The sequence below is a fragment of the Amblyomma mixtum genome, chromosome 3 (genome assembly GCF_055824585.1).
Source record: "Amblyomma mixtum isolate Tamu chromosome 3, ASM5582458v1, whole genome shotgun sequence".
In the NCBI taxonomy this organism is placed as follows: Eukaryota; Metazoa; Arthropoda; class Arachnida; order Ixodida; family Ixodidae; genus Amblyomma; species Amblyomma mixtum.
Window position 1 is genome coordinate 71,121,382 of NC_143014.1, and position 71,558 is coordinate 71,192,939.

At 46.5% G+C, this 71,558-nt stretch overlaps 2 protein-coding genes across 3 annotated transcripts; one reads left to right on the forward strand and one right to left on the reverse strand.

The window, feature by feature from the left end:
• The first annotated feature begins 996 nt into the window (after positions 1–996).
• LOC149350543 (uncharacterized) lies at positions 997–46,761 on the forward strand. The gene is made up of 12 exons (XM_089579599.1): positions 997–5,219; positions 5,524–5,709; positions 5,945–6,120; positions 8,919–9,020; positions 9,425–9,540; positions 13,278–13,331; positions 18,736–18,861; positions 20,393–20,505; positions 22,283–22,368; positions 24,814–24,940; positions 26,837–26,927; positions 35,905–46,761. The coding sequence occupies exons 1-12, from the start codon at positions 5,166–5,168 to the stop codon at positions 36,423–36,425; spliced, it is 1,752 nt and encodes a 583-aa protein (XP_089435725.1). The 5' UTR covers positions 997–5,165; the 3' UTR covers positions 36,426–46,761.
• LOC149350544 (uncharacterized) lies at positions 33,774–57,822 on the reverse strand. Of its 2 annotated transcripts, XM_089579598.1 has the most exons (3): positions 57,537–57,822; positions 41,697–46,734; positions 33,774–39,633 (listed from the first exon to the last, which is right to left on the reverse strand). In XM_089579598.1, exons 2-3 carry the CDS (start codon positions 42,627–42,629, stop codon positions 39,610–39,612), a joined length of 957 nt encoding a protein of 318 aa, XP_089435724.1. In that variant the 5' UTR covers positions 42,630–46,734; positions 57,537–57,822; the 3' UTR covers positions 33,774–39,609. The 2 variants fall into 2 exon arrangements, with proteins under 2 accessions (XP_089435724.1, XP_089435723.1); XM_089579597.1 differs by having other exon boundaries at positions 33,774–46,734.
• Between the last annotated feature and the right edge of the window lie 13,736 nt (positions 57,823–71,558).

Consider the following 71,558-nt stretch of genomic DNA (forward strand, 5'->3'; position numbering starts at 1 on the left):
CGTAAGGCACATCTTCATCTCCGTGCTGGCTCGACCTCTTTTATTGCGAAAGCAATACTGCTTGCACTTTTCTGCCATCGATGGAGGTTCATCCTTCGCTCCGGCGAAGCTGCGGCGCGCTACCACGTGACCGCGTGACGTCACGACAAGAGGAGAGCTGGGGGCCCAACTCGTCTCATCGATGGAGGTTCATCCTTCGCTCCGGCGGAGCTGCGGCGCGCTTGGCTAGTAACCATGCGACCAATTAAAGGGATCGTATATGATGCTCCAAGTAAGTGGGAATGAGTTTAGTTAATTGCTTAATTTACCCAAATAGCCTAATTAATCTTTCTAATCAGGCTAGATAAATAAATAAAACCGAATAGGAAATTGGTTGAGTTCGGGAATCGAACCCCGGTCTCTGGAGTGTGAGACGAGCATGCTACCACTCCGCCATGCCTGTTCGATGGTTTGGAATGAATAAAATGGCTGAGGCTTAGCTAAGGTTAAGCCTAGTCAGATGCGAAGCATGTTGATGGCTAGGCTTGGTAATACATGGCTTTCCTTGGTTGAATACTTGGTCATTTTAATACAACCACTAGAAGTGTAGCAAGGATTGCCGTGGCAGCTATATACGGGATCATCGGTGAATTCAATGCAGAGTGTACAACTGCTGCCCCAGCACCGGCTACAACAGCATTCTTGGCACCCATGGAAAGTACATTGGAAACACCCTTAGCTATTCCACCACCGCCACCATTCCCTATAGACTGTATTGATGTACCCCCAGCAGCAGCAGGCAGCGCCTCTGATGTGGAGCCTCCACCGCCGCGGCCGACCGCGCGAGCCGGCAGCCCATCTCTCCTCTGCTGTGACGTCATGTTGTCACGTGGTCAGCCGCCGCGCCTCTGATGTGGAGCCTCCACCGCCGCGGCCGACCGCGCGAGCCGGCAGCCCATCTCTACTCTGCTGTGACGTCATGTTGTCACGTGGTGTCACGTGGTCACGCTAAAGGTCAATAGGCCTCTTGCGCTGGAGTTTCAGGTAACGTGGCGGCGCCTGGTGGCGGCAAGGAGAAGTTGGCTGGGTAGTACCAGGTTGGGTCAGCAGTGAGCCGTGGCCGTGGCGACGCACCTTTCTAGCCTGCGTTTTGCGTCGATTCGCATGTTTTTCTGCACTGTTGTGAGTGCGATAAGGCTCGTCACTTGTGACCAACCACGCCGCGGCCTGGCCGTGGCTTAGTATTTAGAAAACCGACGCTCCGTGTGCCTCAGCACGAAACGCAGGCAGCAGAAGGAATCGGCGACGCCGATCCGCCCGAGAGACCTCGCTCAGTCTCGAAAAAGCGTCACCGTCGTTACTGCTGCGTCGTGGGCTGCCACGAGCAAGAAGGTCTGAATCCCAGTATCAAATTCCACCGTTTTCCTTCAAGGTCTCACGAAGCGGAGCGCCGGACGCGCTGGATAGCTGCAGTTCGACGCACTGAGTAAGCGAACCTTCGCGTTGGGCTGGCTGCTTCGCCTGCCTTGATATTTGTTTGGTTATCCGCGTTGCTGAAATTCGTTCTTTTTGCACATGCAGTCCGGACGGCAAACAGTGGGATGCAGTGCCGAACATCAGGATATACAGTCGCCACTTTGTGGGTAACGAGAAAAACAATTCGGCCAGTGATCCCGCATATGTACCTACAATCTTCCCCGCAGTCTACAGCCGGCCTCATCCTCCTTGTGTGCGTCTTCTTTTGGCGCTTACCTGTCTCAAAAAATGTATATGTAGCGAGCAGCCGCATATGCATGCAGGCGTAGAATACGAATTTATGCATTCTACAACACAACTTGTCTAGTAGATCCCTACATAGGCAGTTGTACCAAGCAAGCAGCAAAGCAGCAAAAAGTTTACCATGACAATCACCAAACAGTAGGGAATGCACAACAGAGCAAGCAGCATAAAGTGAGAAACGAACAGCATAATTAAGAGATAATATCAAGGGAATGCACAACACAGCAAAGAGCGCAAAAAAAAAATACATGGTATAATTCATATGTCATGTCAACATCTCACTTCAGATAATCACTATTAAGGCAAATCGACAAATCGGCAGGCATGGCTGGTGATTCACGACTAGAGACCCGGCCACTGCGACAATTGAGACAATTCTACTGGTGCAACGTGGTGAGGTGGCCAGGTGCGTGCAAATGACCACAATGGGCGGGTTGATTAGGTGCGAATTCGCTACGCACTAGGAGCAGCCCAGCGTCGAGAGTGAAATGTGCACATTGTCGACCTCAAACCAGCACGTATGTGGCAGTGCGGCATCACTGATAACAGCGAACGTGTTCAAGCGATGTCGTTTTAAGGATGAAAAGCTACATCAAGAAAACGACATCAAGCGCGCAGCGCACGAGCTCGCGCTGCAGCGTTATTCGGCTGCGAGCTCATATATGCATTGCATCATGTTAGCATTTGCTGAAGGAACAGATGGCGGCTACTACAAGGCAGGCATGACTACTTGTTTAGCGAGATGCAGTCAAGAAAGACTGCAGGAGGCCCACCGTTTCGTGGCATGCTGAAAGACCGCTGCTGGCGCGGCGTGTACCGTCGTGCGCTCGAGCAGTCCCGTATGCATGTCTGTTTAGAACTGCTGCGAATTCATATATTGCAAGTATTTCATCGCATTGGTGCGCTTGAATCTCGAAGCGCGCAGACCTTATCTGAAATTCAACTTCGTACGCGACTCTCCACTTGCGAATGACACCGCGTTGAAACTTCGCCGCTTATTTCTTGAACAGAGTGCACGTACTTGGCGTTGCATAATTTATTCCCTTTACACAGCGTGCCAGCCCTGAAAAAATCTTCGGCGCCCGATATTCGCTGTAGGCCATGGCACAGCACAAGCGAAAGTCGCGGGTCCATACTGCCAACGTGCTTTCCGAAGCAGACGCCAGAGCCCGGTACTACCCAGCCGAGGGCAGAGGGCGCTCTTTAGCACCATTTTCGCAGCGCCCCCTGGGCAATGCAAGAGGTCTATGGTAGCTCCACCGCCGCGCTCGACGGGCTGTAGTGTAGCTCTAGTTTTGCTCTAGTAATATGCTTCGCATAAAAGGCGCGTCTAGTGAATACGGTGTCTTCGTTCACTCCCATCTTCCTCCCTTCCCGTTACGGCGAGGTTCAGGTGTCCACCGAGGTATGCGAGACAGATAATTTCCTTTCCTCAAAAACCAATTTACCGACGAGCAAAGCGTAGAACCGAACTGGCGATGGCGTTCTGTGGACTCCCTGGCAGTGTTGCAAGACGCTGTCGCGTTTCGCTCTAGGCGAAGTTTAACATCTTAACACATCAGTGACACAAGCAGCAACACTGCGCTTAAGGCTTTCGCCTCACCGCACTTTAGGTCAACAATTTAAAGTGCCCCCCTGAATTTTTGCCAAGGTCAGGCCGAGCGTTGTGTAGCAACGGTGGGCCCGACTTTGTGCCAAAGTTGTTTTTCTTGTTGGGCTCGAGGATCAAGCTGTGATGTGCACACCACACTGTCGAGGGACTTTTGGAACGCGGCAGTGGTGCGTCAGACATCAGAGCGCCGTGCGTGCCAGCTCCGCGTTGCGCGTGTGCGCGTGCGAGTGGTGTGCGCGAGGCAGGCACGAGGAGCGTAGAGCTACGTGTCAGCAATCCGAGGTGTTGAGGAAGACACCGCAGCACAAGTCTGGTCATTCAAGCGTGGAAGTGGCAGCTGTCGGACGTTGGGTTCGAGCTGCCAGTGACGACTTGGGGGCGACTGACAGGAGTTCGTCAGCGTCTCCCGTGTCCATCTCCGTTCCTCATCTCTTGGTGCTCTACCACCGCTTCCCTGGACGCAACGCCAGCGACGCATCGCAACTCGCCAACCCGCGTCTGTGCTACCTGCAAGGCATTCCCGCACCACCTGGGACGCTTTGTATCTGGTGAACTCTCCCCTTTTTGTCTCTAGTGTTGTACGCGTTTCTAGTGTGTGTTTTCCTTGGTGTTTTCGTTTTTTTTTTATTGGCTCCTTTCCTTTAAAATATAAACACGGCTTCGTTTTGTTTCGTTTGATTCCTTTGTTCTTATCTTCGAACCTGCACGCGAAAGCGTTCCCCTCCAGCAGTCGGGGACACGTCACCCCGATTCGCGACATACTTCTTTTAAAAGTTTGCGCCTTTCCCTCCTCGACTGGAAGACTCCTGCTCAAGCCAACGAGCGAGTAATAATTAAGGTCCGCGTATCCACCACCTAAGTGGTTTGGTCACTGTTCCTGCTTCATATCCTTGTTGCAGTTCAGGCCTGTCCAGTTTTGCCCTGCTTTTCTTACCAGGACCATCTAGATTTTCTCAAGAAGCTAAGAGAGTTGACTGATTTCGCTATAAACTGCTGCCTCCTTCAAGATCCAACTATTCCCAAACCGGGGGACGGGTGATGTTTCCTCCAACAGAGGTCCTTTTTTTTTATGGTTTCGTGTTAAACATGATAAAATCTCCGTAATAGGTCTGAGAAACCAGAGTACAGCTACGATATTCATATGAAAGCGCGCTGGTCCCAACCTCGCCGGTACACGCGAGTTTGTTTCTCCGAAGCACAACTGTTAGTTGTCCGCTTCGTTCTGGGGATTTTCTACTTCGCTTCGAGCGGCGAATAACGGAGAGCACCGAGAAAAAAGTAAAAAGGAAAACTGGGACCGACGGCAGCGCCAGCGATGCCCCTAGCGATCGCTCCCGAAGCATTTCCCGGGCCTTCCCGGCTTTCCTTCTCCGCCTGCAACCAAGGCAACCAGGGAGGCAGGCTCACAGCCATGCACGGCCATGTATCCGTGCGTGCTCGCATCTAAATCTGTGATTGCAAGATAGAGAAAATGCGACTTAGGCTGCTCTGAGCAACCTACCAGTTCAAATGTCGGTTCTAGGCTCGGGTTTTATATTTGATTCGCCTTTTGCCCGGCAGGTCAACTTTCAAGATCACCGCGCAAGGCTTTGCTCTTGTTTCGGCGCGTCAATATGCTAGGGTGCCTTGGCAGCTTATTCGTTTACGCCTAAAGCGTTAGCCTGTTGGCCTGAGGCACTGACCTTGTGGCTCATTTCTAGTGATGCCTCGTTTTACAGCCTTATTGTGCACTTTGTTCGTTTAGACGTGCGTTATTCACCTCTAGATTGTACTAGGCTGTGCTGCGATAGCTGCTATGAAGAGAGATATCCTGCAGACCCGCTGTGCTCACCTTTTGGGAGTATGCCAGGTTGGTGACCGCTTTATTTGTACTTAATCCTGGCAACTTGTTGTGTTTTCGTGTTGCGGGGGCAGTCGTGTTGTAATACCTGAGCTTAATGGAGTTTCGCATTGAAGGGTATGTAAGCGAAACTGCGCTTCCGTTTTCTATTTCTTCACTTGTTTTTCATCCCCTCTCCCAACGTGTGTTGCGAGAGGCATCGGTAGGGTTTTCGGAGTGCTTATTTTACTTGTGCCGAAACATTATACTTGCTGATTTCGCAAGTGGTTGTGGGGCATTTGTGCCTTATAATCATTAATGCAAATGTTTGCAGGTGCTTGTTGACTGTGGCGTGAAGACCACGAAAGGTGGTGAATGGAGCCGCCAGAACGGGTGGAGCCTGCCGCTGCATCCGCTGCAACTTGTAGCCTGGTTTTTTCTCGCGTACTTCTTGGTCATGTATTTTGCTGTGCTTGTGCCCAGCTGCCCGGTTGGAGGCTGGCAGATTGGCCTTTCACTCGTATCCTTTACACATATGTTGTGGTGTGCTGTGTGATGCAGTTTGGAAACGTATTGAATTGGTTAATGTGAATGAAAAAAAATTGAAGAGTGCTTGGTGTCAGGAAGCATATGCACTGCCTACTTTTGAGTCTTGCTTGTTGAGGTTTGGAGTTTCTCAACATTAACTTGCTCCATATCTGAAAATGTGGACTTCAAGATTGTTTACTTTGATTCATCCTTGACAACCATGATAGGTGAATGCCACAGTTGGTATTGTCCATCTGGTGTCCCACATTTTGAGTGTTACCATTGACCCAGCAGATGCCAACGTACGAGCCAAGAATGTTAAAGGTCCACTTCCACAGTTTGATCGAAGCAAGCATGCTCATGTGATTGAGAACCAGTTCTGCTACATCTGTGAAGTAAAAGTGTAAGTACAGAATCCTTACTTTTTCATCAGGTGTGGTTGCTGTCAGATTTGATTCAAAACAGAAGGAGCCAGTGTTGCGATCGAAGATTACTTTTCCTGGTTTATTTCAAGCATGGCAACAATATGGCTTCAAAAGTGTGGTGATACTTTGTTGGTTCATGGTGGCATTCAGAAATGCCATCATGTACTTATGTGCAAGCTAATCTTTTTCCAATTTTAGTTAACATACATATTTTCTTTGTCTTGTTCTGTCAGACAAATTTCTTATGGTTGCCTTCATGCTTTTTGAATGCCGCATTTCTGATGCTTTGCTACATAGCAAGGATAGATAAGTGATGCTTTGAAATGAATAGAACTGAAACATTTAGTGAAATGGGGAACATCTGTGGACGGTAAATTTTGCCCTTTAACTATTGATACTTGTACATTAAACAGCATTACTTGATTGGTGCATTTTGTAGTCCTGCACCTAAGTAGAAGTTTTGTTCAAGCAGTGGATATGTTGACCATACCTTTGAGTTTACAAAAAACTCATTGTGAAAAAGAGCCACTGTGCTGGCTCAGTGGTTACGGCGCTCGGCTGCTGACCCGAAAGACGTGGGTTTGGTCGCAGCTACGGTGGTTGTATTTCAATGGAGGCTAAATGCTATAAGGCCCGTGTACTGTGCGATATCAGTGCAGGTTAAAGAACCCTAGGTGGTAGAAATTATCCGCAGCCTTCCTCTACAGTGTTCTCAAAATCTGAGCTGCTTTGAGACGTTAAACCCCTTGAAACCAAACCAAACAGGTCCAGGTGAGCATGCACTGAAGGTACTTGGTAGCAAACTCTGCCGTTATACATGCAAGCCCGTGTACTGTGCGATGTCCTTGCTGGTTAAAGAACCACAGGTGGTCGAAATTTCCAGAGCCCTTCACTACAGCATCCCTCATAGCCTGAGTCGTTTTGGGACATTAAACCCCCATGAACTAAACTAAACTAATCATTGTTGAAAAGTGCACCTCAGAAAACTTCTCCTTCAAGCATTTGCTGCTCTGGCCACCCATTAAAAAAAAAGTAAAAGTTCTTGTGATTGTGATTGTTTATTTAACAAAAAGATCAAAGTGTGACATTACGTGAACTAATGAACCCAACATGGCCTGACTTGAAAAGAACCTAGTGCAAGCTTAAGCGGAGACAGCTGAGGTGTAGCATTTATGCCTCAGTGATAACATTCCCCAAGTTTGCGTGGTGTACTGGTGTCACGGCGGCAGTATCAATGCTTGTTGAGTGCTTTTACCATTGAACTTGTGGTAGTCTGTTTATGCGGCTGACGGGCGATCTCCTATATGTGACATGTGGCATTTACCTTGGTATTCACTCAGTGATGATTTTCTAATGCTGAAGTAACAATACCAATCAACAACTGTTAAGGCTGCTTATATGATTCCTGTGTACTGGGCTTTCTCCTGCTTCAAGGAACCTTGCAGCTATACTGTGTCCTTCCTCAAACGCATTGTGCGTGCATGCGTGAGTTCTGGCTAAAGTTAGCTTTTGTGAAGGATCCCACTGAGGCTCTTGTCTGCTCTTACATTCGTCTTTACTATTGTGCAATTTTTTGGCAGAGGCAAAACTTAAAAGTGCTCATGTGCTGTGCAATGTGAGATAATGGTAAAAAACCCCAGGTGGTCAAATTTAATCTTGAGCTCTCCACTATGGCGTCCCTCATAGCCGACATGCAGTTTTGGACGTTAAACTCCACATACACCAAATTTTGGGTAACTCGTTCATCTTGTGACAACAGCAAAAAACAAAAGGCTTTCTACTTCAGCTGCCATGTGTTGTCAAGAAACCCATCTACGTGCCCTCTGTCTACCATAACATATGTTTATAGTTGAACCCAAATTCGGAGGGGATTGCAAAATAGTTCAATATATTGATAATTCAATATATAAAAAAGGGCAATACAAAAGTTCTTGCGTAACCTAGAAGCAAGAATGCATTGTACTCACGCTTGACATGTTCTTGCATTGATGTGCTACCCGCCGGCGTGCTGGCAGCGCACTGCCCGCTAGGCATTTCTACGCCTAATCTGCTTCACACCTGATCTGCAGCAGAAGATGGTTTGGAACTAACTACCTACTGTCTATTATAAGATGTTTGATCCTGTTTCCAATAAACTATAAATGCAATAATTTCATTAAAACTAAGGTACGGTTGGTTTCAGCAACGACCTCGGCAGCGAAGCATGCCAGGTGGGAGCCGATGCGGGGGCTTAGTTAGGTTGGCTTCACTGCGTGACACCGATGTGGCATGAAAAATGAGTACAAGAGACCACAAGTCACCCTCAAATACCCCTCACATTTGTCTCGTCATGTGATTTCGTGGTGCCAGGACTGCCAACAGCTGCCCTAGGCTGCGCAATCAATCTGTCTGTGCTTGTGAAAAGGGTACAAAGAACGCCGTTAGAAGAAGCGGCACTTAAGGCGTGCGGCGCACAGTTCGATATATTGAATGTTCTGCTGAATGTAAATTAGATGTGCGCGTAGTGCTATACTTTTGTATGGAATTTTCAAGAAGATGTTCTGTCTGTTCAGTATAAACAATAATTCGATATATTCAGGTTCTATATGTCCAGGCTGGACCGTAGCTATTTATAGCCACTCGAAATGTTTGTTTGTTACTCAGTCTTCATAGTGTCTTGGCACATTAATTTATGCTTTCTCCTGAGCACTTTCATCACCCCATTAGTGTCACAACTTGCCTCTTTGTGCCAACCTTTCTGCTTGTGCTTGATGACAATGCCTTTGTGTTTTTTTAGGGGAAACCGATCAAAACACTGCAGCAGTTGCAACAAGTGTATCGAAAAATTTGATCATCACTGCAAATGGCTGAACAATTGTGTTGGATCACGAAACTACAAGTGGGTATACCTTAGTTGTGCACACCTCATGAAAATGAATGTTTTTGCTTTTTGTTCGTTTGTTGTGAGATGGTAGACACTGCACACTTTTCGTTTGTTACCAACCATATCCCATGGATCATTGCAGTCACATTACCTAGACATCAATATACTGATGTGAATGCTCTGTTGACGCTCTTTTTCATCATCTGCCATCCATTCTTTCCTATCCTGTGCAAAAAGTTGGCACATGCTGTACAATTGATTGTTTATGTATGTATTCCCCCCTGCAATTATGCCTTCATGGCGCTGCAGAAATGTAAATAAATAAATAAACATTTTCTTTTGTTATGCAAGAAGATATTCTGTTACAACAGCTACATAATCATTGCTGATCTTTGTAACATTTATGTGTTCTTTTGCAGGTACTTCGCTGTATGTGTGGCTAGTGCATTGATGGCTTGCCTTCTAACTTTTCTGGTGTCTGCTGGGCTCATTGTGGCATATTTTGCAAAAAGCGGCTTATTTCACAACTTACCAGGTAAGTTGTGACTGGATTTCTAGTCATCACATATTGTAGTAATGAACAGTGCTGCAAAGAAGTTAAGGAAGTTGTAAGAGCTGTTAAACAAGTGATCGTTACAAAGGAAGAACATGTAAATTGGATATTTTTTGGCTGTGGTAGCTAAGGACCCAGGAAGTTGTGGTAACAGTTGAGTTTTGATTATTAGAAAGGAAACAGAATTATTAAGGTAGTATTTAGTACACAGTCAAACCTTGTTATAATGAAATGTATATAATAACAGAATGATGATTCCCCTTGGAAGCTCGATCAGCATGGGCTATAATGAAGCTACGGCTATAACAAAGTAATCGCTGGACCCCTTCTACTTCGTTATAACGAGGTTCAACTGTAAAAACTTAGCATATAGCGTGTTGCACTCAATCGATCTAGCCACTGGTGGTATACCATGCCCCCTTCTCTTTTATTACTCCATTTGTGATTCGTAAGTATGCTAATTTAACCTGAAATAATGCTCGTAGGAGCATAACTTTTATAATTTCTACTTCTTATGTCACGCCAAATAGAATGTATCTAACAGATGCCTACCTGTTAAATACTGGAGTATAGGGAAGAGACACTCAGGATTTCTGAATTTAACAGCTGGTTTCCTGCTGATATAAAAAGTTTGCATTCAGTCATTTTTTGCATGTTATAAATAGGCATTTTAAAAAAATACTTCTTTGTTCATTTTGCACTCTGCAAAATGATCAGGAACCAACTAGCCAAGTTTGTTGCGTTGTTTGTCTTTCTTGTTTTTGCATGATTTTTAGCTCTTGTATCCTTCTTGCAGAATTGTTTTGTATTTAGTGTTCTTCATCTGCAATACCTGTATTAGAAAGAAAGGTTTCATTTTCCACAGAAAAAGTAGTGTGCTGTGAACTATGAGGGCTTTTAACTTGCCAAAAATAGGCTGTTCTGTCTTGTAAACATTTTAAGTTTTGTGCTGTTTGTTTTCTTTGCGCGGCTTTCGGTATCTAATCAACTACTTACAATGAGGAATTTCCTAAATCTAAGGTGGACCATCAGTACATGCTTTATGCTGCATTTGATTTTAACGATTAGACTGATTAAAAATCATTGTAAATTGTGGGGTTTGACGTCCCAAAGTCACACGTGGGTTACGAGTGGAGGGCTCCGGATTAACTTAGACCACCTGGGGTTCTTTAACATGCGCTGACATCGCATAGCACATGAGCATCTTTTGTGTTTCGCCTTTTTCAAAAAGCAGCCACCGCAACTGAGATTGAACCCAGGTCCTCTGGCTCACAGCATGAATCTTGAATTTTGGATCGAAACGCTAAGTCTGCCAGTGAGAAGTAATGAGGTTTAAAAGCAAGTTTTACTTCTTCTTCTATATTCATAGGTGTTCTATTTTGAGCCCAGCGGAGTTAAAGACTGCGTGGTGTTAAAAACTAGTAGCACAAATGTGAAAATCATCCATCACATTTGTGACATAGGCCTTGTGGTGATGTGTGCAGTCCCACAAACAGTCATGACTCAGTTATCACCTATGAGCGCAGATTCTGTGGGCTTGAAGTTTTATAACAGCAGAGCTTGATGGGAGTACTACTGCAGTGTACACAGCATTTCATAAAATTATACAGGAATGCCTACTGTGGCTTGGAGAGCTAAGAACAGTGTGCAGGGAGATGTATGCTTTCTGCTACCAGTGGTTAATGCAACTTAGATTTGCACATGTACTATTCAGTCAGTTGTGATGTTACATTGATTGCTTAATTCGCAGCTAATTAAACTGTCGCTACTGCGTGGCAAGAACTGTGTAAATACGCTGACTTTGGAAATGTTAAGCTATACTCTGTAATTATCTTTATTATTACTGTTACTGTGTGCAAAAGAAAGAGGTGATTCCTTCACATTTGTACTTCCTTTATGCAGTTGTAGCTTGGTATTAGTCAGCAGTGTGAATGTGTCTTGAACATTATAATTCCTTTAACAAACATAAGCTGAACGTAAGCCGAGTAAGCTGATGTTTTAAATTTTATACATAATGGCTTTATTATCAGTTTGTATTGTCTTTTCATGATAGTCTTTGCCATGATGCATGATTGTAGTGGGAGGAAGCTGTCATGGCTCCCCATTGAAAGAACAAGAACGGGACCAAAGTGCTTGTTGCAAAAATTACATATCTAAACTTCCTTTTTCGAGAACTGACAGCTGCCCTTATTAACTTTTATCTGAGGTGCTTTAAACATTTCAAGTATGTGCAGTCATAGCCATAATTAAGGCCCTTAGTTTTCCACAATTCCGAAGTAAGTCACGGAATGTAACATTTTTTGAGAAATTCTGTATTAGGAGCCGCACTCTTTTTTTGTTGTGATGTTGGGTTTGTGGATTTCAGCAGGAATAATGGACTCATGGAAATGTGATTAATTTAATCGTCTGACTGCTCTTGAAATGTAGAACTCGTTAATGAACGACGTTCTGCTGGTGCCTTGACACTCTTGCTCCTCCATCCACTCTGTATGCTAGCGCGTCAAGCGTTGTGGTTCTGGCAGCAGCACACCCACACGCTTCTGTGGGACTACTTGCTCCTGTCAAAAGCAGTTTTACCACATTTACACAAATATAATGCAGGTTTTTCGTTTCCTTGAATCATCTGCTGCAGAAAGTACCCTGCGTTATATTTGGAACCAAACTGCGAATATAGCGTGCAATTTTTTTTCACTGTTCTTCGAGATACCAACAGCGAGCTCACCCACTAGGCTCATGGGCTGCGAGGAAAAGCCAACTCCTCAAAAAAACGTTAAGCCATTGAGGCGAAGCGTGTGGCTTCTTCTGCACGAAGGGCCACATGCCTTAACGCATGGAAGGCTTCTCACGGGATATAGCAGATTCTTTGTGCTCACTTTTCAGAATTCCGCTGCAGAAAGTTAAGGGCCTTAGCCATAATAATACAAAGCGCGCTTAGGTGATCAGACTCCTCACATAAGCTACATTAGTAGGTATTTAATGATATGCTGGTAAATTCTACTTTATATTTTCTCTGTGGAATGTGTGAAGCCTTTGTGGTGGTCAAAGCCTCTTATGATCGGTGTTTTTCATTCATTGTACTTTGATCTTTATCAAACTGTGATCACTGAAAACTTACTCATGCAGCTATCACTATAAGGTAATGTCATTATGTTATTAAAAAAAGCATGCAGAAAATTTGTCTGTATTACCTTCTTAAATTTATGAGTCATAGCCACTGATAACCTGATGTAGCCAGTGATAACTGATGAAAGAATTTATTATGGGGTTTGGGTCTGTAGCATGTGCCTTCACTTACCACTTCACTTGGGTGTTCATGCTTGTCGGAGGTGCCACTTTATTTCTTAATTATGTTGTGTTCAACGAGTTACTTGTTAATGCACTGACTTCTCAGTCTGATGTAATAGGTTTCATGTGGAAAAATATCCTGTACAATCATTTCTTCTCTTGTTTCATTAACCATTTTTGCTCTGTCCTTTTGCACCACACAAAAATCAATGTTGTGAGGTTGAGCTGCTTTTGTGTTATTTTCTGCAAATGCCATTTTATGGTTGAATTCGGAACTTTACCCTGTTATGCCCAGCTTAGCTCATGTACTGATTAGTAACATAACATTTTTACTGTGCTTCATATGCAGTGCAAAAAGTATGCAGTTTAGGTCCTTGAATTATTACGTAATGTGGCCTTTGCTGACCTGAATTTTCTGTTTCTTGTCACTGCAGTTCAACGTGGAAATTCGACTGTCAGTGCAGTTGGCTCAGGAGAAGGCCAATCAGGTTAGCACTCAGTTTCTTTACTTCTTCTTTGCATTCAGTAATCTTTCTGCGAAATACTTTGGTGCAATTCATTTTTCAGAGGATTTCAGCAAAGGAACTTTTGTGAAGTGCATTGCTGATGGGAGTCGGGCTATAAGATAACACTCAGTTTGATCTTTTGTGAAAATTGGTGCAATGCATTGTTTTGGCAACTAGTTATGATGTACAGGCTAATGCTGTTTTTACTTTTCGGAGTGCCGCTCATTTTAGAAGTTGTATCTGCAAATTGCTGAAAGAATAGCACATTGCCTAAAGCTGGCATTGCTGCATCTTTGACATGGGAGCTCTTACTGTATGCTCGTTAGCATAAAACTTTAATGTGCTGTTTTCAAAAACTCACTTAATATACTGATGCTATTATTGGGGAGTGTTGGCATCATCTTTTGCAAAGTTTTATTATTATGAGTAAGTTCTCTGTGGATGCTGTATCATCTTCTGTATGGTTCTTACGAGTGGCAGTTGTGTAATACTGTACTTGCTACATAACTTGACAGACAACATACAATAGTATGTTCACAAAAAATAATTTATGCTGTTAGCATCAGTGCAGAAAGAAAAAAAAAGGGCTTCACTGACTTTTTGGCATCGCGGCATGCAGTCATGCTCACAACAGCAGAGGCCATGCTTCATGTGGCAGAGACGTGACTTTATCGGTATTTCTTCATGTCCAGGTGACGAAATACTGTTTCAGAGCTGCAATAATTCTGCTGCTGAATTTGAATTCAAAATATCAATGCAAAACTAGCTTTTCGTTTTATAACTTGTGTTCATGCTATGGATATTGCTTTAAAAATTAATACTCAAATGTACTGTGGTCAAAGCTGGCAGCAAGCAATGCAAAAGACTGGAAGCTCTGAAACTTAAAAAAAAAAAACTCACAGGTACAAAAGTATCGCAGACAAGACTGACTTGTCCACTCATTCTGCTGTTTTTAATTGTGAATTGTGGGGTTCAGCATCCCAAAGCAACACATTGGCTATAAGCGGGAAGCGTTGGGTTCAATCTGCAGTGCATCCAGGTACCCACTGAAAATACAGTGGGCACAAGCTTACCCCTGGCCTGGTGCTCAGGCTTCTTTTGGGTGACATGCATGGGAAATGGGCCTTTTACCCCACCCTGAGTAGAAGAAAACCACTGATGCCACTGATGTCCTTGCGCCATAAAAATATTCATCATTATCATCATCACGCAGCACACGGGTGTTTTGTATTTTGCCTCCACTGAAATAAGGCTGCCACGGCCAGGATTGAATCAGCGACCTTGGGATCAACACCCAAATTTCAAAGCCACTTAGACTCAGCTGCAGGTGCTGCTATTTTAAATGAACACCAGTAATGAGAACATATGAAAAGCATTAGTTAAGTGCAGTTGATTAAAAAAAAATCAAATATGTAATAGAAAAATCAATATCTTTTACTTTGTTTTCATGTTGGAATCAGCATTTAAAGGGGCTGTGAAAAGGGGTCCCAACAAAGATGCGATATGCCTAGGATTCTAAAGGGAGGCAGCATCACAAATATGCACCAGCAAAAATTTTTTTGATGCGTTTTGTGAAAGCCGAGTTATTTGTAGTCAAAATTTGAATTTCCGTGTCTTTGCACCTTCCCTCTTCTCCCGGCACTTTTTGCACGCTTAAATGTCAGTCCGCTGGCTCCACTCAATTGGCCCCTTCATTGGTCGCTGAGGGGCGCAAGAATTTCCCAGGGGGAAGAGCCAACGTCTCCTAAACTGGTTTGGCGTTGACGGAGCTGGCACGTCGAACCGATGATAGCAGTCCGCTGCTGACGTAACGAGCGTTACATGACGCGCTGCACGCGGATTCGGGTGAAAGCTCGGCACCGCTGGTCGCCGCAAGGCGTGGAAGTGGAAGTTCTGAAATTTTATTGTAAATTATCGGCTCGCTTTTGAGGTTTTGAGGTTATGTTTACTTCCTGATGTTTGATGATGTTGTGATATTTACCTCCTTAGTTAAAGCTTTCTTTTACCTCATATAGTTCACTTGAGAGTCATTGCAGTGTTTCTGAAATTTTATTTATAGGGCATTGAGTTGCTGCCATTGTTTATTCTTTTGTTAAAGGCCTACTGCATTCATTCTGTAAAATTGGATAGTTTTTTTTTAGAAAAGATTAATAATGTTCTCCAAGAAAGCCATATAGCTGCTTCATTTTGTAGTCACAAGGCCTTGCTCAGCTGTTTCTGTATCCTAGTGATTAGTACTGTAGTCAGCACTGTATCTGGGAAAACAGATAAAAATGCTTCCAAGCCAACTGAAACTCTTTTGATTGTATGCCTACTAGAGGGTCTGTAGTAATAAATGGCTTTGTTGGAGGTCTTTCCAGTAAGTCTAGCCAGGCAGACTTCTCTAGTGACATTGAAGAGTCATATCAGCAACTTGGCAGGACAGCTTGTGGCTATGCACTCCATTTCTGGATATTAATTTTGAAGGTTCGACAAGTTGTGCACTTTGCCACAATGGAATTTATCAACACTAAATTTAATTGTATAGAACCAGTTGGTTCTAATGTGTAACGCTTGTCACCGTTCAGAGCAATCAGTGAGAAATAAATGAAAAGGTTGTTTTGCTGTCATAGTATTGTAAGAGTGACACTTTATATTAGTCACATAGTCGCTTTAAATTCATTGTGCAGCACAACACAGCATCTGAAATAAGTACTTTAATTGCTGCAATTTTTTTCTTGTGAAGTGAAGACACTGAGAATAAAGAAATTTAAATGCTGTTGCTCTTAATTTTGTTTTGCAGTTAGTGTAATGATGCCTTTTTGCATGCATTATTTGTGTAGAACTCTTTGCACCTTGTTGCTTGTGAAATTGCTCCTGCTGTAATGCCTGACAAGACTATATAGGTGCCAAATAAATATATAAAGGAAGAAGAGTACAGCCTGTTCAAAAATTTATAGAGCTCAAGGGGTTTGCTCCTGGGCTGGAGTGTGCTGTCTGGCTCGATGGGTATTGCCAGCATTTCAAATCTCTTGGAAAGTGAGAGGAACTCTCATCCTCATTGCTGCAAAGGTTAGGGCTTCCACAGATGCTACAAGAGCCTCGCTAAATGGCTTAGAAGCAAACTCCTTGGTCTGCTTGCTTTTGACAAAGGCTGTACAGTGGTGAGCAGCCTTGTCTAGAGCGCTCGGGCGGTGCACTTTCTTGCAAACAAATCCAGATTTTGTGGCAGCCTCTAGGGTCCAGCTGCAACGCTTGCACGGAAGTAGCGCCAGATAGCCTCGTAAACAAAGCAGGCACGAAAACTTTGCCCTGTAATGAGGGGCTGCTCTCTAATTTCGGTTTTTGTTACCAAGTGCGCACTGCTCAGGCGCTCTAGACAAGGCTGCTCACCACTGTACATGCATTTCCCATTGTTTTTTAAGTTAAGACCTACTCATGACTGTTGCAGTGTTGGTTGCCAAACTGGTGTTAATAATGCAGGAAGAATATTGCGCAAAACATCTGTGGAAAGGCAGAATTTGTATAAGGGATCAGGCTGAGGCCTTAAATGCACATATTCCCAATGGGCATTGAAACTCCTTTGGGCGTCCTGTGCCTATTCAGGATGTCTTCAGGACGTCCAGGGAAGGTTCAGTGCCCATCGGGTTGTGTGGTTTGGCCAGTTGCTAGGCCTTTGAAATATAAGAAATAATGTGGTACTGAAATAAGTAATTCATTTGTTTTTATTCATACCATTCTTTTATTTACTGTATTGTCCTAAACCAGTCTTGGCTCTGGGTGTTGGTCATTACATACCGTGTTAACAACTTTCCAGCAAAGGAACTCTGGGCTGGCAATGACTGTAGGTTGATAGAAAATATGTAAAAATTAAATACACGAGGTCAATCGGACCATGAAAATCATTCTTATTTATACCTTTTTATGCCTTTTAACGCAACATTTTGCTTTCTCCTTGTTGTATTCAAGCAGTCTTCCTTAACAGTCTTTATGGCATGTCTTTTGCTTGGCTTTGTGGTGCTTGCTAAGGATTGTCCTGTTGAAGGATGTACCAATGTATCCGTGGCACTTACTTCATAAGTTTAGCTTTACTTGTGTCTATGCCCTTACAAGTTTGACATGGAATTCAATCCACGAGACAGTTCGGTTTGGAACCGGCTCGCCTCTCCACGGTTTGCCGCGTCACTGCATGACATCAGCCAGCATGACGACACGGTGACGGAGCCAATCGTATGGAGCGAAACGCGGAGAAGCAAGCAGATTCCAAAGTGAACAGTCACATGGATTCGGACCCTGCATTCCACTTCTCTCATCCCTCCATGAGCTTTTCATAACAAAAATTCTCCTTCCACTGGAGCATATTGCTGTTTGATATATGTGTTCTGTGTTTGTAGGGTGCATTATAAGTGTTTGTGAGTCTCAGCAGGCTTAAATCTGGAATGGTCCCATAAAATCCGGGATGGTTGGCTACCTTGTTAAGTACTTGCATTTATGTGTAGTTTTAAGTACTTATATTTGTGCACATTCAGAGCAGAAGTTTGGGTGCACCATGAGAGCTGCCAAAACTATTCAGATGCAGTCTGCACTTATGTGTGGTAGTGGAACTGTGCACTTCTTTCATTCCTGACAGTGCAGTTAATGCATCCTGTAGATAAATCAGTGGTTGGTTTTGGTGCATGATAGCCTTAGTTGTTTATGACCATAAAACGCAACACAGCATAAGTCATTGGCTTATTTTTAATGCATGTATGTCAAACTTCGTTATAGCGAACATGTAAAAAATCGTAAAATAGTTCAGTATAGCTGCAATTTATAATATAAAAGTTTTTTAGAAATGCATGCAAGAGCAGCGCAATTTAGCCAATTAAGGAATGGCACCTGGGGCGATCCTTAGTAGAGAAATGGGGAGACCTTTTCCAAAGTTTTTTCAAAGGCCGCAAAAAGCATAGTGCCAGTTAGGTTGGCCTTCCCGCAAACAGCGGCAGTCCAAGCGCCACTTAGGGTGGCTTCTCCAAATCAGCCAGTTTGCGTGAAAAACGGTATGTCAGAGCTAAAGCTATTGCTGTTTTCACCACCTTTCTGACAGTTGACATGAGCACAGTATGGTTATTGCAAAGCTACAGCTGTCCGTGCCGCTGCTTCCGGAGCGCTGCTGACAGGTGGGATAGGCGTGATTGCGTGCTCATTGCCTGGCTACCAACCTTCCACGCCTCCACCACCCTTCCACCAACCTTCCACTAAATTATTTCAAAGTAGTGCACAAGTCTATATTAGTATTACTTTCTTTAGTATTCACAGGAATATAGATTTTCATTTGGAGCTGAAGAGAACTGAGCCGCTTCTTACAAGGTTGTGTGTTTGCAGAAAACTGTTCACTGTCACTTGTGACAACTTCTTATTTTTGCAGGTTCATTTTATGTGTTTGTGCCAGTAGACAAGACCATCTGGCTTCTCATGGTGGAAGTGTGTGCAGCACTTTCTCTCCTTGCCATCGCTCTTCTGAGTCACCTGCTTGGCTTTCACTTATTTCTTGGTATGTATTTCTCTTAATTACAGCCATTCTCAGTTTGTATTCATGTAAACACAGCAAACATCTTATGTAACTCATGTGAGTTGCATATAACTCAGCCACCTGTCAAGAAATATTCACCGTTCTTCAAATGTTAATGTTTCCAGTTTTTAAAAAATGCAATTTGCTAAAATATGGGTCGAAACTTTGTTCCTTCAGTGTAATGGTATTTTTAGCACCGTGGGATGACAGAGTCGTAACATTTTTGTTTCTTTTGCGTATTTCAGTGGACTGACATTGTATTTATTACAGCTCTGCTGAACATGTGCATCACAACATGGTCACAGCAAAACGTACAAATTAACCCTAAAGCAGGAGTCAGGTTATCAGAAAAAGTCCACAGTTCTCTCCATTTCCTATGCTCGCATGACCACAGATGACAGGGCATGCACTATTACCCTCACGAGGCGACACGGACTTAACGAGAGCCCACATGGGGAACTTTCTGAATTGCCAACGGGTGAGCATTGTGGTATACCTGGACAGCCATGCTGCTTATTCCAGAGAAAGTCTCCTGAACAGCCATCATCGTAAAATCATAGTCAGGGAATCAGTTTGCATGTTGTGCATTTTGCCATTCCCTTCACTTCGGCTTGGATGTGTTCAGTTTGGTACATTGCTTTCTTTGGGTGCTGTCACCTAAAATTTCAGTTGCTTTCTACACAATTCCACACAGCAGCACTCTCCAAAGAGTAAAGTATATACAAACTTGGCATCAAGGAAGGACTCATTCACTATGAAGCACACTCATCATGCTGAGACACACTGCCGAGTATAGCTACTATCTGATAAGTAGTGGTTTTTGAACTTTTGTTTCTTACTGACAGATCGGTAAAATATTCAATCTTCTAACATATTTCCATACTTCAAAGCCCACAGTTGCTCATGTTGCAGAGACCGATCATCGCTACAATGCATCAAATGTTCATGGGACAGCTTGTAGACTAAACATGTAGACTGGCTTGTAAAAATGAGGCTACAGTGTCCTTGGTGCTTGCAAACCTTAGCATCAGCGACAGTCAGCGCGGGCAGTTTTTTTCATGGACCTTCTTCTTCAGATGTGTATAACCTGCCCTTCGTGCATTCAGTAGAATTCTCGGAAGCTAAGAAAAAATTGTTCCAAGCTTGGCAGCTGGGTCAAATTTGGTGGTGGCTAGCACTCTGTGCAGCAGTAGGTTTTGTTTTCTTTTGGGATCACTAGCCAAAGAGTAACGATTAGCAAACAAACACTCTTTAATAAAGTATAACTTGCTCTTTTTGGACTCTGCTCACCAAATTCATCATACGTTTCTAAAAGAGTGCTGCTAACAATTCATGGTTTGTGGTTGCGAGCATGAAGAGAAATGCACATTTTGCTATTGTTTTCTCTACTCTCCTTTGCTTTTTTATCTTTTTTTTTGTTACAAGTATTGGCATAAACAGCAAATTTTATCATCCCTGCTGGTAAATCAAGTTTCTTGTCGTGCTCTCATCTACTGTGCTTGACTTATTTCAGCATTCAAAGGATTGTCGACGTATGATTACATCGTTCTCAAGCGTAATGCATCATTCCATGGAGGTACTCGAGAGGAGAAGAAAAATTTCTTCTTGAAGTGGTGCAAGCACAAGGCAAGATTACTAGTCTTCATTCAAATCACATTCATAAAGCCTATGCGCTTGATGCTTTTTAAAAGCAAGCTGAAATGGTCTTTTGAGAATTTGACGAGATTCAAGGATTTGGTTGTTTGAAGCTCCTGAGTAAAGCATGCCAAATATTTCTATGATATCGTTTAAAATGGTGACATAATCTCTGGTTAAATTCGTACCAATCTTCATGCTTTTCACCGGGTTGGAAAAGTGTGGTGAAGCTTGGTGATGGCGTCATTGTTGCTGAGACTTCAGATATCCGTTCCCTTTGCCCACATCCTGCCGTATGTCATCCAGTGGCACCAACAAACCCTGCGAGGGCTTAACCTTTGATGGTGTTGATTTTCTTTCCTCAAGCAAACATTTCTGCTTTGGAAATGTAGCGCTGCCGTAGATGACATAATCACCGGGCCCCCCTACCGGGCACTGTGCTCTGTGGAGAAGCCTGAACACCATCGCAGCTTTATACAGCGGTTACATCACCATTTCAAATGCTAGCCCAATAAGACGTCACGTGCTTTACCTGCAAGTTTCACACATTTGACCTCTTTAAGCTCATTGAATTCTAAAACCTACTTATTTGATCACGTAATTTGCGCCTTTTTTTTTTGCGCGGGGGAGGGGGGGAGGGTATTTGTTTACCCTCCAGCTCCTAGCGGTCTGAATGTTCCCAGCTGACTAGCTATGTGATGCTGGCTCAGAAATTGCATGATCATTATTTTTTTGTAGCATCCTATCTCACTCCTTCCTAAGCACAGCAGTTAGCTGGTCCACAAGCCGGCGCACCGGGCATTTTCTGCTTGCCGCAGATGGTCTCTGGGCGTGTCGGATATCTGCACCACAAAAGCTCTCTTTAAGCCTCAAATTAAGGCGCTAACGTGTAGGCATTCCATGCCTACATGCCTTTTCGTCCACTGGAGGAAACGCACAGCATGTGATGTGCACAGCACCAAGATCTGGTCAAGGTTCAAGGTTCATTTATTGCATGTTTATGGTACAAGAATAAAAAAACACTGGAATACAGTCAGATCTCTACAGATACAGTCAGGTCAAGTCAGATCTCTGCACTGCGCACAGGCGGGTGCAAAGGTGCTCTGCCTTCACTGAACATGCAATACAGCACCTCGACAAGAAAGCTTCCGTGCAGCGTTGCATGAAAGTGCAGGGAAGTTCACTTGTGGTGGTGCGCTTTCTTGTGAGAAAGTGTTATTTTATTTCTGTTCTTTCTTGCTTGTGTCGAGAGGGCTGCACAGATGCTGCGCCAGTACTACAGCGTGTAATCCGAGGTTCACAGTCACTGCAAAGATTGTCTTAAGAGAGTGGCATGTGAAACAGCTCGTCTTTGGTGAATTTTTTATGCCTCGAGTCCATGAGAAACCAGCCAAATGTTCTCACATTTTTCGTCATAGTGAAGAATTCATCTCAACTGAGTCTGTCTTGACGGGAGTCTGCTGTATTTTATATATGTTTTAAAGAGGGCAGGTTTTAAATAAAATACTAACCTTCTCATTAAGATGTGTGTGGTAACCCATGAGATAGTTGGTGGCAGGGCAAGATTATGGTGTATCTGGAAGGACCGAGAAAGTGAAGTCATAATGCTTTTCATGAAAAATGCTGCAATTCCTTGTTTTTACCATGAGAACCGAGCATTTGTTACGTGATGGTTTCCTTGTAAGTGTTTTCTTTATTGTGTTCGCATGTTCTAGTGGCAGAGTATTGCTTGGCTGCCTGCGTAGTGTAGCTTACGTTGCTTCCACAGGTCAACCAAGTTTCGCCGGTGCAACAGAAATCTTCTGCAGTTCCAAAGAATGATAACGTTGATGCAAGTGGAAGAGCAAGTGTGAGGTAAATAATCACACTGTAGAACTTTATGGTCCTACATTTCACTACAGTTGTATGTGTGATCAAACCCTCTGAGTTCCCTTGGCCTGTGCCTCATGCAAAGTTCCGCAAGGGGGATTTCCCAATGCACATCATAGTTGACGAAAAACAGATGGCTGAGCTCTCGCTAGGAAAGTTATGTAGGCAACAGGACAAATGACGTGGGTGTGGACATTAAGTATGCTACACATTATGGAAGGATCAAAGAATAAAAGGCGCGCTTTCTTGTTGTGATGATTGTTTGAAGTGGGTGGTTGGCCATCTTGTCAACATCTGGTGTCATGTATGGGAAAGCCCACTTGCGGAATTTTGCACGAGTTCAAGCCTAGCAGCGTCCGAATGCGATCGGTTCATGCAATAAACGCCAGAAAAAAAGCGAATAGGACGCATTTGTATAGCTCTCCTGGCACTTTAAGCTCGATCATCAAATAATTTGCCCAGATATTGTGGTTTTGTTATGTTCAAATTTATGAATGTCAGCATGCTTAGATTGCGGGCAAATAATAGAAAATTTTTGAATATTCATAAATTCATGAATATCAGTTTTTCAAATACGAATATGAACCGAATATCAGGCACACTCTATTTATATTCGAAATTTAGAATATTTGCTCACCCCTAGATATCACTCATCAATGAACTTTAGTTCCTTAGTACCTTTCCACAGTATAACTTGGCTGATTTCTTTGGGATTCTGCAGTGTCAGTTGTACAACCACCCTAGACATTGTGTCTGCATTTGTAAGCAATGGTCCAGGATGATAAGAAATTTTATAATGTACAGTCCCATCTTGTGCCTTTGGGTGGGGATGGTCACCCTCATTTATTAGTTCCTTGTAGACGACTGTTCTTGGACGTCATCAGCCTTGTGCACTTGATTTGGAGGACCACTCCAGCAGAGGTTCCTCTGCTGAGAGGCTAGTGGGCTTGGAGGTTAGATGCAGAGGTCATACTACTTGTGTTGCGATTTTCTAATGATGAGGCTGGTCTAGACCACCCTAATCACTCCATTAATGAAGAGACAGTAACTCTGAGCTGTTCATTATGGCAGCGCTGGTGTGTCCAATGTAGCACCTGCTGCAGCTGCGCTGGGTATTGTAGTGCTATCTGAGCACTGCACTAATTTGGTGATGTGTGTCTGTTTTTACAAATGGACGCCTTATGTGCTTCATTAACAAGAGGGCACATTTCATGCTAACTGGTTGGGTGCTGCAAACACAATGGGGGCATATAGGGTACCACCAGTGACTTTCACTCAAAGGTGCTTTTTCTTCCTTTTCGGCCTGTGCCATTTTACTTGGCGGCCTTGACAATGCTGTCCGTTGCATGTGTACAAGTTCCTGGGGATATCTTCCCTTTTCTAGTTTTTTTGTCTGCAGTTGTATGCTCGGGCCTACTTAATGGGTGCGCAATATTACTAGAGTACCTCAAAAATAGTTAGGGGCCAGAGCTATTTTTACCAAGCCAAACTCGAGTTTACAATAAAATATTTTGTCTGCAGTCTGCACATCCAACAAACGTGCTCATTGATGATGTGGAGGTTTAGCCTATGAAGCTTGTCATCCTCTGTCATTTGGTAAGTGAAACTGAGTCCAGTAGAACAAGAGCAAAAAGAAATAATATTGTTGACAGCAACTTGGCTTTCATCAGGAGCGACAGAATAGTCTGCGAGGTACCCATTATGTTTACGCCACTTGACATTCTTGTGCATATGTACCCCATTGTTAGTGAAGCACACAAAGCATCTGTTTTCAAATATATACCCCCAAATTTGTGCAGCGCTTGATGGGTGTTCTGAACAGTATTCTGCTCTGATAAAATAGCTGCTACATCATAAAAACTGGAGCTTGCTGGCAGGCAGCCAATTAGCTGACCATTGCTGCTGGCATGGCTGCACCCCAGCACTTGCACAAACCACAGTTCTGTGTGAGTGCACCATCTATGCTAACTGACAAAGAAAGAATTTGCAATATATTGATTTATGCTCCTGTTGTGTAGCCAATTCAAGGTGCCAGCACATTGATATGTTTATATTCGTTAGGGTGTTCAGTCTATTTTTGTTTGTTGTGCTTTTTTTATACTACTAAACATGCACTTGTTAAAGGTGTCTCGGCTGCAGTAAACGTTGCACTTAATAGCCAGCGTTGGTCCTGCATGCTTCTGTCCTGCATTGGTCCTGCATAAGTCTGTACCAGCCTTTCTTGTAATGAAAAGTACCTTCTCTGTATTTGAGCACTGTTTGAGCACACCTGAAATTAAATTTCTCTTTGGATTTTGTTTTGCGCCTAATTTTTGGCATATTCTTGATCCCCTGTGTCCTTTCAATTTTCATGTTGTGAAACAGCGAAAATAGTTCTGCATGTGTGGAGAAGGCTAAAATCTTTGCATCTTCTGTTTCGCTGTGCACTAGGATTGACATTCCTAATGGTCATGACAAAACTGTCCGTGGTAGCTCCCTCCACTCACGGGATATGCAAAACAACAGTCCATCACGGCAGCGCTACATCCTCCGGGAGATACACAAGTCAAGACTTAAGGTGAGGCCTGAAAAGCAGCCGTGACATGATGTTTTCGAATCAAAGTGATCTTTTCCATGTATAGTTGCCTGATACCTTTCATCTTGCGTCAGCATCAGCTGTTCCTAAAATATGTCTTAGTTTGAACTTCGTGGCTGGTCAGCTTTATAAAGCATTTTTTCAGTGTGAGCAAGCCTGCAAAGTAGTGTGAATTTATGCAGAAGGTCGGCAGGGGGAAGGGGTATGGAAGCAAAGGCTGATGTCAGGGCCCATCTACAAAATAGTCAAATGCAATATGCACGTATGATTGCCTTCTGCCTCTGCTTTCAGCCAAGAGCTGTGTACACACTGTAGTGAATACTATGGCCTTAAAGTTGTGGAAATGCCAAATTTTTATGGCACGTTCTCTCTTTGGAATGATATGCAACACATTGGTAAATACTGATCACCATGTGGAATGTGCAATAAATAATTTATCATTAAACTTCTTCTCCGGTGTGGTTTGTCTTGCTTTCAGCAGCTGAACAGTGGCTGTGACATGACTGGTAGGTTTGAGGTCGTGTGAGGCATGCAAAAAGTGCAATATAATTGCTGCTGCGCCATTTTAATTCGCTACAAGTCATACGCTAGCCTGCCTCAAAAGCAAGGATGACAGTGAAACTACTATTTTGTAGCTTCTCTGTGCTTCACGCGATCTCAAATCTACTTCTGTCAGAGCCACCATTAGGATGCTGAAACCGAAACCAAAACTACGTAGGAAAGGAACAGTCATAAATAATTACTGAGTGCAGGAAAATTCCATGTGGCAGTCCATGTTTACTAATGTCTTTTGCATCATTCCAAAGAAAAAGCATGCATCAAAAGTTTCATCTTCCATCCTTTAAAATGGATATGTACATGGTCCTGCTTGTTCGCTCGGTGTGAGGGCAAGGGTTTTATGCATTTGCATCAAGCTTTGTTTCATAGTTGGTAAGGGATTCATATTGTTGCTGTGGCCTCATGCTAATTAAGCAAAATTTGAAGGATGATAAGGAAAAATGATTCCAGCTATAACAGGTATTCTCTTTGCCAGCTGTCAGCCTGAATGGGCACATAAATAAGGAATGAATTGTTTTGTCAAGATTTCTTGCCTGTTGTAGCATTCTGTGCTTGCTTTGAATTCCTTTGGGTTGCAAGACACTCTGTGACCATGTTTTCCTAGTCCAAGTTTTAATGTTGCCGTATCAAAAGGCTACTGTCAGTCAGTGAAAACACATGGAAGGTTTCAAACATATGATTGCATATGGCACTATTTCAGCACATAGCAGCAGCATTTTTGCTTTCAGAGCTGTTTTGTGGGTATTGTGACTGACCTTGTGGACATCTTTTTTTACCCACTGCAGTGGCTCAGTGGCTTTGGCATTCGACTGCTGATCCCAAGGTCACGAAATCAATCCCAGCTGTGCTGGCCGTATTTCGATGGAGGCGAAATACACGAAAACACAGTTGTGTTGCTGTGCAATGTCAGCACATGTTAAAAAAAGCCCTGGTGATCTAAATTAGTCCAGAGCCCTCCACTACAGCGCCTCTCATAGCCCATGTGTCGCTTTGGGGCGTTGAAACTCCGCAATTCACAATTTACATACGTCTTGTACTAGGAGGGGTGTATGTGTGGGAGTTGTATCTCTCTTGGCCAAGTTGGAAGAACTGTTAATGGGCCCAGTTCCTGTTTGTGGCAGCGTGTATTTTGCACAATCGATCTTACTTGCTTGTGTTGTCATGAAAGGTAGCAGCAACATCATCTGTGTCCGGCATTTATTTTCATTGCTGTTGTTTCGGCATGTGTATTTAGCTTTTCAGCATAAAATGTGTGCAATCAGGCAGGCAATAGTGTGACAGCCTTGCAAAGTTGGGGTTCGAACTGTGGCAAACTTTCAGGTGGCCCGCAAGAACCGGGGTGGCAAGCTCATGGAGGTGTCGGAGCATGGAAGTCATGCCACTCCTGTTGTGGGGCTCGCCCATCAGCAAGGTAGTGGTTCTTGGGGTCACCGCACAGATGCTGTCAGGCTGTGAGCGTGCATGTTCCACCACACTGCACCTGCATTGGCTGCCCTGCTGCAAGGTACCAGCTTCTGCTTTCTCCTCATGTCTCCCAGCCCTTTGTTTTTCAAAAAACCTTTGCTCCACTTGGCCTAACTGTCAGCTGATGCTTTGTTACTGCCATTTCGAAAAGTCAGCTAGTGAGGATGCAGTTTCCTTTTTCTCTTTTTTAGAAGGGCTATCATCATTGAACCCTCTAGCACAACTCTACACTGTAATTTGCTTTATTTTCTTTCTACAATGTGGTAAAGTATACAAGGCCGTGCCGTAAGACGGAAAGCCCACTTCAGCATTGTGAAGTTCACTTGTTATTTGGTATTTGTTCTTACTGAAACCCATTAGTGTAGTTCATGCCCTGTAGTCATTAAGTGGTGTGAGTGAGTGCTATGGTATATACATTTCTGTTGTGATAGATTGTATAGGTTCAATTGTGGCTTTTGAGTGTGATGTAAGTTAAAGGAACTAGGCCACAGAATATGAGGTAATGCAGATTGTTGCAATTCTGGGTATGCAGGTACTCAAGCTTATGTGATATCTTTGTGCTCACAACCAGGACTTAGTGATAGCTTAAAAAGCAAATCATATTTTAGGTAGAAAAGAGGAAAAACATTGCTTTGCTTGAATCTTCAAAATCAGCTGCTTACCCGGAGGCACCAGAGGCAGGCAAATCAGCAGCTTTGGAAACCATTATGTTCAAAGGGTGATTAAGGACTGCACCCAGCATATAGCAGTCATAACTATCATTGTAAAGCATTAGTAATAGCCTTGTTTGTAGCTTTGTTGATTGCAACATCCCGTTGACGTGGCAATGAAGCAGCCATCCAGCAATGACATGCAACCTGTGTCTCTAGTTGCTACAGGTTGAACTTTAACTTTTGCCGAGAGTCCCACTATCTGTTTCTTTTTTTCTCTGTATGGTAAAAGTCTGCACTATGCTTTGGCGCTGGTGGATGTGCAAACCCCACTCATTTGTAGCAAGATTGTTTTATTTTGTTTTTGGCATAGTAGTTTACTCTGCACTGCTGAAGCTGCACAGTGTATATTTTTTTTGTTTGTTTTTAAGCTTCAAAGCTGACAATCTTTTGACCTTCACTTTTTATTGCAAGATTTGCAAAGCACCGCACTCATTTTCCGTGCTTTCTTTGACATAGAGCACATGAAGTGTGCTTTTGCTTCAGAGTGACTGATGAAAAACCGAAGTAACCATACAGGTTGCATCTTTGTGGTCAGTTTTTTATTGACATCTTATGTGTTGTACATATCTTGAGTGCAGTCGCTATAAAGGCATATATGTAGCTTTTTGTATTGTCGTTGCTGTAATAGTCCATTCTACGCTACTGTTATGCCTATTTGCTGCTCCTGGGTTTAGAAGAGACAAAGAAGAAATAAAATTTGATGAAAACGCTGATTACTGATCATATTCCCTATGAAATTTAGTATGCAGCGATTTGGGGTATCTGGTGTTTACAGAGGGCATTTTTGGTAAGAGTTCTTACTTAGAAAATATCCAATATGCTTGTTTTGTAGTGGATTTATTTATTGCAAATTATGTTTACTTTGGTTGATCTGATTTGTATATGTTTTAGTGAATCCATTACAGAAGTTTTTAAACTTTTTGGCCCCAAACTATTTGCCCCACTTCCTGCCAGAATTGTCACAATAAAAACTGTACAGGTGCATTGTAATAATATATATATATAGAACCCAAAAAGACAGTCCAGGGAACCAATTCAATAACCACTATGTTGTACAGCTAAAGTGCATTTACACTTATTGTGTTTATTTGAAAAATTCTTTGCATGATGTTCAAGTTGTAGGAAGTTATGCCAGAGGTGTTCAAGCTGGGTTCCAAAACCCTTGGGTTCCTTGGTCTGCTTTCTGGGTTCCCCAAGTGCCTAAATCCATGCATACCTCAACCTCACCTTTCCTTGACCCATTTTATTTTGGGATGAAACATATTGTAATTGCTTATAGCAGACTACTTCACTATAGTTCAGGAGAGCAAGTTGTCGGGCTAGTTGGTGATGCATTTTCTGAAGAAGTTAGTGCTAACTTCTTTTGTGCTAACTTGTGTTAGTTTTTGTGCTAACTTCTTCAGAAATGCTTCACTATACATTTATTAATTGAATTTGGACATTTTTTGAGGGGCTGTGCATCTGCAGGCACTTTTTTTTGTGTGCATGTCTGGCAGGACGGGACAAAAGCCAATACAGGGGTTTCCTGAGCACCTTTTGAAAGCTATTAGTGTTCCCCAAGACCAAAAGATTGAGAACCTTAGCCGTATGTCAAGGTGTCATGATGGTGAAGCTCTCATTGTAAAGCAAAATGGGCAAGTGGAAAGTCATGCAGCATAACATAATTCGGCAACTTGTCAAAACATGTGCATGCACATTTCATGTTATTGTTTTGACATACTTCAGCACCTGTAGATATTTTATTTATAACAAAGGGGATATAGAGAAAAACATTGAATACAGATGCAAAGTAGAATTTGGATGCCACATTTTTGAGCCAGATCGTCAGTTAAGTGCTCACTTTTTCAACAAACAGTGGTATGAACTTTCTTGAGCTCTGTAGCACGGTTACTACCGTATTCTTTCTGGACAACCAGCAGCGTGTTGTTTGTGCTCCTGTGTACTGCCTTTGTTCTGACAGCAAGGGGCTTGCTTTTTTCTCGGCATAATGCCGCAGCTTTTACTGTTGTCCTTAGTTGCAGTAATAAAAAAATTATGCAAACTTTTTATCTGATATAATGGTAAAAAATCTCTTGCACAGGTAAAAGAAACTGTCTGTGAAAGCTGCGAAATCCATGGTGCTGACCTAACCTACCTATGTATATTTCCTTTTTATCAGGGCACAGAGTTATGTTTTGCTTTCTGCTTTTTCTATGGCTTACCTGAAAGTGGGTGCAGAAAATGTGAGCCCCATTCGGAGGAGTCGCTGCTTATGGTTATTCATATCTAGAAAACTATTTGAATCCTAAAGTTGCAGTCATTTAATTTCATTAATAGATGGGTAGACATCTCTCTCCATGAGACTCGTCTCTGTGTTAAATCTTAATATCCAGCAGGTTCCCTAATTGCAAGGTGCTGCCCTCTGCAACCATGCCTTACCGCTGACGTTTTTCAGTGCTTGAAGCTGATGTATTAAAGGGACAGTGAGGAGAGCTCTATTAATATTTTCTTTAAAGCAAAATCCGATAGTTCGGCATTTCATGGCTTTGTTGCCACTTGGCCGGCAGCAAAAGATGCATTTATTTCTAAGAAATTTGGATTCGAAGTTGAAAAAGTTTTTCCCGCCGCTCTGATTCAAACTTGGGATTCTCTTATGACAACACAGGACTAAGTGACTTGAAACATGACATGCACATGACGTAACGCAGACTCCGAGATTTCTGGCGGCCAGCAGTGCAGCCTAGCAGCAGCCGAAAAGAAAGCTACCGCCGGCCGCACGTTGAAGGCATCTATCGGCTATTGCGGCCGTCGCTACCGTCGCTTCGTTTACGTTTGCACCGGCGTTTTGCCAGCTTTATGATGGATCCCGTTCTCGAAGTAGTCGATGAAGTTCTCGTAAATAGACACCTTTAGCATACCGTGCACCTTGTTACCGTTAGCGGAATACTGGGAGCCCGCCTACCGCCGGTGAGCAGGCGCTGATTGGTCCCGATGCTGCAGGCACGCGCGTAGCTGCCGGGTACGTGGCGCCATCTGGCGACGCCAAGGAGATATGCGCATGCATTGGCTGTGCCTCAGTGATTCGTGCCTTCTCGTGTCCTAGTGTTGCTAGAACCATTGGTTCTAGCAACACTGTTTTGTCCTATGACGTCATCACGCTTGTACTTGCGAGTTTGGCCTGTGGCGGCGATACCTGTATTTTGGTTCTTGCTCTTTTCTATGTTACAAGAGCTTTGTTGTCAGTATGAGGGGCGTTTTTGTAATCGGGAGCTGGTATTGTGTCGATACAAGCCAACTTCAATTTCTCCTCGGTGTCCCTTTAATCAACAGGCAAGGGATGTGTGTGTCTGTTTTGACAAGCACTACACTTTTAGCATCACACTGTCCAGGCAGAATCTCAAATGCAGCTTTAAACCATCATTATAGTTCTTCTTTAGCATTTTATTAATTGTAATAAGTATTTCATGGTGTCATATGCTTGAAAGTGTATTGTGCTGTTCCTCTCTCGTATTCCTCTCATATTCCTCTGTAGAAAACCACTTGTGGTTTTAGAGAGCAAGTTTCTCCACAGCCTGTGGAGAATCTGTTGTACAGTACTCACGGATTGAAATAGGACACTCGGAGCGCGTGGCCGTCGCTGCATGCAGCGCCGCCCGTGGATGCTCATGGAACCAAGGTGCTGCATTGTGGTATAGCGCGAGGGGGAGAACATCTACAAAGCAGAATTGCTCCTTCCGGTCGCCAACGAGCCGGCCTGTGGTTTACCACACTGCCTGCGTGGCGCTGCAAGGCTTGCGCGCCTTTGTGTGCCGAGCGAAATGGTTCGGCGGTGCGCACTGCCCGTTTTGCGGCGTCGTCTGCTCGTGCAGATGCGCAAGCAGACGACGCTCTCGTTACACGCCTTTTGGCGATGCGGCAAGCATGCTGTGCAGACACGGGATTCAGCCACGAGATAGCGCCTTACGTGCCTTCGTAGACATGCACAAAAGAAAAACTTATTTCGTCCATTTTGTAACGAGAAAAAAAGAAAAGAAGCAGTCACAGGCCTGTACTCGTGCAACATTTAAAAGAAGTCTCAGTATTTTGTTGCTTCGCCCCTAGCAGCGAGTACGGCGGCCATTCTGCGTGGCAAGCTTTCGTAGAGGCTATCGGCCTAGGAAGAACGTGCTAGCTTCTCCCATTCTTCTTGAACAGCCGCCCACAGGTTGTCCGAAGAACACCTGTGGAGCGGCCGACGAGACAGGGCCTTCTTTATTTCAGCCCATACATTCTCAATAATATTCATGTCCGCACCTTGCGGAGGCCAGTTCAACCCCATCACACACCTGTCTTCCAGCAGGCGAGTCACGGGTGCTGTGGTGTGAACTGGGCTCCGGTCGTGCTGGAAGTAAAACAAGCCGTCCTTAAATGGGCCATCCAGGGCGTACGGCATGAGGACGGTGTCGAGGAGGTCTAAGTATGCTGCGGCATTAAAGTGGCCGTCCAGGCGTACAAGCGGACCCAAGCCGTCTTTGGAAATACACCCCCCACACGTTGACGCTACATCGACCGCTGCTTGCAACACGATGCAGATTGGGCGCGTCGAACCTGGGTGAAGAAAGCGGAAAGAACACAACATTTTACTTCGCTGCGATTGACAATCGCGACGATAGGGGGTTCTGCTCTTGAATGTTGGCAGAATGCACTGCCTTTAGTGACCATTTCTACGAACTGCTTGCGTCCAACGCACGAAACAAGGCACTGGTGAAACGTTTTGGGCCATGCGCTCTCTCCTCGCTGTAGCGGAGTGCACGGAATATAAAACGTAGTTTTTGATGAAAACGCATACCTAGCCCCCACATACCATATATCCCATCTATCATGTGCTACGGGAATGTAAAGAAATGCAAATGTTGGCAGATTTTTTTGCACAAGCTGTGTAACCCTGAATTTGTGAAGGAGTCCACCTACCTCGTGTTTCGTGTCCTTCACGCTCGCTGCCGCTGGTCCCATTTTGATGTAAACGTGCTCTCGTCCGTAAAAATGATTCTGCCACTCTCCCACTGTCCAGGACCGATGCTCCTTTGCAAACAGCAGCCTTTTGATCCTGTTTTCTGAAGATATGAAGGGCTTAATCGCCGCCACACAACAACGAAGGCCACCCATGTGAAGGCGCTCGCGTACTACTACTACTTGTGTGCTGGCTGCGAGCCCCTGGTCGTTTCGTATTTCTTTTGCCGTCACCTTCGGGTTCCATCTCGCTGCTCCAACTATACGCTCGTCGTCAGAGTCGGTAGTCACCTTCGGTCGGTGTCCTCTGGGCAGATTTGCCAAGCGAGCATCCGTCCGGAAAGCCCGCACAATCCTACGCACCGACGAGCGGGGGCGTCCAGTCAAATCGGCAATTTTTTGCTGCGGTAAACCTGCTGCAGACAGAGTCACAATCTACATCCGTTCCGAGATGGGTATGCCTGGCATTGCTGCTCGTGTCTGAAACGGAGGTGCGTCTTGTGTTCGCCATATATAGCTACCTGTGGCTCGGTTTCTGCTGACGTCAGTACGACCAACAATGCCGGGAGTTATCATTTCGAGGCTGAAATAAAGAAGGCAGTTTCTCGTCGGCTACTCCACAGGTGTTCGCACGAAATATGCTAGTCTTTTGTGCAGATGTTTATCATATCTACAACCGCACATAAGGAGCTATCTCGTGGCTGAATCCTGTGTCTTAATTGCACAGCATGTGTGCCGCATCGCCAAAAGGCGTGTAACGAGAGCGTCGTCTGCTCGCGCAGATCCGCAAGCAGACGACGCCGCAAAACGGGCAGTGCGCACCGCCGAACCATTTCGCTCGGCACATGAAGGCGCGCAAGCCTTGCAGCCACGCAGGCAGTGTGGTAAACCACAGGCCGGCTCGTTGGCGACCGGAAGGAGCAATTCTGCTTTGTAGATGTTCTCCCCCTCGCGCTATACCACAATGCAGCACCTTGGTTCCATGAGCATCCACGGGCGGCGCTGCATGCAGCGACGGCCACGCGCTCCGAGTATCCTATTTCAATCCGTGAGTACTGTACATAATTCAATGTATTGCCTAAGCTGCTTTATATTCAGAATAGTGTGTAACTAGAGAGCTTTATTGATTAGTGCCAGGCAGTGATGGCTGCATCAGGCACGAATGTTGTGTAGTCGTCCTTTTAGTAGAATACAGTCGACGAACCGATTTTTCGGACTCTCTAGGGACCGCGAAAATGACCGACAAATCGGGCAGTGCGGAAAATCAATTTCACCGAAAAAATCACGAACTTATTACCAATATGCCAGAGGAAGTGGCAAGTTGTATTGCACTCATTCTAAAGCTCCTCATGACTACATTTCGCCGTGCAACATGCGCACGGACGACGGGCGGCAACCGCTTTCACGAGCTCGGCCTGGCTGTGCTGCCCTCAGCATGTCACTGATGAATTGCACGGGTTGGGACAAAGTCTAAACGGGAAAGCGAACATGCCGCTGCACCCGCAGGACGATGGGCCCGGAACGAGAGTGCGAAGATGGCGAAACAGTATGAACCGAGAAACAGAGAATTTTGTTTTGTTTGATCAAGTTTTCAATCTCTCCTGCAGTTTGAATTAATGAGGTTTCACTGTACACATCACCGTATAAACGCATGTAAGGGCCGCACCCGTGTATGGGCCGCACCCCGTTTTTCCGAAGGAAATGTTTAAAAAAAATAAATCCGTGTAAGGGCCACACCTGAACTTTCCATGAGCCAGGCGGGAATAGCCTTCTAAATGCACGCGCCTGGCCTCCGCGATCAGCTCCGGCTGCGAGCAACGGTGCGCTTGATCGCGGAGGCCACGCACGTGCACAGGAGCTTCCAAGTGCCGTCCACGGATGACGCCCGAGGTCTCTGTCATCATCATCATCAACTTTTTTCTCAGCCGTGATCTCCCGCTATCCACATCGGCATCACTATCGCCAGCTCCAGCCATTTGTTGCTTTTGTGGCGTCTTGGCTTGTTCACCACAGTTGCCGTAGTTGTGGTGGTTGTGGCTTTCGCATGCTGCAACCGGTAATTGCTGCTTTAGCATGATGGGAAAGCACCTTAGTAGCCACACGGCTGGGAGTTAGCTCTCGAACACGGCAAGTGGTGGCGGGCAGGAAATTCGACGTGGCTGAGGAGTGCATCCAATGATGGTGCAACCAAAAGGATGCAGTGAGAAACACAAGCTGCAAAAAATGCGCTTTCCAAGGCAAGCCGTGCGAGTTTCCCGAACTGGAAGAGGAGCTGCTCTCTTACGTGATGGAAGTGCAGAACAACGGCTACGCATTGACAGGGGACATGCTGCACGGCTTCTTGTGGGATGAGCGTGCACCAGAGTACAGCACCAGCTCACCGTCGAAATACTCCGCGAGTGACGATTGAACGTAGAATAAATGCCGCTCATTCCCTAATTGGTGTGTTTTTACTTACAAAAAAAATTTTTTTCACACATCGCGTGTATGGGCCGCACCCCGAAAATTGGCCCTCGAATCTGGAAATAAAAGTGCGGACCTTGTGAGGACCTTCTGTCGCGTCAAAAAGTCCGAAAAATTGGACGGCGGGGGGTTCAATCATCTGAAATTTCAAATGTCCTTATACATTCATTCTATGGGGCTCGTGGCGGTGCTGCGAATACGTCTGAAACATTGGGCATGTCCGAAAATTTGGGCGTCTGAAAATTCGGTTGTTGACTGTACTAGCAGCAGTTGCACGCAGTTGTCAGGGCGGACATGGTATACTTTGGCACTTTGGTAAAAATTTTGGGTTCTACAGAGGGCAGAGACAGCACAGAAAGAAAGCATTTCAAGTTCTATACCTCCTTTCAGTAATTAAACAAACTAGCAGTTTTTTCCCAATGCGGTGTATAGAGAAATAGCATTAATGTTGGGTGCAGACAGTTCGGTTCCATAGGAAGTTTTGTAATCAGTCTGGGGCCAAGTTTGAAGCAAGTTTCATTTCCATGTTAATCTGTTTTTAGAGGCATCAATGTGGCATTCAAGTGTGCTATCCTGCAAACATTTCCATTTCAAAGCCACCTTAGCGAAGTTATCTAAAGTGCCATGTTTTTGTAATTGTTTTGTGGCGCTAATTATACAAGTTATTCGGTATTATGCCTAATCACTTTGTGCCAAAGAGGTAACTTTTTCTCTTGGGTCTCCCTCATGTGACTGTAAGTGGCTTGCGTGCCAAAAATCTGTACTCTTTCATGCAATTAGGAGCAACGGCATCACCTGCAACAGCCCCTGATCCCACAAGAACTAAGCTTGATTCCATCAGCTTGGCCGGCGCTGCCTCAGCCAGCCGGTCAGTTTCCCAGTCGTCACTGGACACCGACGATGCTGTTCAGGTTCCTGTGGCAGCTAGTGCAGCCTTGAGTCTGGGTACTTCTGCCTTTGGAGGAAGCCTGAGCAATCTGCTGTTCTCCGAAAGTAGTGTGCCACCAGCCCCCACACCTGGAGAGTTGCTCATGGAGCACCACTCGGATTCGTACAAGGAGAGTCCACAGGAAGCTCGGCCACCTGTCAGGGCCCTGCCACCCCTCGCCAAACGCACAGTGGTTGCAGCCACTGCCACAGTGGCTTCCAGTGCTAATACTGAGGGCGAAGTGTTTACCCTGTCATCTCGATTGCCTGAAGCAGCAGATGGCAACCTCCAGCGCTGGGCTGTCCGGTCAGCTTCCATTCCCTGTGGTAAGACATTTCAAGTTTCGGCTGATGTTGTACCAGATCCCCGGTGATTCAAGTCGCTCAGGAAAAACAAAGCTTAACAGCTGGTGTCACACTGTGTCTCAGTGTCTTGTTCTCATGTTTATAAGCTGCTTCCTGAAGAGGAACAGCTAAATGAGCATGTTTTCCTTTGAGTATAGTGTCGTTGGCATTGTTGTATACCTTGTAGATGTTGTATGTTCTGTATTGTGAACAGCGCAGAGAATGTCACCTGGCCTTCATTTATTGTTTGTGTGTTTGTCTAGCTCACATTGCAGTTACTGTATGCACAAGTGCTGTTTGTTTTGCCTTATCTGAGTCTATGCGGCTGTGGCTATTGTAAAGTTTGTTTAATTTGCACATGGAACTTGACACCGTCACGTGTGTATGTGTATTTGTGTGTCTGTTTGTCTGGCCTACATCTGCTTGTACAACTTGTGTACATACAGTGTGCAAATCAGTTATGGGCGCTATGTTAAATGTGGCCAATGTCGGTTCTTCTTTATTGATTTACTCGTTTTATTTTAACATGGCGTATTGACAGAGTTTACTGATTAGATGTCATTCACCATCAAGTCTTGCAGTGGTTCTTTAGAGTAAGCATTGTTGCTTTAGGCTGAGGAATGCAGCATCTTTTTGTGCCACTTGGCATGAACTTCTAGTCGTGTTTAGCCTTCTGTCATGTTAATTGATCAGCATGTTTGAACAAATCACTCGTGAACACTGCCGTGTTTACTTGAACCTTTTTCTACAGTTGTAGTAGATATAGAAGTTCAGAACTGTTTTTTTATTCTCATATATTGCACTGAAATATCTCTTCAACAAGATTTAAGCTCCAGAAAAAGGGCAGCTATTAAGATTGGGCTGGCGTCGAATTGTACCAAACTGTGTCTTTAGCAGCTATTTACGAGGAGTGTTCACTTTGGCAGTAAATGCAGAAATGCAAGATATATTACGTGCTGTCAGTTCATAATTTCTGCATGCTCGACACAATGTTGTAAAATGGATACGACAATAATTATGTCACCACATAAGGCAGCTGTAATTTAATCCATCTTAAAGGCTGCTTATCTGACGTAACCTGTGCATATAGTTCTCCGTGATGTAACTTCAAGCTCATGCTTCAGTGCAGTGCATATCCCAAATTGTCCACTCATTTGGAAATATGCATGTGTGAAGCTTGTTAAGTGAAGTCTCAGTGTATACTAAACAGTGAGTATTGCAGGATGATTTGAGGCAGGTGCTGTGGGAGTTTGACTTAAAGAAAAAGTGGTGGTGTAATATACTTGCGCCTGTAATTGAGCCTTCTTGGAAACTTGTGTACAGTAAAGGCACAGTATGCCCAACTGTAGTTTAATGGAGCAGGCTTTAAGGCAGCAGTTACTGGATGTAGTTCATTATTTAGCTGTGTGTTTTTATAAACTGTAAACGGAATGATCACATATGTGTCAAAGGCAGGAGGCAATGCATAAAAATGCATTTTTTACTGCATGCCCTGAAGTAGTAACTTATTAGAAGAGGTGTAGTTTTGAGACACTTTCCACAGTTCTATGAGGTTTTTGCTGGTCAGTAAATAAAACTCTCTTGGGCAAGCAATGATGCACATAATGAAAACATTCCTATTCTGACTTGTGCTGTGAGTTTATATTTTTTACCGTGCATAGCAAGCTCTCTGCTCATGCTCATCCAACATTTGGTGCTGGCACCACAACAGGTAAAGAAAAGTTCAATTAAGCAACAAATATCTTCCACCACTTTAACTTATCTTGCATACGCTCATGGTGTCTGAGAACAATTGAACTCATTCATGAATTGACTGCTGCATGACTTGCAAGATAAGGTGCTGCTCTGATAGTGGCATACCTTTCTATACATCATTTTTAGAAATGTTGCTTTCAAGACCCAACACCATTTGTGATCTAAACTACTGAAACTGAACATGTGGAATACATTGTCAAGGTCATCTGCTGAAGCCCCATTAGTAACGAAGCAAAAATATTTTATTTAATTTTTTGTTCAAATTTGCCAGCAGTATACTTCATCTTTAATCCTTTTTTGCTGTGAGACGTCAGATTTCCTAGGATTAAAACCTTTGGTTTCATTGTAATGATTTTGTGTTAAAACATTTTTTAATGGTATTCAGTTTATAGAAATACTGAAAAAAAGAAAAACGTTTATTATAGAAATGGAGATAGTTTGGAAAGTGATTTTTAATCTCCACATTAAAGCATTGCTCTGTAGGATTTCCTGATTTTTTTTTTTTTTTTGCACTGCTGTTCTTTATGATCTCTGATTGCCACTGTGTTAAAGTCTGCAATTCCTAAACATTCAAGTGTGATCAGGGTTGAGACAAGTTGCATTCACGGTCTCACTGCTGTTCTGTTGTGTGTGGTAAGCTTAGTCCTCTTAGTCATGAATGTCATAAGCACCACCTGCTGTACAGATACATAATGTGCCGAGCAAATCAGTGGCCCAACAGTTTCTTTTCATTGCACTTCATTGTTGTTGATGGATACATGTGGTGTGTCTACAGTGTGAAATGTCTACTGCTGGAACATAGTTTCTAGTGGGTCATGTCTATCAGTCTGCATGTCTGCTGAGTCTCCTTTTGATGGACTGCATACGTGCTGCATATATTAAGGTGTACGCCATGCCTTTCACGTGCTGAAGTGTTAGACTTGCTCAGAACAAACGTGTTCATCAATAGGTGAGGTGGATATTGTTGATCTTGTTGCTTTTTATTCATTCTTGTAATGTGTGTCTAGAATGTGCGTCCATTGTTAAAGTCGTATAGCTTATTCTCATAGCTCTATTTTGCTGAAAACTGGTTCTCAGGCAAACGTAAGATTAACAGATATATGAAAAATATTTAGAAAATATATGAAAGTGCTTTTGTCTGCTCAGGCATGCCAGTGCTACAAGATATTTACAAGTTTTACAACCACAACTGCCCATTGTTTGACTGTTTTGCTTTAGTAATTTAAGTTTAATTTAAAGACCTATTTTTAATCATTGTGATTTACGACAGTGCTGTGTTTAGTGATATTTACGTGGACATAACACAAGCATATTTCTGTGTATAGATTGTGTAAAGACTGAAACTGAGACGCGCTGAGCTGAGCGTCCACTCGATTGCCTAGCCTTTGTTTTAATCCCACTTCCTCGTCTTCTCCCGCTCGCTTCTCCCATCTCTGCTTCATCTTTGTTGTCTCGGCATCACACTTGGCCACGACAGCGGACCTGAAAAGAAGAGACAGCACAGTCCTAATCAGTCTTGCAGATGAACGACCCTTTTCTTCAACCGCGACACGTGCACTTCGAAATTGTTTCTTCTCCGCCCATCCGAGCCTGCTTGAAACGCCGCAGTACACACACGCCACGTATTGTCACCTAATCGCTCAATGATTACGTAGGGCCCATCATATTTCGCGGTCTGCTTACGCCCTGTTGATTGTAGGCCGCGTCGCACCCAGACCTCGTCTCCAACTCTATAGCGAGGAGCTGGTCGATGTCGGCGGTCATAGTTGCGTTTTTCCCCCTCTTGCGCACGGGACGCTTTTCGGAGTTGATCTTCAGGTTCTGCACCTCCACCAACGACTTGAACTTTTGCGGCGTCAGCTTGTTCAGGATGCCCCTGTTACGGCTCGGGTAGCAGCATCCCACCGCTGCCACCAGTTATCGTAAGTCGTGGTAGTAGCATCCCACCGCTGCCACCAGTTATCATAAGTCGGGTAGCGTGACCAGTTGTTGCGTCTCCCTGGGGGCTCGTCCGGGATGAGGAAACGGTCTGAAGCTTCAGAGTTTGGGAAACGAAAAAACAAGCGGAAAAGAATTAAAAGTTTATAGCGTTGACCGACTGAATGAGCCTTGTCGCCAAGGTCCAGAGCGTTCGTTCTCACTTAGGGCGCTGCTTAAATACCCTAAGGCTCCGCCCCTTCACCAGGTGGCAATTCAACACGACACACAGATCGGCACAGCACGGAAGCACCTGGTGCAGAGTCCATGCGTGGGAATTGGCGAGGAGGAAACGCAAGTCTGCACCTCTTTCGCACTGCTGTGCAACACTACTGCTAGCAGCACGTGTCCATCGAACACAGGTGTGGCGTAGGCGAGCTGGCGCCGCGGCCGCATCTGCGCCGGCTTCCTCCGATTCGTTCCGGTTCCTCTCAGACATGGTGAATCCCTTCTTCCCTGTCGTCTGTCCATCGACGGTTGTTTCTTGCGGGGTACCGAAGGGAAGGTCGTTCGCAGCGTAGCTGAGCGTGGGAAGAACTCCACAAGCGACTTCCCAGCCAGTCATCCTTTTTTTGGTGGGGTCATCTTGGGGTCCAACGACCTTTCGAAATTTCCGCTACTGTTGCCGCCGCCGTGATCATCGCGAGCCGCAAGCTGAATCATAACACCCCGGACCCACTGGTACAGCTCCTCAGAGGCTGCATCCTCAGCCGCAACATCGGCGAGTGCCTTGTGGGAAGGTTTCCAGGCATTCTGCACTGCGTGCAGCTTGATGTCATGGTTGAGGGAGCTGGACAGGGTGATCACCTTCTTGGGCTTGTCCCCACCGCGCCCAGGCTGGTTCTGCCTTCGGCCAGGCACACTGCCTCCACCATCGCCGGCGGGTGGTCATGCTACACCGCTTCGAGCATAGAAAGGCATGAACAGGTGCGCAGGGTGAGCACTGCATCCCATGGGTTCATCAGGGCCACCTCCCACCGAGGACTGACCGCCACCCTGGTAGGGACCACCCAGGGGAAGGTGCTTGTGCTGAATGGCAGTGTCCTTGGTGACATCCAGGCTGGGCAAACCATAGGGCTTCTTCAACGACATGGGCTCCCCCTGGAGCATCAGCAGGAACTGCCGGTCGTACTGCTTGCGGCCTTTGGGGTTGACTGGACTCCACTGGTCCTCGCGATAGGTGTACTTGAGTGCGGGCCTTTTGGCATCGCCACTTTCCTTAGTGTTCGAGATGGACACTTTGTAACGAGTGGGTAACAGATGTGTTTAGGCTGGGAACGGATCTCCCTCATAGCCTGAGTTGTTTTGGGAGGTTAAACTCCAATAAACCAAACCTTTCTTTGAGGCAAATATCGGACATCGGGCGACAAAGTTTACGTGACGCAAACCTAACGGCAAACACCGCCGCAGCCGGTGAATTCACCAAGCCAAGTACTGCTGCTACAGGGCGGAACAAGAACGTCGCTAGAGTTTAGCACAACCTTAACACAGCAAATATATTCGTAGACGTTGTGGGCAGTGCCAGCGTCTACTGCAGTAAGCAGGAAACGCAATGTCAAAACGCTCACCATAAGGCCCTCACGCCTGGGTGAATCCATTCCAAACCTGAAATAAACACACGACTTCTTCTTGGCTGTCTTCCGGCCCTCCTTCCCGGCGGCCGCCACTGGTTCGCAGCAGCATGGCGGCAGAGTCTGTTCGGCGGCAGCGTCCACGGCAACCACGGCAGCAGCAGAGGCCCTCTGCTTGGCGGGCCGGCGTCCGTGGCATCGCCGGTCGCCCGCGGGTCTACAATGTGGTGGCTCCATCCTGTTGCTGGTAGGGCTGAGAGGCTCAGCTTTCGGATGCTCGTGCATGGAAGGACTAGGGGTGGTACGGCAAGAGCGGAGCTGCACCACGGCGTGGCTGATAGTGAGAGCCACGTCCCCGGACATGAGGTAGTCTGCACCCAAGACGAGGTCAGCAGGCAACTCCGCAAATACCAGGACGGCCACCAGGAGCTTGCTGCCAGCCTCAGTGCGGACGCAGATATCCACGGAACCCACGGGAACGGCGCTTCCACCCAATCCTTGCAGCGGCGACGAGGTCCATGGGTTGAGAGGGACTGGTGCATGACGTTGGAGCAAGGCTGTACGCTCAGCGCCGGTGTTGACGAGCGCAGGATTCTCCTCATCTACTGGTTTCCTTTCCCGAGATCCATGGACGTGTGGAGGGCGATGGAGTGCCCACTGAGTTAGGGGAACCCCGACTGCGGCCCACGGGGTGTTGAGCGCAGGATTCTCCTCATCTACTGGTGTCATTTCCCGAGATCCATGGACGTGTGGAGGGCGATGGAGTGCCCTCTGAGTTAGGGGAACCCCGACTGCGGCCCACGGGGTGTTGAGCATAGGATTCCCCTCACCTACTGGTGTCATTTCCCGAGATCCAAGGGCGTGTGGACGGCGATGGAGTGCACTGTAGTAATAGTAATAAAAGACCTTTATTCGACCATAATAAACCATAATTTATAGGCCTAGCATGTCGACCGCCTGGGCGACCAGAAGTCGCTGTTCTTCTTCCCCTTCAGTGCCAAGCCAGTCGAGCCAGGTGGTGATAGATAGAGAGGGTGGGGGGTAGGAACCCGACTGCTGAGCAGCCGGGCAATAGAAGAGGCAATGGGCCAGGTCCGCATAGATGCAGGGGCAGCTGGAACAGGAAGGGTCCGACCGATAGCGATAGAGAAAGAGGCGGGACGGGGTGATAACTGCATTCATTTGGATGTGCCGAAGAAGACGAGACTCCGGCACCGTGAGTGATGGATGAGGGGGAGGGTAAAGGCGTTTGTCGAGGCGGAGCTCAAAGTAGACCTCTTTTATGGTGCGGCGAAGGGTGAGTTTTCCACCGTCCTCCGAGGGCTTGGGCCAGGGGATCAACGGTGCCCGGAAAATTGTGTCACTCCGGCACCGTGAGTGATGGATGAGGGGGAGGGTAAAGGCGTTTGTCGAGGCGGAGCTCAAAGTAGACCTCTTTTATGGTGCGGCGAAGGGTGAGTTTTCCACCGTCCTCCGAGGGCTTGGGCCAGGGGATCAACGGTGCCCGGAAAAGTGTGTCGCGGGCGAGCTGATGGGCCAGCTCATTGCCGTTAATCCCTGAATGCCCAGGGACCCAGCAGAGGAAAACGATGGAAGGCTGCAGTGTGGAGACCGCTCGTTCGACCTCCTGTTGGAGAGAAGGAGTCAGGGTGCGTTTCTGTATGTGGTGTATAGTAGCTTGTGAGTCTGAATAGACTGTGTACTCTTGAAGAGGGGGATGGAGGGCAAATGACTGGAGGGCATGTGCAATAGCGAGGACCTCGAGGGGCAATGCGTCTGGAGGGTGTAGATACGGCCCGCTGGTGTGGGTTTCAGGAGCAGGGAGGTGTGGATGGTACAGGGCGTAGCTGCAGGAACCTCGAGGAGCCACGAAGGAGGCATCCGTGTAGGCTACACCCTGGATATCGAAGAGAGGGGAATGGTGCTGCGCGGCCGCATGACGACGGCCGGCGTGCAGGACGGGGGACATGTTGGTCGGGAGGGGGATACGAAGATTGGGAGCGGGGATGGGAATAGTAGAGGTAAACGGGGAGATTGAAATGGGCGAGATACCCGCTTGAGTCAATAACCACTGACCCTGACGGATAAGGGAAAGCCGGGCAAGCTGCGAGTCACGATGGAGACTGAGAAGAGAACGAAGAGGATGAAAGAGGCCTGTGGCAAAGAGCTTAGTGGTAGAGGTAGTGATAGGAAGGTTGAGAGCTGCCTTGTAGAGGCTCACAAGGGCAGTCTCGAGAGCGTTAAGTTGAGTCTGAGTGAAGGAAGCGTAGGGTGCAAATTACAAGACCTTGTTGAGGGCCAGCGCGTGGGTAACTCGGCCCGCGTGAGCCTCGTGGAGACCTGAGTGTCGAGTGACCACACGCCGCAGGAGGTGAGTTACCGAGTGGCAGGTGGTGACAGCGCGGTGGAGGGCTTGCATGTTCTTGGCCGCATGCAAAGGGGAGCCAATAACTTTGCACTGTGTGACGACAGAAATTGGAGAGCCAGAAAGGTGGAGAGAGACGAAGTGGTTGTGTGAGCACTAATAGGAGGAATGATTGAAAAGGAGAAGCTCGGATTTCTCAGGAGCAGGAGAGAGGCCAGCGGTGGTGAGAAAGGAGGCGATGAGATCTAGGCCACATTGCAGGGTGTCCTGTACGTGACCGGGAGAGCCCGATGAACACCAGAGAGTGATGTCATCGGCGTAAAATATATGATGCAGGTCGGGAATTTCAGCTAGCTGGGAGGCGAGTGGGGCCATAGCGATATTGAAAAGGGTAGGAGAGAGAACAGCACCTTGAGGAGTGCCACGGGTGAGGTGGTGTGGGTCAGACAAGTGGGTGTCTACCCGAAAGTGAGCCACACGTTTAGAGAGGAATGAGCGGATATAAGAGTACATGCGGGAGCCACAGTCCAGAGAGGCGAGTTGAGAAAGGATGTGATCGTGGCAAACACAGTCAAAGGCCTTGCGAACATCGACGGTCACAAGTGCGTGAATTTGAGTGGGTATAGGGGACAGGAACGTTTGCTGGAGAATCAGAAACTTGTCCTGTGCGCAGACGCTGCGTCGGAAGCCAATGAGAGAATGGGGGAAGAACTCTCGTGCCTCAAGAAAATTAGAGAGGCGAGTCAGAGCCATTCGCTCAAGGGTCTTACCAACGCACGACGTCAGGGAGATTGGGCGGAGGTTAGAGAGAGAGGGAGGTTTGCCCGGCTTTGGAATCATAGAAATAAGGGAGGATGTCCAGGAGCTCGGCAAGCAGCCGCTCTCCCAGGCCTCATTGTAGGTTTTAAGGAGGAATTCTTTGGCGCAGTCAGGAAGGTTACGAAGTGTGGTGTATGTAATGGCATCCTCACCGGGAGCCGAGCGTGTAGAATTAGCAGCCAGAGCAGATTCGAGCTCCTGGAGAGTGAAGGAGTGGTCCAGATCGGGGTTAGGTCCACCTGAGTACGCCGGGTGGGAGGGTGCCAGAGGGGGCGGGAGGTAGAGAGAGGCGAGTTGATCAAAAACTTCGGAGGGAGTCCCCTGAGTGAGGGCTTTAGCTAGAGTGGGAGCAACGGCAGGCTTAGTGCCAAGGAGGGATTTAAAGAGAGACCATGCGGATCGCGAGTGCAATGCAGAGTCAAGGCCATCACAAAGAGCACTCCAACGAGAGTGCTCGAGGGAGGCGCAGTGGGCGACGATCTCGGCCCGCAGAGCAGTGATCTGGGAGGAAAGTTGGCATTGTGGGGTTGGGAGCGAAAGGAGCGTTGAAGGCTGGTCGGGACGCCAGCAAAAAGCTTCGGTTTGAGGAGCGCACGCATAGGCCCATGTAACATTCCGCACGCAGTGTCCTTGCTGCACGATAGCCTGCTCTAGATACCCAAAGGGGTGGTTGGGACGCCGCAGAGCATCTTCATAAAGGTTAGCGGTCAGTAAGTCGGTGTAGCCACGGCTGGAGTGCATCTGCCCTCCAATGAGGCCATGTCCCAAGATCCATCGGCGTGCTCAGGATGACGGCGTCATCCCGACCCCTACTGCGGCCCACGGGGTGTTGAGCGTAGTATTCTCCTCATCTACTCTTGCCATTTCCTGTAATCCAAGGGCATCTGGCGCGGGAGGTGTTGAGCAGAGGCTCCTGTTCATCTACTGGGGCCGGGTCCCAGGATTCTCCAGGCTGGTCGGGACGCCAGCAAAAAGCTTCGGTTTGAGGAGCGCACGCATAGGCCCATGTAACATTCCGCGCGCAGTGTCCTTGCTGCACGATAGCCTGCTCTAGATACCCAAAGGGGCGGTTGGGGCGCCGCAGAGCATCTTCATAAAGGTTAGCGGTCACTAAGTCGGTGTAGCCACGGCTGGAGTGCATCTGCCCTCCAGTGAGGCCATGTCCCAAGATCCATCGGCGTGTTCAGGATGACGGCGTCATCCCGACCCCTACTGCGGCCCACGGGGTGTTGAGCGTAGTATTCTCCTCATCTAATCTTGCCATTTCCTGTAATCCAAGGGCATGTGGACGGCGATGGAGTGCACTGTGATTAAGGTGAACACCGACTCTGGCGCAGGAGGTGTTGAGCAGAGGCTCCTGTTCATCTACTGGGGCCGGGTCCCAGGATTCTCCAGGCTGGTCGGGACGCCAGCAAAAAGCTTCGGTTTGAGGAGCGCACGCATAGGCCCATGTAACATTCCGCGCGCAGTGTCCTTGCTGCACGATAGCCTGCTCTGGATACCCAACGGGGCAGTTGGGACGCCGTAGAGCATCTTCATAAAGGTTAGCAGTCAATGTGGCCGGAATAGCCACGGCTGGAGTGCACCTGCCCTCCAATGAGGCCATGCCCCAAGATCCATCGGCGTGTTCAGGATGACGGCGTGCACTTCTTGGATGGGGAAAGACTGCCTGTGGCCCTTGGAAACTGCGGTTCCTCTACTGGGTCCAGGTCCCAGGATTTTGGAGGCTGGTAAGGACACCGGCAGAAAGCTTCGGTTTGAGGAGCACATGCGTCGGCCCATGTAGCATTGTGTGCGCAGGGTCCACGCTGCACGATAGCCATGTCCCAAGCGACAAGGAGCGACATGTCCCTAGAGAGCGGGAGAAGACGAGGAAGTGGGATTAAAACAAAGGGTAGGTAATCGAACGGATGCTCAGCTCAGCGCGTCTCTGTTTCAGTCTTTGCAATTGTGATATTTTTTTGGCTCTTATTGTTGATGAAGGAAATGTAGCGGCCTTTGATGAATCTCTGGGCTTAGTTTTGAGACATTGTGGGTAGCCATATTTTTGGATGCCATTTTTTGCCTCTCTGCGCTTCACTAATGTTGTGTAACAGCACGGCACCAGTGTCAAATAAAAAGTAACGTTTGCATGCTGCAACAACACTGCACCATCCTTCCTTAGAAGTGACCAGAACCAGGTGTGAAGTATGAAGTTGAGCATATTATGAAGCATTCTTTAAAAGAGGCAAATTGGCCAATGTCAATGCTCAAAGGGAATTGCCGGCAACAAGGGTGAAAATCACCAATCGTAGAGAATACATCTGGTATTCGTATTTTTGCTTGGTAACCGATATTGTTGGTTCTAGCCATCATGACTCCACCCTTCTTTATGTTTTGTGCAGCGTGCCTCACAACTAACTGCAAGTCGTATAATTGACACTATAATTTACACTGGAGATTAGTGTACCCATATTGAAACCGTTGTAATGACATTAAAAGGCATTTCTGGCCTGTTGACGACCAAATTTTTCTATTCAATAACAAACAACCGTATTTCTTATATTCTTCCATAAAATCTATATTGTTTTGCGGTGCCGGGCAATGTGGGCAAGTGAATTAAGTCTTGAGCTAGAACTGAGCAAATTAGTTATATCTAGAGTTCTGCGTTTTCGGTATTTATTTTTCTTTACATTGGGGGGTTATTTATTGGTGTTTATTTTTTCTCTTTGATTCAGTGTTTTCCAGTGTCGAACTTTAAGGCCGGAAAGAAATAGGTGTTTATAAGGGCTTGTGCTGTAAAGCGACTGTATAATTACTGGAGAAAATATGACGTACCTGACATTGCACAACTTTACTGAGAACACGTACCAAGCACTCTACTCCATGAATTAATGCATCAATGACTGAAAACAACTGAAATGCGACACTTTCACGAGCATGAAATCAATACCTAAATATTGAAAAAAATGAACATGTTCTATCGGGGTAAAAAGTAGTATACTCCACGTGGCGGGAGCCAGGGCAACAAAAAACTGCGTTGCAACATCATCTACAGGCGGGACCTGGGTTCGAAACAGCCAGTGCTTGACCTGTATTATCAGCAGATAAGTCGCTTGGCTCGTTTCAACGTTTCAGGCTTTAGCCTGCCAAAATGCCGCAGTTTTCCGTTGGTCCGGCTCCCGCCGCATGGAGTATACCCCTTTTGTCCCTGATAGTGCATTGGGAAAGATTGGTAAGCCATCAGAGCGCGCTCCTTGTGGCTCGGGAAGCGCAGGACAGAAAACTCGCATCCTACTTTTCGCTTGGCACGGAAATGGCAAGAAAATCAAGAGAAGCTTTTGACAAGAACGGTAAATTTTTTTCTGTGCATTCTCCAGAAGCTGCCAAGGCAAACTTCAGCAGGCGGAACATTATACAGTGAATATACTAAGAGCTCCTCTTTCAAAAATGGCAGGTCTGCAGAGCTCGCTACAGGCAAAAACAAGCCACTGAAGTCTTCTTTTGCTGTTGTTAGTTCCTGCTTCCTTGCTTCCTGACTGGGCCCAGCACGTGATACCAGAAGTCATTTCTCAAGAAATTAAAACTCAACAGAGAGTTCCTGTTTACAACGGCTTCCCATTTTGTCTGAACCTCAAGCGAGCGTTCACGGAAGCTGCGCACACATTTCCCTCGGACAACAAAGCTCATCGTGTCTAAGAGTATGTCAGTCGTCGCCCCAAATGCTTGGAAGGCACTGACTAGCAAGCATGGACTTTAGATGAATGATGATTGAGTACATGTGACAGACAAGCGCCTCCACAGACTCCAGGGATTTCACTGCGGGGATTATTGGCTGAATGTTCTCAGCCAAGCTATGCCGTCCACGAGCTGTTTTATTGTTCTCCAGCTGGGTGTAAGAATGTATTTAGGTGTTGCCACTGACCGCCCGCCAAGGTGGAGAATGTGCACAGTTAATGTTCGCCTTTAAATACTTGAGCCACAGTGGTGCGGGGGTGCTGCGGCATGTGGGCCAACCGGTTGCGGAACGACGGACGCAGCTAAGCGACATGCCCAGCTTTCAGTGGAGCTTCAAGCTGTCTGCTTGCTACCAGAGAGTAGCTCAATGCATGAACGTAAGGTTCTCTGCTTCTACGTTGTGGTGGTCACCATGCACGAATAAGTTCTACTAAAACTAGGCTTTTATGTTGCGGTTTGGTAACTCCCGCGGTGATCGTTGTGCAAGCTCCCGTGGTGGAGCATTCCGAGCTCGTGGACGGTCGTCGTGCAGGAAGAAAAAAAAAATAGCAGGGAGCATCACATGACATTTTTGAAGCCTAGTCATCAAAAAAATATAATGGAAAGCACCATGGGAAGGGGTCTCTCAGATGGCAAGGTAGCGGTAGCTCCTAGCCAGGTTTCACTTCGCTTGACGCCTGCGCTCCACATTTTTTGAGACGTGCCTCGGGTGCAGCCCATAGAAACTGAGACCACCTCGGCACGAATTCCGCCCTGGAGCCGTCAGTCAGGCACTGCACCAGTGCATGCACGTTCACTAACAAACACCACGAATCAAGCCATGGCTTGGAGTTCAGCAACTATGATTGCAGAAAAGGGCCCTGGGCGAGAGGAGGCAGCGGCGTTGGAGGAGGATGGCTTGTGGAGGCTGAGTGTGTGACGGCACGCTCACTCAGTTTCTTTTTTCCCTCCCATTCGGGTCCAAAAGCCCAACTCGCCGTGATTATGGATAATCCGTGCTTTGTACCCAACTGCAGTTCGGGCTAGCAGACTTGTGTTGACCGAATGCTGCTTTTCAAAGCACCTTCAATGCATGCTCACCTGGACTGGTTTGGTTTAATGTCAAGGGGTTTAACTTCTCAAAGCAACTCAGTTTTGAGAATGCCGTAGAGGAAGGCTGCAGATAATTTCGACCACCTGGGGTTCTTTAAAGGTGCACTGAAGAGGAATCTGAACTCGCCATTTTACCGCAGGAACTCTACCTACACGTTCCGAGCATTCGTAGAAACTTAGATTTATTGTCCTGTGTGACCGATTTCAATAATTTAAATCGGATTAAAGGCCCGGGCTCCCGCCGTTTTTTGAACTCGCCGCAGACGATAGGAGAAGTCAACTAACACGTGGAGTGCCTTTCAGGCAGTCGCGTGGCGGCCTCACTTTTATTTTGTTTTTTAGATTGTTGTGAATAAACAGATCCAGTCACAGGCTACATAGCCGCAAATTAGGCCCACGAAAATAGAAATGCGCCCGGTCTCTTTCCTTTCGTCGATCAGTACGTATCACTCCGCGGATGGCACAGCGGCAAGCTACCACGGTACTGGCCGAAAGGTTGGTTGACTCTTACCGACTGCGGCGAGTTCAAAAAAAGGCGGTAGTCGGGACGTTCAGTCCGATTTAGATTATGGAAATCTGCCGCACAGGACAATAATTCGGAGTTTCTAAAAATTTTCGGAACGTGGATCGAGTTCCCGCGGCAAAAAGACAAGTTCAGATTCCTGTTCGGTGACCCTTTAAAGAAGCCCTGAAAGGGGCTCTAATAATGTTGTGGTATGTAAGGATGTTAAAGGACAAATATTCTCCAGCAAGAATTTTTTTTAATGTGTTTTGTGAAAGCTGAGTTATCTGCAGAATTTTTGCGTTTTCGCCCCTTTCTCCTCGTCACTTTTGCCACGGCCGGTCTCGACGCGCACGCTCTTTCTTTGTATGAGGGGCAGTTGCTACCTACCGCCGCAACTCTCCGGAGGCGCTGCGAGCCAACCCTCTCGCAGAGGGTTAAAGTCTCTAAAGTAGTGACTTTAACCCTCTCTAGAGAGCCTACATGTCCATCTACAAGACGGAGGTGCGCAACATGTAGGCTCCCTAATCCTCTCACCCTCTCAGCTCGAGGGGAGCCGCTGAAATGTACCCTCAACCTAGCCTCGGCACGTGCTGGTTCAGTTACTTTGCACATATTGTGACGGACTAGAAGACGACGAAGCGGGCAGTGGCATGGGCAGCAGTGCACGTGGTAGGCTCGCAGCCATTAAATCATATTATCGCCATCGGTCATGTAGTCCTGTCTTCATCGCTTGTCGTCACGTAACATTTGGTGTAAGGTGCTGGGTACCTTCCTCATCCCGGTCCCGGAGCTTAGGAGCCTGCTGTCCACCGAGGTCCTCTGTGGAGTGCTCGCAGCTTCACACCTTCCGGCACTTCCCCAGCCTGCCAGGTATGCCCCAACGCCGCCGCTCTTCACCGCCCCGACCAGAAGACACCACGACCGCCGCAACTGCCCTGTGAACCCCCACTCACCGCCCACATGAGAACCCACATGAGAACCTAGAAGACCCAATGACCTACGACCCCACTGAACCGAGACCGCCGTCACTGGCCAGAGACCCCACTGACCACTCACTCACTCACACTTGATAAACAAGGACCCCAGCCCCTGCCGTTGGGTGCGTCCACGGGCCTCGGCGTTGACTTACGGAAACCGGTGGCTCCTTAGTCTTTGTGAACCTGGCTTCACCCGCTAATCATCTCTTTCATCGTGACTGCAAGCCCTTCATCTTCTCTTCTCTGTTCATACGTACTGCCATGCCCATCGTCGCGCCCTGCTTGTTGTCGTCTGTGCCATTCTTCTAGTTAGTGCGATCGCTCGGTGGCCCCGCGACGGACTAGAAGACGACGAAGCGGGCAGTGGCATGGGCAGGAGCAGGAGCGATATGCGTGTTTTGTAATGTTACCAATAAATTTTCAAACAATGTTTCCCTAACATAAACAATTAAACAACATAAATGTAATATTCTCGAAAACGATGAAGCAACCCTGCACGAGTATGCAGGCCCGCCAGTGTGGCGATACTCACTTTGGTCAATGCTTAGCAAGGACCAGCAATGAGGGCGACACCATCTCCACAGCACAACATGCAGCTCATACATAGTACACACCCACCTCCGAAAGGATGCAATGGACTCAAGCTTGTATACCCATGACTGAGGGGTGTACCATGAGTGATAGTGGCGAACGGGTAATAACCAAAGTTTTGGAACAAAATAATGAGGACGTGCACATAATTTATGGTGGGCACAATTTAAGAAGTTTAGTTGCAAGTTGAAGAAAATGTTCCCTGTACGAACAGTAGGAAAAGCTCTGGGTCCCAGTGCTTAAGAAAAATTTGTCATGTTGTTTTATAGTTGCAATTAAAACATTATATTAACTCTTGGTTGCTTGAGCCAACGTTTCGACAAGGGGACTTGTCTTTGTCCTGGCAGGGATTAAATAGGGCCTTCGCTCCGAGGAGGAAGGCCCCGGGGGTGGGGAAGGAAAGTGGTGTGAGAGGGGATGCGTGTCAGGAAGGGGAGGGAGGTGAACCTTGATTCGTTAAGCTGCAATAGTGGAAAAACTTATATCCGGGGGGTGTGTAATGAACAAAGGCTTTGAAGGGGCTGCGACGGGGGGAGGCGCTGTAGGACCTGAAAAACTCAGATAAGAGGATTAGTCAGCATGGTACAGGGAAATGAGAAGAAGGCAAACAACATAGGCTGGCACTGGAAGGAGGAGCATTTCCAAGGAAGTGGGGGGAATGGCTCGAGTTCAGAGAAAGCCAAAAGGTGGGGCGGAGGGGGTAACAGGAATGTCATGGTTTTCGAGAACTGATAGTAGGGGATTAGGAGAAAAAGAAAGAAAGAAAAAAAAAGGTGAACAAAGGGAGAGGGTGAGAAGGCCGGAAATGGGGTGGAAGATATGACGTGGGAAGAGTGCAAAGAGCGATAATATACTTATGCGAGGTTCCAGGAAATGGTCTGACCGCGTGCAAGACATTTGTTAATTTAAAATTTGAATTCAATTGAATTCGATTCTTCTTACTACCTTCAAGTATTTGGAACAAGCATGGGCACTCCCTTCGCACCCACCTACGCGAACATTTTTATGGGGCTACTAGAATCTAAACTTCTAAATTCATTTCTAAAAAAACCACTTATATACCTGCGTTACATAGACGACATTTTCATGATATGGGAGCATGGGGCTGAGACCCTGAAGGCATTCGTCACACATTTCAATTCATGCCACTGCAGCATTAAATTCACCTTCAACTCCTCGAAAACGCGTCAATTTCCTTGACACCACTGTCCATTTAGAAAATAGCAAGCTCAAAACCACACTTTACAGGAAGCCTACTGACCGACAACAATACTTAGATTTCACTAGCTATCATCCAAGACACTGCAAACAAGGTATATTCGTAGGACAGGCAACGAGACTAAGAAGAATATGTAGCGACGACGACGACTACCTGAAACACCTCCACTCACTAAAAAACACACTAATCATCAGAAACCATCCATAGACAACCCTTAATAATGCGTTCCAACGAGCAACCACTTTGAAACGAGATGTAGTTCTTAAAAAACGAACAAAAGCTAACAGTCAACGACCTCCTGCACTTATAACGAAATACTCAAACGCGCTTCCAAACATAAACAATATCCTGCGGAAATACCACCCCATTTTAACTAGTAACGACCGTCTCAAGAAAATATTTCCCGACGTACCAAGGGTAGCATACAGACACAACACAAACCTGAAGGACATCCTGGTGCATGCTAGGCTCGGTAAGAAACCACCACCGACAGTAACTTCATGCTCTCGACCTAGATGCAAGACATGCAAACATTTACAAAGGGACACTACGGTTAAAAGTACGGCAAGCGATTTCAGTTTCGATATAAAGACCAGTTTTGACTGCACATCGTCCAATATTATCTACATGCTCCAGTGCTCCTTCTGCCATAAACAATATATCGGAGAAACCGGGCAAACAATGAGTGCCAGATTAAACGGGCACCGGGCTAACACAACACGGAATGAACAGAAGGCAGTGTCGACCCATTTTAATCAACGCCATCACAAATTCGACGAACTCAAATTGTTCATTCTTCAGTCAGGCTTCAAATCGACTAGGGACAAAAAATACAGAGAAGCATTCCTAATCCACAAATTTAAAACACTGCGACCAACAGGGATTAACATGTCCAGAGGAAACCTGGAATCTCTCAGGTACATTCCATGGTTAGCATAATTTTAAATTAACAAATGTCTTGCACGCGGTCAGACCATTTCCTGGAACCTCGCATAAGTATATTATCGCTCTTTGCACTCTTCCCACGTCATATCTTCCACCCCATTTCCGGCCTTCTCACCCTCTCCCTTTGTTCACCTTTTTTTTTTCTTTCTTTCTTTTCTCCTAATCCCCTACTATCAGTTCTCGGAAACCATGACATTCCTGTTACCCCCTCCGCCCCACCTTTTGGCTTTCTCTGAACTCAAGCCATTCCCCCCCACTTCCTTGGAAATGCTCCTCCTTCCAGTGCCAGCCTATGTTGTTTGCCTTCTTCTCATTTCCCTGTACCACGCTGACTAATCCTCTTATCTGAGTTTTTCAGGTCCTACAGCGCCTCCCCCCGTCGCAGCCCCTTCAAAGCCTTTGTTCATTACACACCCCCCGGATATAAGTTTTTCCACTATTGCAGCTTAACGAATCAAGGTTCACCTCCCTCCCCTTCCTGACACGCATCCCCTCTCACACCACTTTCCTTCCCCACCCCCGGGGCCTTCCTCCTCGGAGTGAAGGCCCTATTTAATCCCTGCCAATGATGAACGCTTTGCCCAGACGAAGACAAGTCCCCTTGTCGAAACGTTGGCTCAAGCAACCTGAGGTTTTCCCCTCCCTTGTTCATTTTGTGATCAGTATCTATAATGCATTAAAGGTATACCGTAAAATGGGGTTACTTTGCGACAGATTTCGTACATTTTCATTCTCTCGCTGAACAATTATCAACATAAAGGCGAATGAATAGTGGCATAGCGTTGCTAAAACCTTCCCTCACACAACGGTATGTTCTACAAGTCCATATCGTTAATAGAAACGGCTATATTCAGGTTAAAAGCTGTCACAAAGTTGCCCCGTCATGTGGGGCAACTTTGTGACAACGTTGTTTTTGGCTGAATATGATTGGGAAATAAAGGGCTGGCATAAAATTACCCCATCAAAAGTTTATTTGTGTTTTTCTGCTCTGGCAGCATTACAGCTGTATTACAAATTATTCATACATGTACCTCCTCAATCAAGATGTTTTACCTCAAAGATGCCTCGCTTGCCTACCGGCCTAGGGGATTCAATTGTGTACAAAATTTCTTCTTTTGAGTACAAAATAGCGCCTTCGCGGTTTCGCCATCTCCAATTCTTTTTGGTCCTCTCCATAGTGCTGACGATGTACCCCTCGGATTAGACTTCCGTCACTCTTCCCGAGAAAAGTTGTTCTTCTAAGTTTACTACGACATTCATCCTTTCATTCATTATTACAGCGCAACGACGGTACAAAACAAGAGGGGGGGGAAAACAGCGCTGACTGTCAACTAATAATGAATGTGGGTAACCAAATCGCCCAAAATGTTGTATTATGGGACAGTCATCCCCCTTGAAGGTGCTTTCTCCAGAACCCGTACCACGGACCCTCACGACGTTGCTACAGTTTGGAATCACGGAAGTGGTAGGTGTGTCCGTTTCTGATAGGTTGTCAAGACTTTCGGAGAGTACCCCGAAATCACTTGTATCTCCTTCTGACTACCTTTTGTTGTCGTCGCATACTGACCATCTGAAGACGATTCGCTGTCACTGCTTTCTTCTGCACTGTCGTATTCAAGAGAAGACCTCTTCCTAGGTCGTCTAGCTCTGATACCGGAGGAAGAGCTACCCTTCTTTCCAGTTGTCGGTTTTTCCGCCCTGCTGGCTTCTTATAGTTCGGCAACCGACATGCTTTTCCCTTCTGGGACGTTGAGCATCTTTCTTGGTGGCCCGATTTCCAGTCACTTCTTTTCTTTTTTTATTTAATTCCTCCAAGAAGACATCCCCTACGACGTCTGTCATGGATTTCAAGCTTTCCTCGAGGACTGATTTAGGAAGCCATTGGAGAACCTCGGTCTTGTCCAGGGGGAAAATCCCGGTCTTCCGGCATCCTGACTTCAGGTTTGTTTTAATACTTTTGTCCAATTTGATCGTCATGTTTTTTAGTAGACCGGGCAATTCGTCCTTTGGCACGGATCTGCAGCGGCTTCCAGAGGTTGACTCTTTCCATTCCGCCAAAAGTGAACGCCAAATTATTTTCAGGCTATGAAAAACGGCGACATCGAGAGGCTTTAGTAGATGAGTTGCATTCGGTGGGAGCGCGATGAACTTTACATTCTTTTCTTCGCATAGACGAAGCACTTCAAGGCTGATGTGGGAACTCAAATTGTCCCCGATGAGAGCTTTTGGACCATCTTGCATATTCAATATGGGGAGCATAAGTGACATGAACCAGTCTTCGAAAACTTGACGATCAAACCAACCAGACTTCATTCGATTATATCAGGCCCTCTCTAGTCCATTTTATTTATTTATTTATTTATGCAAAATACCCCCAAAGGCCCTCATTTGAGGGTAATACATGGGGGGGGGTACAATAAAATTGGTTCACGGTTATAATAATGCACTAAAACAAAATAGAAATCACAAATATTAATGAAAAATAGGCATCCACAAAGAGTCGCAACAATGCACATAGCAGGAAAATTTGAGGAATAAATAATAGCACCGCAAGAAAAAGAAAGTACAAATCAAAAATATTAGATAAAAAGATGACAGAGGGGAAGAAAGTACGCTGAGAAAAAAAAAATCTTTTTAGTTGTTGAAACATGAGCGAATAAGGTGTTGGAACTTATTTAGGTCAGATTCTGTGGCAATGCCTGATTGTAAAGCGTTCCATTCGGTTATTGTGTGTGGCAAAAAAGAATAAGCATAATGGGATGACTGGCAGTTAATGCGTTTAACTTTGTCAGGATGATCACGATGTGGAAAGATAACTGGCGGTGGCTGAAAGAATTCACCATGAAGGGAAGGATGGTGATAAAGCTTATGGAAAACTGATAGCCAGGAAATTTTACGGCGCAGTTTTAATTTATCTAACTCGGCTTTAGACTTCAATGTCCATGTCAACCAAAGCTTTTCTGCTTGTAATTAACGTGAAGCGAAGCCAACTCTCGCGCAGCACTTCCACAAACCATAATCGAAGTACAGGCTTTTGATGCGTTTTGAAATTTTTTCTGGAGCTCCTGTTCTAGTTATCACTTTTTGGCTCCCTGGATTATCCTGTACATTTGTTTCGTCGTAGTTCTAAACGCTTTCGTCCTCCAGATGGCCAACAAACGTGTCAATCACTACTGCATCCGTTGAGGTCCTTGCATATATGTTTTTTGACACGCGTTCAGAGGATATCTGTGTGACGTTGCGTGAAAGAGTTTGCCTCTCCTTACCGGGAAAGTTGCCATCATTGAGAGCAGAATTTTCTTCCCGTTCGGTTGAAATACGCCTTCACTACACAACGCAAGTCAAACATTGTCATTGAGAAGCCAAATGAAGACACTGCGATTGCATGAGCAATCGACCTCTGCTCCTCCTCTTCCGTAAAAACAGGTTGACGACCGACTTTTTGAGCCGGTCGATCGACTAAACCCTGTTCGGTCCCACAAGGTGTTCCAATGAATATTGAACCTCAGAGGAAAAATAAACAACACATATGACATAGGTAACGGTAATGCGCAGGTAAGGACCTAAAAACAAGAAAAAGAATCATGTTTTAATAGTACTCACGAACCTTTGAGTGAGCCCTCAATGACAATTTCTTTGAAAAGACCAATTGAACGGCATTATTCAACGTTTCTTGGGTATAATTTTGGTACGGCCGTGCACCAAGCTTCCTTTTATAACTCCTCATCTCTCTTAAACGCTGCAAAATCAACAAAACAACATCAACTCCGTATCTACATTTCAGTAAACAAACATGACTTGATCAGAAGCGACGTAGGAGGGCATGGAGGAAGCCTTCCTCCCTAGATCCATGGCTAGATCGCTCGTGACGTGACACGCACAGTCATGGAGGAAAGAAGTTCTTGGCAAGGGATGGAGACACGCGCGTGTCACCAGCCAGGTAGGGGGGCTATAGGCCTCTTGCGCTGGAGTTTGAGGTAACGTGGCGGCGCCTGGTTGCAGCAAGGAAAAGCTGGCTGGGTAGTACCAGGTTGGGTAGTAGTGAGCCCTGGCTGTGGCGGCGCACCTTTATACAAGGGCGTCCGCAGAATTTTTTGCAGGGGGGGGCCCCATTGGTTGTTGGCGCCGGAGGGGGGGGGGGGGTATGTTCGTAGCAAAAAGGCACTATTTGCGGAGTAAATTTATTTATTTATATACAAATAAAATAAATAAGTAAAATACACGCATGAAAGAAAAATTACAAACAGCAAATTAAAGCGAGGCTAGGAGAGATACATTGGAGTTTATCAACGAAGAAACAATTAAAATTAATAAAAATGCAAAAAGATACTATCACTTCGTGGAGAAGAGTGCTCAGTCTTGCTGCATACGGGTTCTCGACACACCCGGATTGATGACCAGCACACAGCACAATATGTTCACAAACACGCAACGACAGTCACTCAGTCAGTCTTCCTTGAACAGAAACTGTAGACGCCTCGGATTTTTCTGGGCGAATTGTGATAAATTCATGACTGGTGATAAATTCATTTCTGTGCTTCATTACACGCTCTCGGTGCACACTCATCATACAAAGGCCGTCCAGTCTGTCGTTTGTCATCGTTGAGCGTAGCCACGTTTTCACTCTCCTCATTGTACTGAAGGAGCGTTCGACCGTACAGGTAGTAACTGGCAAAGCCAGAGCCACCTCAATGGCTTTTGCAACACCAGGGAAGAATGTCTTGGCCTGATGTAGAAGCTCGCAGTAAGTTATTTCTGATGGGTCCCCAGTTTTGTTGCACCACATCTCGTACCAAGAGATGGCCTCTTCCTTGAAGTTGTCGATGCCGTAAAAGCACTGGAGTTCTTCGGCGAGAACAGCGAACTCAACACGGCTCAAGTGCTTCATTTTTGATGGATGCAGCTGGAGAAGTTTGAAGCTCCTCTCATTGCTTTCAGAAAAGCGCCGAGCTAAAGAAGCAGTGAGGGAGTCCAAGTACGGCACATATATTACCACACGGTAGTATTCCTCTGGCGACTGAATCCCGTAGTTGTCTCGGTGGGCCTGACGAGAGACTTGTCTTGGTACAGATATCACCACATTTAAGTGATTGGCTGCCTCCCTTGCTGCATTCATGATGTTAGAGAACTCCTCTACAGCGTTTGTCCGGTGGCCGCGAAAAATACGTTGTAGCTCAGTGATGTGGCCATGCACAGAATGTAAGTCCATGGATACACCTTGCAGAATGTTCGTAGCTGGTTCGAGCCGAGCGCTGTACTTCGCTACAATATGCAAGCAGACGATGAAAGATGAGCTTATTGTTGCGCAGTAGAGGATGTGAGCTCGTTGTCTAGTTGCAGCGTTCGAGCATGATTCCGTGGACGCGAGCTGCTCGAGTGCTTCGACTATGGCCACGTAATGCTGAGAGAAGATCCTAATAGACTTGTACTTTGCAGACCATCTTGTCTCACACAGCATCGGAATGTTGGGCACCAATTTTCTCCGGAGCACGCTCTCGCGGAAGAAGTTTATGGTTTGTTTGATTATCCCAATTGTGTTTCGAATTTCAGAGACGTCGTTCAAATCGTTGATGACGAGATTTAGTTTGTGACTTGCACAGTGGAAAAATAGTGCCTTCGGGAACTGTTTTTGTATAATTTTGTTCACTCCAGCTTCTTTTCCAGCCATTGTAGAGCATCCATCGTACCCCTGTCCAACGAGGTTCGAAAGAATCAGTCCGACATTCGTCAAAAGCTTCAAGATTGCCGCGGCGATGCAAGCGGAGTTTAATTGCTCCAGCTCTACAAATCCCAAAAACTGCTCTCGAACGCACACTTCGACTTCCGCCTTGTCAATAAAGCGAACGCCTATAGACATGGGCGTCCGGAGGGGGGGGGGGCAAGGGGGGGCGGCTGCACCCCCCTGGAAAATCACTCACTCGAACCGTGAGTGATGGCCGCACGTCAGGGGCGGCGGTGCGCTCAGCCAAAAGAGTAAAAGCGGCTCCGCTTCCACGCTTTGGGTCACATCTGCGAAGTGCCGCGTCCGGGGACGCGTCGTTGCAGACATACAGCGGCACCGGCGAGCATGTGTTTCGAGCTGTCTTGAGATGTGTGCCTGTTTCTTTGATCTCTAGAGAGATAGCGACACGGAGGCAGACAGTGCACACCCCGGCCACCGATGAATTCTTCAGGAGGGAGGGACAAATCAGCCGTGTCCATCCCCGCTTTGTCGGGCTGCTCAAGGGCAAGCGGGCGATGAGTTGGCGCCGCCGCCGCTCGCTGTCTCCTCCGATCCACGGGAGAGCGCAGTTCGGTACAAGCGCCGCTTTCAGAATCTTCGGCAAAGGGGATTAGCTGCTTTTGTTCACGGCGACGCAGTCTCCAGAGGCGCCCCCACACCAGCGTTCCTTGCGTCTTCTCCGGAAACCAGCGCCTTTGGTCAAGGCAGCCCGATGGCGCCTGCCTGGCTCGCCTGTCACCTCTGGCTGGGCCTCAAATCCCAACAGCGCCCATGTACTGTGCGATATCAGTGCATGGTAAAGAGACCCAGGTGGTCGACATTATCCGGAACTCTGTACTAATCCGTCCCTCATAGCCTGAGTCGTTTTGGGGCTCTGAACCCCATAAAAACACACAAAACAAATTTTCCGACCGGAGTGGCGAGTGTCCCTTCCCCTCGGAAGTCGCGCGGCGTTCCTTGCGTGTGCGCGCCTCTGTGTTTGTGCTTCGGTGTTTTTAGTGGCCGGTTGTCAACGAAGCTGAGAACAACCAAGACAGCGGACGAGAAAACGACGAGCGGCGAGTAGTGTGTGTGCAAATACTCGACTGTGCGGTTGCGCGAGCAAGATGGAGCGAGGTGTATGAAGCTGCGAGCGTGCATTTATCTTGTAAATAAGTTTTCGTTGTATATATAGTCATTTTTTGTTTTCAACGTACGCATTCAACCGTTTTTCCAATCAATGTGTATATATTTTTAATACTACCTACCCCGAGGAACTCCATAGCCAGCTTTGTCTCGCGCGGTCCCGAATGATGGACATTCGACGCTTCTTCAAGCGTCAGCGGTTGTCTGACGAAGCATTATCCAAATGCGCCCCTCCAGATTCTGGTGTGACATGTGACAACGGTGTAGCATTTGAACAGAGTGATGCAAGCTTTTATCACCGCACAGTAGCTGATGTCGTCGACTCCATGGAAGGGACTCTGTCAACAGTGAGTTCAGGTGATGCAGCAGGCCGAGATGATTCCATTTCTCCTTTCTTGGGATTTAAGTCCGGATTTGACCAGAGCGATGCAACCTTTCATCACCGGACAGTAGCCGACGTCGTCGTCTCCATGGAAGTAACTCCACCAGCAAGCTCCGGTCACGCAGTAAGCCGAGACGATTCCCTTTCTCCTTGCTTGGGATTGAAGTCCGGAGACAACATCAAGAAAACAACTTGCCTCAAGAATATGACTTAGGAGAGTTTCTAGGCAAAGCTAAACTCACTGGCATACCGGACTTTTTGAAGTTACGTCTTCTTACTAAGCCATGGTCGCCAAATGTTACATATGATTTTAAGACGGATGTAACACCTGGAAAGAGGCCTTTTCGACATCAATGGCTGGGAGATTACGCCCCCTGGCTTGTGTACTCAGCGACAGCGAAAGGCGCCTTTTGTCGTTTTTGCGTCATTTTTCCTCCGCGTGTTCACCGGGGTACTCAAGGTAGTTTTATCGTGCGCGCTTTCAGTAACTACAGAAAAATTCACGAGGCATGCAGGGATCATGTAAAATCCCAATGGCACCAGGAGGCAATGATGGCCTCACAGAACTTTATGGATGTGATGAGAACCCGTATGCAGCAAGACTGAGCACTCTTCTCCACGAAGTGATAGTATCTTTTTGCATTTTTATTAATTTTAATTGTTTCTTCGTTGATAAACTCCAATGTATCTCTCCTAGCCTCGCTTTAATTTGCTGTTTGTATTTTTTCTTTCATGTGTGTATTTTACTTATTTATTTTATTTATATATAAATAAATAAATTTTCTCCGCAAATAGTGCTTTTTGCTACGAACATACCCCCCCCCCCCCTCCGGCGCCAGAACCAATGGGGCCCCCCCCTGCAAAAAATTCTGCGGACGCCCTTGCCTATAGACATCTGCTCTTTTCCTGAAATATCTGCAGTTTCGTCAGCAAGAACGGAAAAAGCAAACGCTTTGTTAGTTTCGGTAACTATCTGCTCTCTCAGGATGTCGCCACAGATTGTGATGATCTCGTTCTGGACGCGGACAGAAGTGTACTTGGCATTGCCAGCAGAAGAAGCGAAGTGCTCCTGAAGTAGAGTATCTCCAGCTTCTACACGAAAGTCAAGCAGATCATTGAAGACTCCACTATCGGACTGCTTGCCGCGAATCGGCAAGTCATGCGTCGCGCAAAAGACAATGGTGGAAACTATTGGAAATAGTTTCTCACGGTTCCTTTCAACTTGTGCGTGCAGTGCTCTGTTCAGCTGCTGTACAACGGGTAGCTGCTTGCCTTTCATCACATCCATAAAGTTCTGTGAGGCCGTCATTGCCTCCTGGTGCCATTGGGATTTTACGTGAACCCTGCACGCCTCGTGCATTTTTCTGTAGTTACTGAAAGCGCACGATAAAACTACCTTGAGTACCCCGGTGAACACGCGGAGGAAAAATGACGCAAAAACGACAAAAGGCGCCTTTCGCTGTCGCTGAGTACGCAAGCCAGGGGGCGTAATCTCCCAGCCACTGATGTCGAAAAGGCCTCTTTCCAGGTGTTACATCCTTCTTAAAATCATATGTGACATTTGGCGACCATGGCTTAGTAAGAAGACGTAACTTCAAAAAGTCCGGTATGCCAGTGAGTTTAGCTTTGCCTAGAAACTCTCCTAAGTCATATTCTTGAGGCAAGTTATTTGTTTTCTTGATGTTGTCTCCGGACTTCGATCCCAAGCAAGGAGAAAGGGAATCGTTTCGGCTTACTGCGTGACCGGAGCTCGCTGGTGGAGTTCCTTCCATGGAGACGACGACGCCGGCTACTGTCCGGTGATGAAAGGTTGCATCGCTCTGGTCAAATCCGGACTTGAATCCCAAGAAAGGAGAAATGGAATCATCTCGGCCTGCTGCATCACCTGAACTCACTGTTGACAGAGTCCCTTCCATGGAGTCGACGACATCAGCTACTGTCCGGTGATAAAAGCTTGCATCACTCTGTTCAAATGCTACACCGTTGTCACATGTCACACCAGAATCTGCAGGGGCGCATTTGGATAATGCTTCGTCAGACAACCGCTGACGCTTGAAGAAGCGTCGAATATCCATCATTCGGGACCGCGCGAGACAAAGCTGGCTATGGAGTTCCTCGGGGTTGGTAGTGTTAAAAATATATACACATTGATTGGAAAAACGGTTGAATGCGTACGTTGAAAACAAAAAATGACTATGTATGCAGCGAAAACTTATTTACAAGATAAATGCACGCTCGCAGCTTCATACACCTCGCTCCATCTTGCTCGCGCAACCGCACAGTCGAGTATTTGCACACACACTACTCGCCGCTCGTCGTTTTCTCGTCCGCTGTCTTGGTTGTTCTCAGCTTCGTTGACAACCGGCCACTAAAAACACCGAAGCACAAACAAAGAGGCGCGCACACGCAAGGAACGCCGCGCGACTTCCGAGGGGAAGGGACACTCGCCACTCCGGTCGGAAAATTTGTTTTGTGTGTTTTTATGAGGTTCAGAGCCCCAAAACGACTCAGGCTATGAGGGACGGACGGTCTCTTTACCATGCACTGACATCGCACAGTACATGGGCGCTGTTGGGATTTGAGGCCCAGCCAGAGGTGACAGGCGAGCCAGGCAGGCGCCATCGGGCTGCCTTGAGCAAAGGCGCTGGTTTCCGGAGAAGACGCAAGGAACGCTGGTGTGGGGGCGCCTCTGGAGACTGCGTCGCCGTGAACAAAAGCAGCTAATCCCCTTTGCCGAAAATTCTGAAAGCGGCGCTTGTACCGAACTGCGCTCTCCCGTGGATCGGAGGAGACAGCGAGCGGCGGCGGCGCCAACTCATCGCCCGCTTGCCCCTGAGCAGTCCGACAAAGCGGGGATGGACACGGCTGATTTGTCCCTCCCTCCTGAAGAATTCATCGGTGGCCGGGGTGTGCACTGTCTGCCTCCGTGTCGCTATCTCTCTAGAGATCAAAGAAACAGGCACACATCTCAAGACGGCTCGAAACACATGCTCGCCGGTGCCGCTGTATGTCTGCAACGACGCGTCCCCGGACGCGGCACTTTGCAGATGTGACCCAAAGCGTGGAAGCAGGGCCGCTTTTACTCTTTTGGCTGAGCGCACCGCCGCCCCTGACGTGCGGCCATCACTCACGGTTCGAGTGAGTGATTTTCCAGGGGGGTGCAGCCGCCCCCCTTTGCCCCCCCCCCCCCCCTCAGGACGCCCATGCCTTTATAGCCTGCGTTTTGCGCCGATTCGCACGTTTTTCTGCACTGTTGTGAGTGCGACAAGGCTCGTCACTTGTGACCAACCACGCCGCGGCCTGGCCGTAGTTTTTCGAAAACCGACGCTCCGTGTGCCTTAGGACGAAATGCAGGCAGCAGAAGGAATCTGCGACGCCGATCCGCCCGAGAGACCTCGCTCAGTCTCGAAAAAGCATCACCGTCGTTACTGCTGCGTCGTGGGCTGCCACGAGCAAGAAGGTCTGAATCCCAATATCAAATTCCACCGTTTTCCTTCAAGGTCTCACGAAGCGGAGCGCCGGGCGCGCTGGATAGCTGCAGTTCGACGCACTGAGTAAGCGAACCTTCGCGTTGTGCTGGCTGCTTTGCCTGCCTTGATGTTTGTTTGGTTATCCGCGTTGCTGAAATTCGTTCTTTTTGCACATGCAGTCCGGACGGCAAACCGTGGGATGCAGTGCCGAACACCAGGATATGCAGTCTCCACTTTGCGGGTAACGAGCAAAACAATGCTAGTCATCCCTCATATGTACCTACAATCTTCCCCGCGGTCTACAGCCGGCCTCATCCTCCTTCTGTTCGTCTTCTTCTGGCTCTTACCTCTCTCAAAAAATGTATATTTAGTGAGCAGCCGCATATGCAGGCGTAGAATGAGAATTTATGCATTCTACAGCACAACTTGTCTAGTACATCCCTACATAGGCAGTTGGACCAAGCAAGCAGCAAAGCAGCAAAAAGTGTACCATGACAATCACCAAACAGTAGGGAATGCGCAACAGAGCAAGCAGCAAAAGGTGAGAAACGAACAGCATAATTCAGAGATCATATCAAGGGAATGCACAACACATCAAAGAGCATGAAAAAAAATGCATGGTATAATTCATATGCCATGTCAACATCTCACTACAGATAATCACTATTAAGGCAAATCGGCATATCAGCAGGCATGGCTGGTGGTTCACGACTAGAGACCCGGCCACTGAGACAATTGACAATTCGACCGGTACAACGTGGTGAGGTGGCCAGGTGCGTGCAAATGACCACAAATGGGCGGGTTGATTAGGTGCGAATTCGCTGCGCACTACGAGCAGCCCAGCGTCGAGAGTGAAATGTGCACGTTGTCGACCTCAAACCAGCACGTACGCGGCAGCGCGGCATCACTGATAACAGCGAACGTGTTCGAGCGATGTCATTTTGAGGATGAAAAACTACATCAAGAAAACGACATCAAGCGCGCAGCGCACGAGCTCGCGCTGCGTTATTCGGCTACGAGCTCATATATGCATTGCATCATGTTAGCATTTGCTGAAGGAACAGATGGCGGCTACTACAAAGCAGGCATGACTACTTGGTTAGCGATATGCAGTCAACAAAGACTGCAGGAGGCCCACCGTTTCGTGGCATGCTGAAAGACCGCTGCTGGCGCGGCGTGTACCGTCGTGCGCTCGAGCAGTCCCGTATACATGTCTGTTTAGCGCTGCTGCGAATTCATATATTGCAAGTATTTCATCGCGTTGGTGTGCTGAAATCTCAAAGTGTGCAGACCTTATCTGAAGTTCAACGTCGTACGTGACTCTTCACTTGCGAATGACACCGCGCTGAAACTTCGCCGCTTATTTCTTCAACAGACCACACGTACTTGGCGTTGCATAATTTCTCCCCTTTACACAGCGTGCCAGCCCTGAAAAAATCTTCGGCGCCCGATATTCGCTGTAGGCCATGGCGCAGCACAAGCGAAAGTCGCGGGTCCATACTGCCAACGTGCTTTCCGAAGCAGACGCCAGAGCCCGGTACTACCCAGCCGAGGGCAGAGGGCGCTCTTTAGCACCATTTTCGCAGCGCCCCCTGGGCAATGCAAGAGGTCTATATCGCTCGTGACACGCAGATGCCCACGTGACAACATAATTAAACAAAAGGGCGCGTAAAATCGACATAAACTTTTTATAATATTCAGTTACAGCTTAAATACTCACCTATCGTAGTACAAGTGTTGGGTTTTGTTTTAAAATTTGGTTGAAATGTTTTTAAAGCGCATGAGTTGAGGCGAGGCGGCGGCCATGGCTGGCGGCGGAGCTCGCACCGATGAACTGCTGGAAATTAATTGAATTCGGTTCGACGGCATTTAGATCGCCTATACGGAGATACTCGATGCCGAGCAAGCGTACGACAGCGTACCCCATGCCGTGCTTTTGACCTTGTTTTTACCTCCCTGTCGGACTCGGACCTGGGGCCTCCGGAGCGTCTGCTGGTCGACATTCTACGTCTCTGTGAGGAAAACACGGTCGTCGCGCACTTCGGGTCCTCGATCGGCCCCATCGCAGTGAAGAAAGGTCTGCGCCAAGGGTGTCTGTCGTCGGCGAGCATCGAGCGAGAGCTGCTTAGGTCGCACATCGGTTTCCGCTTCAGCTGGCATGGATGACGACCGCTGACTGCCGGGTAAAGCCTTCGTGGACGATCTAGTACTGCCTGTGGAATACCCCCCAAGGATTTGCAATTTCTGCTGAGCGACTGCCACAATGTGGTTACTCGTTTGAACCGACGGCTCAGTTCCAAGAAGACTGTGGTTGTCTGTTTGGCTGGAAGCAACACGGCGGATTGAGAATTAACCTTGGAAAATAAGACCTTCGCCCAGAGTTTATAGTTCCGATGTCTGGGAGTGGAGATGTTCGCTGAAAATCCGTTACGGCCTTCACAAGGCTACCGACAGGCTGCCCTTACCTTCCGTGGCGCCGATTTCATCAGACAGTGGAGCGCACGCTACGCTGAATGTGTGAGCAAGCAGACAAAACTGCGTAACACTTGGCTCTCTGCTGCTAAGGCCTTTCTAGTCCACCACGGACGACAAATTCTACAGGCGTTTGGGTCTCCATTTCCTACCCAGCTAGAGGAACTGGATCGCGATCACAGCAGCAAACGTAATATCGGAGTCCCAGTGGAGACCACGGAGAAGCACCTTGCTGGGTGGTGGGTGCTGTGTACCGACGATACTAGGAGAACTTCTAAAAATACTGGTTGGGGGTGCATTCATGTGGCAGCAGTCACTGAAATGGCCACCAAGCTTACGATGTGCTGCTGTCATTGCTGTTTCAGTTGTGCGTGTGTGTGTGTTCATGCATGTGCATCCATTCTGTGTAGGGAGTGACTAGTTGCCTGTGCTGTGTGCATGTGTTTGTGTACTCTGCCTGGGCACCACACCAGCTGTGCCCATCTGATTCAAAGGACAAGGCCACAGTCATTATCAGGCTGTCTCGACTAACTCGGCTCTCCACTGTTCCATAGGGGTGAAAGAATTATCATGCAGGATCTCAGAAGATTTGGCGTGCATAGCAATTTCATCGAGTGCAATTTCTAACTACATACAAGGCTTCGAAGGCGCACTGTGCTCGATGCCACTGTGATGCTTCAAGCTATTGAAAGCAAAGAAAGTTCCCTGTGCCCGCCCCGCAAAATTGTTTTTTTTTTTGGTGGTTGTGAAGATTCCGTGACTCCTGCAAATACGAAAGACCTGAAGTGCTCTGGAGCCAGACCATTTGTCTGGCTTTCATTGGTTACTGTCACATAAAGCAAAGTGCATATCTGCGCATGATTCTGTAAATAAGCTCTCTAGTAATGCGCCCTGAGATAAAAGCCTCCATCTCCAACTTTTGTTTTTCAAACGAAAGTAGCCTCTGACTGATCCTTTGCGAATACTCATGCGCACACCAACCCCGACCATGAGTCTTGTCAACCGACCTTTCGGTGTTTGCCTAGCAACAGCAACACCACATTAAGTTCGTTGTGTGTGAAATAAATAATATAATAAATACTATTGCTGCGACTGGAATTCGAACCTGCAGTGGTGCGAACAGATCAGCTTCGCTGGCCAGTGCTCTGGAGCACTATTCTATCACCACAGCCGATCACGCCTCGTGTTAAACTGCAACGCACTCTTGCACTCTGCATTGCATATTGTCATCTTCGTCAGCTTCCAGGCACGAATAGATCGGATCACCTTAGCGTCCATCAGAGCTAAGCCTATTCTAATATCCTTGCCAGACTTGCTGACGACCCAGCAAAACAAAACCATGAGCCAATCAGGCTAAACACACGCTTTTGCACGTCTGTTCAGGTGAACTACGTGAAAACCCTATCCTTCTTCGTCTAGAATTACATCACTATTTCTTGTCTGACAGAGTGAGAACTGCAGTTGGAAATGGTGCATTGCATATCTTGGTTGCACATATGAGGATATATGCACTCATGTAAAATGTGTAAACGGGTGCACATAGCTTTGGGTTCTGTTTTTCTAAATGCTTGAGCAGATTCTTGTAGGATATTAACAAGGAAAAGCTATGTACCACATTTTCCTAGCTTTGTCTTTGTAAGTTTTTTTCTTGAGTCCTTTTTGCAAAATTGTTTTCTCTGCTGCTTTTCTATCTACTCCTCCAATTTGTGCCACTGGGTCAGCGGCCTTACCGCGGCATGTGGTTAGGCCAGTAGGACTTCATTCAAGGAGAAATTCAGAAATCCTCAATTGCTGTGCATTGCACGTGCACCCTTAAAAACCCCAGCTGGTCAAAGTTAGTGTGGTGTCCACCGCTATGGTGTTCCTAATAGCTCACGTGTCGCTGAGGGCTGTGAAGTCACAAAGTTTACATTTTAATTTTTTTTCCAATTTCTAGGGAGCTCAAGTTAGTCTTGTGTCTGTTAACGTACATTTCCCTCCATAGGAGAGTAGGGAGACATTTACACCCATTTGCGTTAAATTGTTATATACGGTTGGTGAGTGGTGCCATAGGTTGCACAGAACTGCATGGGAAGGCTTAATTTCTTCATGCTCATTATCCTTTGAAAGGATAGAGCAGACCAAAGAAAACACCTGAAACATCTGTGTTCTAAGGCACTTTAGCTGAGTCCCAGAGCCAAAAATAGTGTGCTGATATGACTTATTTTGCAGTTCTTATAGTCACTTCAGTATGCCTGCAGTGCCAAATTTAGGAGTACAACCTTGCTCAGTTGGCGGAAAGACTCTTGGGAAAGCTGAAGAAAGAGACTACACCTTCTCCACAGGGGCACCAGGAAGAGACACAGAAGTAGTTCATGTCCATCTGGGTATCTGCACAGTGTCTCTCATCGTCTAAAAAAGATGGCAGCATTACACAATCTGCAGGTGGTGTTCTCCACCTATCATTAAGTTTGGAAAGTGTTTGTTGCAGTGGATAAGAAGCTGGTACCAGCCCCTTCCGGAAAGGAGGTTCAAAGGTGCACTGTGTTGCATGCAGACAAGTTCATTAGTTGCAAAGAAGGGGTGGTGTGTAGGGTTCCTTTGTAATGCGGAAAGATATATTATAGGCAGATGGCTAGGTGCTGAAACGTCAGATTGAAAGAGTGCGAAAATTCCCTTGGCAAGAAAAAATCCCCTTCTAACCTCGTGCTACACTGCTACGAATGCAAAGAACATGAAGATCATCCTTGCCTGCCGGACTCGCATAACACGTCGATAGCATACAAGAGTAATAGCCAGATAGGCAGGGAAATTTTTGAAGCATATTGCATCGCTAAGAACTCGTGTGTAGCAACACTGTCTGTTGCTTTGCAGAGAAACAAGACAGCATTCCTTAATAAGTGCCTTTCCTGTGCAGTGTAACCCTTGATGTTTTTCTGTTGTTGTTTTGTTTTAACTTTCATGCGTTTTCACCTTATATATTTCCTGATTTTTCCATTAAACCTTCAATTGCTAGACAGTGCCCGTGTCATCTTCTTTTTGTTGGTCCTTTGTCTGTTTTGGGCTGGTCTTCAAGATGAACTATATCCAACTCGCCCAATACAGCGTGGTAGAAAATTTAAAGCATGAACAATTTGGCTGCAGAAGCAATGTTTTTGTCGGGCTCAGCCCAAATTTACGGAAACTCTGTGCCTTCTGGAATACATCAAAAACCCACTAGTCTCCGAACACGGAGCAAATTTTTATGTTCAAGTGTTGATGTCTATAAAAAGAAAATAAGTTCACAATAAAAAAAATGTGTAAGATCATAGTACCATTTTGTAATTACTGTGTAAAACAAATAAAAGCTGTTTTTTAAATTTAGTTCCATGCCCCTTCTACCTAAAACAAAAATCACATCTGGCATGAAAAGCACTCTGCACCCCATTGGCATTAGTTGTTACAAATATGGGCATGGGCCAAGCAGTGGCAGACTTATGGGTCACTCTTGGAGGAGGTGGATTGGGGGAGAATCCCATGTGGACCATGTATTTACGGGCGCTTTTTTGTCTAAAAAATAGGGTTCTGTTTGGTTTGCCTATGTAAAATTTCTTGCTTGGGAAAGAGTTTCCTCCCCATCCCGGCATAAATCCGCCCCTAGAGCCCAGTTTATGTGAACAGAGGCAGTTCTGCCAATTTCACAATTTTGGGTATCAACTGCACCCTTTAGCCCAGATCACTTCCACCTTCTAACATATTGTGTGAACTGTGACAAAGACCATCCAGCTTATTCTTGTCCATGTTTAGTGTGGAAAAAGGAAGACAATACCATAAGGCTTAAAGTCAGAGAAAACATTTAATTTTCTTAAGCACGCACAGGCACATGACACAGTCTCTAAAACGTGCCTCTCGTGATGTGTTCACGTGTATAGAATAATAAAGTGGAACAGGGAGTCGCACTTTTATTGAGATCTGTAGTGAAGCCTAGCTGGCAAATATTCTGAACTGATCCATGAAAACCAGGTAACCAATTTTCCTAAAGAGGAAAGCATGGTATCTTGCTTGCACTCACTGATGAAGGAAAAACTCTGAGAGTGATAAAGAGGGTGGTATTTTAATTAAGGACAGCGCAGTGAAGCATGGAAAGTAAAATGGCAGGGCAACGATAAAGGGTTTGAGGAGATCGTAATGGGTTAGGGAGAAAGTAGGAGGCAAGGAAATTCTAGCTGAAATCAAGGAAATGTGCACAGCGAGTAATGTGGAGTACGGATAACTGATGATCCATTATACTGAAGGAATGGATTCTGAGGCAAGAAAGACATAGCAGAGAGTCAGTGGGCAGGCGAGATTAGTTTGATTGCAGGGATAAGGTGGCCGCATCTAGAGCAGGAGGACATGGTTAATAGGAGGGATACTGGAGAGGACTTCATATCACAATGGATGGAGTTCACCAAGCGATGTTACATCAGATGCTTCTAAGGATGAAAGTTATGTGCCTAG

Coding starts and splice junctions, on each gene's coding strand:
- LOC149350543 (XM_089579599.1), top strand. CDS start 5,166: ATGAAGAGAGATATCCTGCAGACCCGCTGTGCTCACCTTTTGGGAGTA. Junction 9,541..13,277: donor CTTATTTCACAACTTACCAG/GTAAGTTGTGAC, acceptor TTGTCACTGCAG/TTCAACGTGGAAATTCGACT. Junction 26,928..35,904: donor GGGGCTCGCCCATCAGCAAG/GTAGTGGTTCTT, acceptor TCATGCAATTAG/GAGCAACGGCATCACCTGCA.
- LOC149350544 (XM_089579597.1), bottom strand. CDS start 42,629: ATGGTTTATTATGGTCGAATAAAGGTCTTTTATTACTATTACTACAGT.